Below are 72,089 nucleotides of genomic sequence, written 5' to 3'. Positions count from 1 at the left end.
AGGTGGAACACGACATTGTCCAGTATTATGGTCGGATCCCACCTGCTCACCTTGCTGACGCGCTCATACATCTTCAACCATTCTTCCACGTCAACACCGTCGAGGCCGGTGAACTTGCCGGGATCTTGTGGCTGAGGTAGTGCAACGTACTGGGTATGCGTAGTCGGCATTGCAGCTGCAGACGCGGTGCCTTTCACTGGAAACATAGTCCCAGACTGGGTGAGACGTCCACTGTGGAGCTCCGCGGAGAAGACGCGTACCAAGCATTTCCACTAAAAGGTCACGGGTATAAAGCTACTTACACGATGTATTTACACGATGCGTATATAAACAGCAGCCGAGAATCCCAAGAAGTCGTTGCCACCTCGTCGTCTTCACCGTGGACAACCTTGTCCTATTTCTCCACCATAACAATATATTCCCATAACAGACAAGAAATAAATTCCTAAAATAATTCACAAGAGGTCCCTAAGCAAAGCTTCCAAAATATGGAAACAGTTGCTCGCAAATTTACACAATATCACTCCCACAAGAAGCGAAGAGAATTTCCCCAAAATCTCCTAAAAACTCCCTCAATAAGCAAACTGCAAAGAAAGTATGCATGAAAGAACACCCAGTGCTCTTCTTATCCAAAAGAAGCAAAATAAAATACCCAATCCAAATTATAAAAGCTTCGAGGGTACCTCACAGAAGAATCTGGAATAATGGCGCTTAGAGCAGAAATAAATTACTTCCAATGTTCCGCAGAAACACCTTCACTTCTGCTGTGGAAAGCACCAATAAAAAGCTGCCAAAGCTCGTCATAAAGACTCCCACAGTGCTGGTATTCGAAGAAGCTTTACGAAAAAACAACATTCCTCATAAATGCTCCTGCAGCGATATCGTTCAAAGGAGTGATAAAGAATCCTCTAAGGTACCACAAAACTCCCGCACGGTTTGGTGTTCAGAAGAGAAAGGAAAGCTCCCCAGGTTCCCCATAAAACAACCAAAATAAGGTTATTTACAAGAGCCGCGTTCTGATGCAGTTTATTGTGCTCCCATGAAGGTTTGAGTTATGAACGAGTTTGAAACTCCATAAGAGGGTAAAACCTGCTAAAGGTGTACTTTTAAAGACGCTTATAATTTCTCCTAGTCAGCTTCTAGAGACTGTGCACGAGTGGATTTATCTAGCCTACCTACTCACGTGGGACCCTGATCATGAGAATAATATTTACAAAAAAAAAATATTGGTTGAGTGCATACGGAAGGCATTACCAAATCCTGATTGCGTAGAATTTTACCACTGTAATTAAAAAGAAAAGTATCAAATAATTGCATTCTACCGGTGTTGACACGTTGGGCATAAACGTGGAGGTTAACAAAGAAGCTCGACAACAAGTTAAGGACCGCACAAATAGCATAGAAGGAAAACTGTTAGGCGTAGCGTTAACAGACTGGAAGAAGGAGGCGCGGATAAAAGAGCACACAACGATGGCTGATATTCCACATGACATTAACAGAAAGAAATAGACCTGGATAGGCCGTGTAATGCCTAGGGCTGGTAACCGCTGGACCATTAAGGTAACAGAATGGGTGCCCAGGGAAGGGAATTGCGATCGAGGACAGCAGAAAATAAGGTGGGTGATGAAATTTGGAAATTTGCAAACGCAAGCTGTAATCAGCTAGCGCAAGACAGGGGTAAATGGCGATTGCTGGGAGAGGTCTCCGTCCTGCAGTGGACATAAAAAAGATCCGAGGAAACGTAAGCAATTATGCATTGTGAATGCGAAAGCAACAATGTCCATTTGAACACCGCCGAGCGGTCCTTCGAGTTATGAACTTCGCGCGAGCAAGCGAACGCGTTGAGACGCTTGGTCAACGCCTCCTAGATAGCGCAAAGCCTGTGCACTTCAATCCATGACGTCATGCTACCTTGCCGGACGGCCATAGAATCTCATGGGGACGCTCCCGGGCAAGCCGCAGTGGTTTTGCTATCACCGCTTTCGTGACTCCGGGCTTGGCAATGGAAGTTTCCGTCCTAGTAGCATGATGTCACTATGCAGATTGCACAGACCTGCTATCTAGAGGCGCTGGTTCATGCCAGTGGATAAGACACGCGGCTTCTCAACGTGGGGTCGTAGGTTCAAAACTCACTATCGCCAACATTTCTCCTTTCGGGCTTTCTTTTTTTATACATTATTTTTTAATAGCGATTCCTGAAGCGAAGTTAAAACGCAGGCCAGGGCTTGCGCGGGCAAGGAACGCACGGATAACAGAGCGAGAGCGAGGATGTCGGGGTCTGTATAACTTTGCTGATGCAGTTCGAATTTATTAGCGTTCTCGGTAAAAACCAATGCAATGGATTCAAACCAGTAAGCTCGAAAACTTCGAGGACATGTACTGGCCAAGAAAGCGCGCTTCATACAGTTTTTTGATACAAAGCTTGAGAATTAAAAAAAGGTTATGTGGTTTTACGTGCCAAAACCACTTTCTGATTATGAGGCACACCGTAGTGGGGACTCCGGAAATTTCGACCTCCTGGTGCTCTTTAACGCGCACCTAAATCTAAGTACACGGGTGTTTTCGCATTTCGCCTCCATCGAAATGCGGCCGCCGTGGCCCGGATTCGATCCCGTGACCTCGTACTCAGCAGCCCAACACCATAGCCACTGAGCAACCACGGCGGGTAGGAAAAAAAAAGCTTTAGAATGAAGGGAGTGAATGAGAATGAGCATCTAATTGAAATTTTAAGAAAATATCACCGACGATTGCGACACTTCCTAATGCGAAATTTGAGCGCCGCTGTATGTGTGTTTTAATTTCACGTGTGAATATGCTGTATTGTGATTATATAGGTAGACGGTTTATATTAGGAAGAGAACGCTGAGTAGCGCGCTCTGTTTCCATACAGACGACACGCGCTACTGTGGCATCATATCGAAACCATCGTCGCCGCATAGCCCGTCTTGCACGGCCCTACGCTTTTCTTCTCACGCTTTTCTTCCACTGACAACGAGGGGTAAATCGGGCCAGAAGTGTCAGCGGCGACAACACCCAAGAGAGCGCCACATCGATTCTTACTGATAGCCGTTCCCTATCGCTCCTTGGAGGAGCAGTGATCATTGTCGCACGCGCTGGTACCGCGGACTGACTTCACTAGCTGAAGCCACGGAAGAGTGTAGCCCACCCCACATCACACCACCCTGGCTCTCCCTCGGAAGCGCCGATGAAATCGCCCACGCAGTAGCAGGTGCCGTGGCCACCGGCAACTCCACGCTTGCGCAGGAGGTTTCCCCTTCCACTCCTGCGATTTCCGCCTCATGCCTCCACCTGCATTTTCTTACTCGCGCGCTCTTTCACATTCCACTGCGCTCCGCGTTCGCTTTCATCTGTCGCTCTGCTCGTTCGCTCGGTTACGCAGAGGTACGACACGCCGAGGCACGCCGACGCTCAACGCAGGAACAGGCGCCTAAGTTGCGCACTAAAAATCCCGCTACTTTAGTGCTGCAATAAGACAGATATAAAAGACAGTATACTAGATGTTTACGTATTGGTGATTCATTATTACATGTTCAAGCTCATCTCGCGCTTTGGATTTGCTTAGTTAAGCTTAGTGTTCACTACGTTTGGTCTAGTTATGCTTTATTCCGAATTTTTCCCTATAGCACCTCTGCATGTCATTTTAGTTCCAGTGTACTTGAGTGTCTTGCTGTTCTTCCCATTATAATAATGGACAAGCGAAACGCGCCGCGCTTTCCACACCTCCCCATTCCAAGCACTCTAACGTAGCACAGCTCCCTTTCACCCGCTCTGCTCCGTGAAGGTGCCCACGTGACGTGGCGTTGCAGCCAACGGGAATTTAGGTACAGTTTCGCTGCTACAGACGAAGACTGTTTCATTCATTGGGTCATTTGAAGCTTTCAATCAAAAAAAGCCTGATGATGGTGATTTTTATCGGCTTTATGTGCCAAAGCCATGATTATGGGGTGCAAGCCATAGTGAAGCACTGCGGATTAATTCTGATGACCTCGAGTCCTTTATGTGGCCCTAACCGAAGCACTCGATCATTTTCGCATTTGGCCCCCATATATATGCGGCCGCGACGGCAATTCTTGCACACAATCTTTTGTAGTACAGAGATATTCACTTCGTAATTGTATGCCACCAAACGCAAACGATAACCAGAAAATATTGTACGATGAGGTACAGAAAATGGAACAGCACCATGTACCATCTCACCCAGCAAGGCACTCTGATGCACAGATATAGATTAAAAATTTCTGACGAGAAAGGCACGATAATAATTGCAAAGTGAGTGTTATTATCTTCGAAAGGCTGCTGCTGTACTGAGCATAAAACGGACAGAGTAGTTAATTTTGCCAATTATTCAAGTTTCCGTCTCGAGACGGCTGTTGCATGTTCTATCTTGCCTCGAAGTTGCCAATTCTGAAGCAGGTGTTTCGCAGTTAAAGGAACAGAATAAGCATTACTGTACAAATATCCTGAGCTATAGTTACTACTGTTGATCATTTTAAAAAGAAATTGAAAAAAAGTCGCAGTATCGCCCACAAAGCGAAGCATCGATTGCGGTAGCAAATTAGAGCACAGCTCGACGAATTAAGAATTGTAGATTTATCGGCCGTATATACTTGGAAACATTCGCTTACTAACTTAATTAACAAGCATATGGTGTCAGCGCGCACGAGCAAAGATGAACACATCAGCAGAACTGCTGGTTGGGCGAGTTGGTACGAATTCATAGTAAAATATTTTGCGTGCACAATTGAAAAGGACACAGTGAAGGGGGACACACGAGCGCTTACTCACAACTAATTCATTTTCGGAAAGATACAGAACATATATACCCCAGCTATCAGCGCTAGGCATTTGCAACAAGATGAGCGCGGATAGTCGCTGTCATAGCGCTGCTGTGAGCAACGTTGCAGCAGCAGTGAGCGAAGTGACCTCCGTGCTGTCCACCGCTTCAACGCAAGAGCGGGGAGAAAACATCGCACACTAAGGTATGAGCCGTCTGCAGATCCCTTTCAAGATACGGCACGCGCCACCACGCGCGACCGCGCCAAGCGCGTGTTTGTCAGCAAAGTCGAAGCCCCCCCCCCCCTCCCCTTCCCCCACTCCAACGCTGCCTCTCCGCTTGCCTCTATATATAGCAGGCAAGATTCAGCCGCGATCATCAGTTCCCCTTGCGTCCGGTCGCGAAATGCGCAGTTGCTACCGAAGCACAACACTGCCCCCCCCCCCCTCCCTTCCATCCCCCCAAAGCCTATCGCGCGACGGTAAACGGCGCGTGTGTTCTCCGCTTTCTTCCTTTGCGCGCGCCAGATTAGGCTGCTATCGTCGGCTTCCTCTCGCGGCCTTTCATTCGCACACGCAGCATACGACGCGTAGCGGGATCAAATTCCGATCACGGCGGCAGCATTTCGGTGGGGTCTAAATGCGAAAATACCCCTGGTACTTAAATTTAGGTGCCCGTTAAAGAACCCCAGGTGGCCCAAATTTCCAGAGTCCCCCACTATGGCGTGCCTCATAATCAGGTAGTGGTTTTGGCACGTACAACCCTATAATTTAAAAAGAAGCACACGACGCGCGACGACGGTGTTATCGCCCTTCGACTATATACGAGACATCGCGGCGACGGGACATTATGCCCCTGAGGCGTCCATACAATTGCTATCATAACAAAAGAAGTGACGTGCGCACCAAGACAATGGCTGAACAAATCGGCACATTGAATGCACTTGAAGAGCAGCGGGGTTGCGAGTGAAGCAGGCCTTCTCAGTCGCGCAACAGATTCGTTTTCTGTCAGTAGGCTAAACTTAATTGAGCAGACAGCTGTCGATATCTACCGCACTTCTTCGCCAATGACGACCAGTTGATACACTCTTAGCACGGTAACGTCTAAGTTTACCTTTATTTGCAAGTAACCTATAACATAAAGGTTACGAGGTTACTAAACCAACTTGATATTCGAGTTTTTGCTAATTTCAGTCGCAGCTAGAAGTTACATGTGTCGAAGTATGCTATTTTAATTGTTACTTCAACGCCAAATGTCTCGTAACCTTTAGATTGTAATTTATATAAAGAAAGTTGTAATTCGTGGCTCAGGGGACCTATTGCATGGATTGGAAGTTTGCTGATTATTGTGTCGCATTGGCGATCCTGATATGATGTTTTCAGCCAGGACTAACGCGTAAAATATGGTGCGCGGCAGCGTGAAGGAGGCAGGTCGGGCTAAATTAAGATGTTGTTGCTGCCAGTCGGAATGTTTGTTTTCGCAATATAAAAAAAAAAAGCTGCAATCTTCCACGAGCGCACGCTCAAGTCAACCAGAAGCAATTTAGTGATCAATTTTATATACTGCATACGTGTCATTATAACGCAAAAGCAAGCCGCAGAAACATTAAACATACATCGGAGAATATTGTGGCGAACGATGCTGTGGCATAAATTATAACTATGGTTCAGTGTGGTGGAAAGCCTACCGCTACCACTGCAGGCATATTATGCTGTGGTATAAAACCTGCCTGCAGAAAAACTAAACGCAGATGCATTATGGTGATTGAATATACATTTGCACCCAATAATCTTTTTTTATTTGTGCATCAACGCTTTCTTTAGTCGAGTTTGTAATCTTCTCCTGAAACAGGACACCGTTTGACAGCAGGACGCACATAGAAAGGTGCAAGTGGGTGCACGCTCGAATACTGTAAAAGCTCGACGACAGCCCGAACGAAAGCGAACAGCAGGCCGAATAACTATTCTTTAGGGGAGAAAAATTATTTGTGCACTGCAACAGAAGGTAATATGCCGCTGTGTGTTTTTTTTATTTTTTTTCCTTTCTAACGCATAATAGAAGGTAGTTCCTAAACTGCAGCAAATGTCGGGTTCCTTATAGAGAACGCCAAACACGCACCGCTTTTACTCGCTCGCTAACACGCGATAATGACGCCGCTACGTTAACATGAAAGCGGGTGACAGCCGCTCCAGTAAGGACTCGTAGAGAGATAAACGGCCCCCTACGGTATGAGGCCACAATGGCGGCCGGCCAAATGAGCTGAGAGAAAATATACAAATACAAACGAACAGAAACATCTTTAAACTACAGAATATTAGAGTATTGATATAGTGTAATGTGACCCTTTCATGGGACTGTAGCTTGATTATTGTTTTTATTTGCGCTCTGTAGATGGACGCCATAATCAAAAGCGCTTCAGCTTCAGCCAAACGCGGGCACAGTCATATCTCCTCTGCGTTGTGTAGCTCTCAAGACGCATACCGGGAACAGTATCGCCGATGCGGTCTTTTTGTAACGGTCGTCTCGCGCTTTGTTTCATCGCTTTACCCATGTTTAAACGCTCTCCGATTTCGTGGTGTGTGTTTACCAAGAGTATTGTGTGTCTGAGTCACTAGTGACGCGTGGTACAGTTAACAAAAAGACCCCTAAAGGTGCGCGAGCCGCTGAAAAGGAGCACTGCCGCCATGGAGCAGCGACATATTGGCGCGCTGCGTGGCACTGGCCGCTGCAAGAAGCCGCATTGCCGATGGAATATGATTAAAGTTCTTCGCTTACGCGAGCGTGGTGAGCATCGCTTGTATTGTGACTGCTGTAACGAATACTTAACACAGCAATATATGTGACCCAGGTAAGCAATGCTTCCTGTTCCATTATTTATTTACTGGTGTGTGTGTGTATCGTATATTTAACCGTAAATTCATGCTCATGCTTACGCTACTGAGTTTTATTGAAGCGCACTACACGCTCGCTTCATAAACACGTGTTTTTTATCGCTATGAGTCTCCATGTTGGTTATTCTTAAAGCTCGAGTACAAGTTGCACTTTTGTGCGTACGCACAGCATTAGACCTCATGCACGGAATTGGTGTTTTGTGGTGATAAGCTCACATGTTTAAAATAAATTGTAAACTATCCTTAATTAGAGAATAATAATAGCAGTAGTTCATTTCTTAATCACTTGATATCGCTTTTTTGCGGTTAGGCTGCCACATTCTCTCGGTGTTGTTTTTTGTACTGAAGAGAAGTACGAACTGATTTGGAAATTAATTTGCATGATTAGTTTGAATTGATCAAATTTTTTTATATAACCTTTAATTTTTAGTGTTACCGAATTATCTTTGATAGGTGATATTGAAATTTTGCGTGTTTATTCACATGCTCTGTGGTAATATTTTATCCGTTTGTGGTTAATTTATGCCTCTTTCAATACATGTTGATAGTTGTTCGCAGTGCGACTTAAACAAGTAAATATTAGAGTGTCAGATTAAGATTCTGTTCTTGTGGGCTCCACTGGAGATTATAGAATTAACAACTGATTTACTGGCCGCAAACGGACATTACTGGGCTCTCAACAGGGCTGAGATTGTCTTCCTTATGACAGTATAAAACTTATATGTATTTCTATTTAGACAGATTGTACACGAACCTTTAACATTTATGTCTATTAGCATCATTCCTGTTGCTGCTGTAGCAAGAAATGTGTTCTGCCACGCAGCGCTGTGCTCGAAGGTTCTTTTCATTATTGCTTCATGGCCGTGAAGCAAAAAAAAGCGAACAACCTTCAGCTCCCAAGACTGTCCGCGTACAAACGAACATAGCGTCTATAGATACCATAGGTGTCCTGTTAGTGTCACATGACCTTCTGTGATCCTGATACATTATCGCAGTAAAACACAGCGAAAAGTTTCTATCATGCTTAGACGATAGCCTGTTTAGCAAGATCAGCGTGCTTTAAAGTAGACTTTGAGAATGAATACTTGTGGTTCCAGCAATAGAAGTCTATATAACAACGTGATCAAACTCAGTAGCCTTGATTTTCTATTTGCAATATGAGCATTTACTTTAAATACCTACAAATGTTAGCTAGTGAGCCATACTTTATTTAAGGTGATACTTGATATTTGTGGTGGTGTGTGTGTTGTATCATACAAGTACCACAATCGAAGTGTGATGATATTACTATCTTACGCTGCTACACATTAGTCAGGATGTTTGAAATATTCGTATGGTATATTGGCTAAGATTTTAGTATTAGCTCACATGTATGCAAGGATTGCTTATACTACTTGCATGAACATGTAGAGAAGTGTAATTTCAACATCCGTTCTTAATTTTTTTCTTGCTGAATTACAGCATGAAAGGTTGCGTTTCTGTCTCCCTCCCACTTTACCTATAATATTGACTTAGGAGCACTGTAGATTGCTGCATGGTAGTTTTTCTTTTTCGGATGTTACCCGCAATCAAACATTTATAATCTTGCATTCTTGCATTTGCTACATTGCATTTGGAGTGCCTTTCGAACCAAATTCTTAATGTACATGAGGCTGTGCAACAATACTTGTGTGGTATTCAAAGGTGATATAATAACAATTGTCCACTTCCTGTTGCTGTGCCTGTAACATCATGGTGCAGTTCAAATTTTCCTGGTTTTCTTGTTTGCTAACCACAGTGCAAACTTATGCAGACAGTTAACAGCAGTTCGCTGATATCATGTAAATCTCATAGTGTATTACGATGCAAATGTTACTACTTTTGAGAGATACTTATGGCTCACATGCACAGAGAAGATGCTTCCTCCAGTGCTTACATGGACATGTATAGAGCTTTAATTTCAAAATTTGTTTTTAATGTTATCTTTGTTAAGACGTAGGCTGAAAGTCTAGTTTTTGGTCTTGATGCCAATTTACACTTATATTGGCTTGGAAGCACGCATGGCCTAATGGCCACTTCTTTTTTAGGCGTCACCATAGCCGAAACTCTCTATATTTTTTTGCATTTGCTACATTGCATTGGGAGCGTCTTTATTGTCCTGCTCTAAAGCTGCACATGATGTGTAAAGCTTTTTTTTTTTCGGTAGTGTCCAAGGTGGATCTGAACACAAGTGTCCAATTCATGGTTTAGTGTGTGTGTGAAAACATTTATTGGAATGAGGTCCGGAGGCTCGACTTCTTAAGTCAAGGCGGGCCGTTCCCACGTTGGCACTGTCAGGCCAAGCCTTTCAGCGACGTCATGGGTCCTCTGGACGGCCCTTAGTTGGTCCTGAAACAATGGGCTTTGAATCCTTTTCTCCCACTGTGTCCATTCTTCAACGAGGTTGGGGAGAATCGCGTGCCTGTAATCTCATATACTTAACATTTGTCTTGTTTTCTTGCTTCCTGACTGCAGCACAAACTTTTACAGAGACAGTTAACACGGATTTATTGATGACATGCATGGCTGAAACACCAGGATGTCACACAAGTGATTTCCCGTGATATTATAAAAGTCATACTATTCTTATGAAGTTTCAAATCTAGTCACGTGTCAGCAAGGCCTGCTGTATTTGTGGTGTATCCTATGTTGTATTTTCACATAAAAATATTGCATTCTAAACAACCGTACTCCATAGTTCTGGAACTGTCAGTTTACACTCGAAATATTTTTACAAGCTAACTGGGCCTTCTCCTCAGGCCTTCATATTGTGCTTTGAACTGTATTGTTGGGAACATTACCGTTACATATTTGCTCAAATGTTGAGCAATAGACTATCTCATGGGGTGTTTCATTTGATCAGAAATCTGAAAGGATACTAGCAATATCCCTTTGCTGGCTGATATACAACGATTTAAGTGATTTAAATGGAAGTAACCTTTTGTTACCCCGTTCAGCTGAGCGGTTTCTTGCAGAGAATTTTATATGGGCCGCGCTCTTTATATGGTCCGCAGAGCTGGATGCGGCTTAGCTACAGGGACGCTCCACCTCTTCGGTTTCGTACCAGAAAGGCCAAATCCTGGCATGGTACATCCAGCCAGCTGGCGCCAAACAACATATGTTGCGTCATTTCCTTCTTTCGCGCTTCTCTTTGCTTGTGCCTCTTCTTTCTTGGGTGCTTCTTTCCGCGGCAGGATTAAGCCGACTACAACCATGCGCGGAGAAATGTGAGCCCACGCGGAGGACGCTACTTGGCCGGTCCTTCTTGGACACTGTCTCTTCACGCGCTTGCGCTTCGAAATAGTTCACCTGTCCACCTCGTGTGGTTTCCACAGCAAAGGGTGTCCCAGTGTCTCTCAGCCTAAGCAAAAAAAAAAAAAACTGCGTTTTGCTGGCAACTTAGAATTTACACCTCCCCTTCGATCGCTAGGATATGTAGTGAAAGAATGCTCTCTACCCCTCAATAAGCACAGCAAAGGTGTGTGCGGAAGAACAGATCTTTACTTACGAATGGCATAGTAAGTGACATACGCATACTCTTTTTGGGTACAATTGTGTAGCTTTTAAGAAATTATTGAAGGAAATTTTTGCTTTGCCGGTGAACTACGTCAAGCGTTCAGACCCTTGACCCGTGCTGTTGCTGTTTTTCTGCTCTTGCGTATGCATTTACGTTTACTGTGTGGATTGTTCCAAAGGTATTATTCAACATGCAAAAATTATAACAAAAAATAAGACAGCTGAAATTAATTTTTTTATTATTTTCGCATGCTAAATGATACCTTAGGAGCAATCCACCGATTAAATAGAAATGTATGTGCAGGAGAAGAAAAACACCAAAAGCGCGAGCCAATGGTCGGAACACTTGACGTTGGCAAAGCGAAAATTTGCCTCATTTATTGGTTAGCAGCTGCACAATTGTAACCCAAAGCATATAAGTCTGCCACTTACACTATACTATACCAAAGTAAAGAAATTTGTGTGACTCCCGCGCTCACCTTTGTTGCGCCTTTTTAGGGAGTAGGGGGCATTATTTTGTCTTGATATCTTGGAGGTCGAAAAGGAGATGTTGCGGTACGAGTAACGTATAAGTTGCCTGCAAAACGCAGTTTCTTTTTTTTTCTTAGGTTGAGAAGGACGCAGGTACGCACTTCGCCCTGGAAACCGCACGAAATGGACACGTGAACTATTTCTAAGCGCAAGCGCGTGTAAAGGCAGCCTCCAAAAAGGACTGGCAGAGGGGCGTCCGCCGCGAGAGCGCACATTTCTCCGCGCATGGTCGTAGGATGCCTAATACGGCCACAGAAAGAAGCGCGTAAGAAAGAAGAGGCGCAAGCAGAAAGAAGCCCCCCCCCAAAAAAAAAAAAAAAAGGAGCCGCGTCCCCGTTGCTAGGCGACACTGGCTATAACGGAGTATGCGCCGCGCGGTGTCCATTTGATACTTCCAGCAAGCCGCTTTGTGTAAACATTTTTATGGTTCAACCGGTATACTGTAGTAAGTAACTTGTATATTTAGGCAAAGGCGCTCAATACTGTATGCATATACTGGAATTTAAGGTGTTGTAACCTCTAGTTAAGGTGCACGCCTACTTACCTTTAATAGAAGTTAAATTTGTAAAAGTTGATGTTTAACTTATAGATTAAAGGTGCACAAATCTGTGAGAATATTGCTACATCCTATATGGTCGCCGCGGGTATGTGCCAGTCGATGAGAACGACGCTGAGGTAGCGCGCGAGTGGAAAAACAGAGACGACAACGACGTCGCGTTGACTGCTGTCATAAAAGTGCTTTTACACGTCCTCTACGCCGGCTTTCCCGTCTCCTACTAGACTGCGACACTGGTGGAGGTTCTGGGTAGGATTGCTTCATGCTCGGCACCCCTTCGCGGAGCCAGACCTCGAAAGCGAAATCCCCTTCGTTCGTCGAAACTCCTGTTCACCGGTACAGTCGCCGCCTGCTAGGCCTGACGCCCGAGTTCGACACTTTGCAGGACCCTGCTGGAACGCGTCAACCTACTTCCGCCATGGCTACTGCAGCTCCAGCGCAGGTGACGCTGCAGAATCCTAAAATACCAGAAAGTTTTCATGGCGACGCTTTTGAAGATGTCCAAGATTGGCTTGACCAATTTGAGCGTGTCGCCAGTTATAATGACTGGGGCTCCCAGCAAAAGCTGTCTAATGTCTATTTTGCGCTTCAAGACAGTGCGCGGACGTGGTTTGTGAACCGGGAGAGGAATTTGACCACGTAGGATGCCTTCCGCACCCAGCTGCTAGACACGTTGACTAGTAGCGACAGAAGAGACAACGCGCAGCGCCTACTCGAATCCCGTATTCAAAAACCAAACGAGAGCGTTGCCATGTTTGCAGAATATATGGCCCGCCTTTTCCGCAGAGCAGACCCTGAGATGGCCGAAGAATAGAAGTTGCGCTATCTCTTGCGCGGAGTAAAGGAGGAACTGTTTGCCGGGCTCGTGAGGAACCCACCGACGACAGTGGCCGAATTTACCAAGGAGGCTACCGCTATAGAACGGGCACTACAGCAACGGTACTGCCAATATGATCGCAAGAGCTCGCCGGTGAATGCTTCAATTCTACCTGAGAGCTGCAGCACGTTTCTGCGTGAAGTCATCCGAGAGATTGTGCGAGAGGAGATCCGGCAGCTCGGGATCTCTCCCATGGCACCAGCGGTGGCTTCTGTCGCTGATATCGTTCGGGAGGAAGTTCGAGAGGCCTTTTCCTCGCCCGACTGGCAGGCGGCGCCGCGACGATTGACCTACGCGGAAGCTGTCTGTCGTCCACCTCCCGCCACTTCGATGCAGCTGACACCGTCGACCACTACGACGCGGCCTACACCGCAACCCCCGACGCCCTATTTTCGACAGTCACAGCCGCCGCCAACTATGCCGTATCGCCGCCAGTCGATCGCTGCGCCTCGTTTCTACAGTGATTCCCCTGCCGGCAACCCGCTTCGAAAGACTGATTTGTGGCGCACCACTGACCGCCGGCCGCTATGCTTTCATTGCGGCGAAGCAGGACATGTTTAACGCGCGTGCCACTACCGCGCGGCTGGGTATCCAAGATTTCCCAGCTGCAATTACCCTGTGTCTGATGCTGCACGTAGCTGTGACGAAAATTCTACAAACTTTCGGCCAGAAGGTTCAATGACGCCTCGATCGCGTTCCCCATCTCCGGCTCGTTACACCCCACCAACCCCTCGCGGTTTTTCTGACGCCTATAGGGGCGGGTCCCCTAGCCCGCGCCGGGGAAACTAGACGCAGCGACCTCCGGGGGTGAGGTTGCAAACCGGCTAGCTACCCAAGAGCCCCCATCTCCGACGATCGACGACTCTACAACTCCGACGACTCCAACCACACCTCCTGTAACCGATGCCGCCAACGCCGATCTTGTCGTTTGCATTGATGGCCACCAAGTGGCCGCTCTCGTCGATACTGGTTCGCATTTTTCGGTAAAAAGTCAAAAGCTGGCCGACAGGCTGAGAAAAGTGAGGACGCCGTGGACTGGGCCCAACATCAGAACTGCCGGCGGCCAGTTGATGACTCCTATTGGAAAATGCACAGCCAGAATAGTAATCGCCGGTGCAACCTTCGTCGCCACCCTCGTCATTCTCTTTGAGTGTTGTGAAGAACTTATATTGGGGATGGATTTTTTGAGAGAGTATGGTGCAGTGATTAGTGTCCGTGACCTCGTCGTCACAATTTCTACGAGTTCAGACGACGTCAACCCCGCGGAACACCAGCCACCCCGCTTACGTATCGCCGACGACGACGTCACGCTTCCGCCGCGAAGCTGTTCCCCCGTGCCTGTAATCTGCGACAACTTGAACACTGGGACTGGCGTCGCTGAACACATTGACGCACTGGTACTGAGTCAAGGCGTTTCCATCGCCAGGGCCGTAATTAACGTAGACGACGTACGTGCTGAACTTCTGCAGACGAATTTTACCAGGGAACGTCACACATTGTTAAAGGCACGGCTGTTGCTTACTTCAACGAATTTACCTCAATACAGGATTGCCTCTCAATGGAGCACGTGACGTTCACCGTGGCTATGCCTGCGCATGTGGTTGATATCAGTCCCACCTTATCGCCCGTGGAACGCAGCAGCCTTCTTGAGCTCATCGATAAATTTAAGAGCTGCTTCTCATCCACGTCACGAGTTAGCCAGACGCCGTTCACTAAGCACCGTATTGTTACCGAAGCCGACGCCAGACCAATGCGGCAGAATCCTTATCGTGTAGCACCGAAAGAGCGCGAGGCGATCCAAACACAAGTGAAGACGATGCTTGAGGACGGCGTTATTCGGCCATCTAAGAGTCCTTGGGCATCGCCTGTCGTATTAGTGAAAAAGAAGGATGGTAGCCTGCGCTTCTGCGTCGACTACCAAAAACTCAACCTGATCACAAAGAAAGACGTTTATCCGCTACCGCGTATCGACGATTCCCTGGACAGGCTACGAAACGCACGTTACTTTTCGTCGATGGACTTGAAACGCGGCTACTGGCAAATAGAAGTTGATGAGAGAAACCATGAGAAGACCGCTTTTGTGACGCCCGACGGACTTAATGAAATTGAGGTGCTCCCCTTGGGTTTGGGTTCTGCGCCGGCAAAGTTTTAACGACTAATGGGCACTATACTCTCAGGCCTCAAATGGCAAACCTGTCTGGTCTACCTCGACGATGTGATTGTTTTCTCCGTAACGTTCGAGGAACGCTTACGGAGACTAAAGACGGTCTTTGAAGCAATACGCCCAGCTGGTCTAACTTTAAAGCCTGAAAAGTGCCATTTTGGCTTTGAAGAACTTCAATTTCTCGGTCACGTTGTTAGTCGTGAAGGTGTCCGACCTTACCCTGATAATATCTATGCCGTTGCTAATTTCCCAACGCCATCAGATAAAAAGGCTGTGCGACGTTTTCTGGGCCTTTGCGCCTACTACCGAACGTTTATTGCGGAATTTTCACGCATCGCATGGCCATTAACACATCTCCCCAGAGAAGATGTCCCCTTCGTGTGGGGCGAAGACCAGCAACGGGCATTTCACGACCTACGGCAACGGCTGCAGGCGCCTCCCGTCCTCGCACACTTTGATGAAGACGCTCCTACGATTCTTCATACCGACGCTAGTAATGTCGGCCTTGGTGTAGTGCTAGTACAGCGGCAGAACGGCACCGAAAGAGTGATTGCTTACGCCAGCAGGACGTTATCAAGGACGGAGGCTAACTACTCCACTACAGAAAAAGAATGTCTCGCTCTGGTGTGGGCCGTCCTGAAATTTCGGCCATATTTGTATGGTCGGAGTTTCACCATTGTCAGTGACCATCATGCACTTTGCTGGCTGACTAATTTAAAAGATCCAGCCGGTCGGCTTGCACGCTGGAGTCTTCGGCTCCAGGAGTTCGACTTCACGGTTGTGTAGAAATCGGGGAAACGACACACAGACGCCGACTGCCTCTCTCGGTCTCCTGTTGAGACTGCAGTCCACGACGATGATGACGCGGGTTTTCTAGGCGTGATAGATACTGTCGATGTTTCACGCCATCAACGCGAGGACGCAGAACTGGTTCCTCTTTTCGATTAATTAGAGGGAAAAACAAGCAGCGTGCCGAGGTTATTCGCGACAGGGCTGCCGTCGTTTTGCTTACGCCACGACGTTCTCTATCAAAAGAACTTTTCACCTAATGGCAGCAGCTACCTACACGTCATTCCCACATCTCTACGCGACCAAGTCCTACATGCCTGTCACAACGAGCGGACCGCTGGCCACTTGGGTTACACCTGCACATTGGCAAGAATTAGGCTAAAGTACTATTGGCCATGACTTGCGTCGATTGTGAAACGTTACACACAGACATGCCTGGATTGCCAGCGCCGCAAAGCCCTACCCGGCAAGCCAGCTGGACTGCTGCATCCTGTTCAGATACCGCAAGCGCCGTTCGAACAAACTGGCATGGACCTTTTAGGTCCGTTACCACTGTCTACTGCCGGAAATAGATGGATAATCGTCGTCACGGATTATCTTACTCCATACGCCGAAACAGATGCTAGCCAACGTGGAACAGCAGCCGAAGCAGTGCGATTTTTCGTCGAAGCCGTCGTCCTAAGGCATGGCGCTCCCGCCGTGGTCATAACTGACAGAGGATATGCGTTCACGGCTGCGCTTCTGGATACCGTGTTGCGACTAAGTGGTACCACTCACCGAAAGACCACGGCTTATCATCCCCAAACCAATGGGCTGACAGAACGCATGAATAAGACTCTCGCAGACATGATAGTATGTACATCGACGTCGACCACAAGAACTGGGACGAGATTTTACCATATGTTACATTTGCGTGTAACACGGCTCGCCAAGAGACAACACGTGTGACGCCTTTCAACCTCGTTTACGGACGCGAAGTGACAACAATGTTGGACGCAATGCTGCCACACGAGTGCGGTGACGACGAGACTGGTGCCGAAGAGTTTACGCAACGCGCAGATCCTATATGGTTGCCGCAGGTATGTCCCAGGCGATGAGAACGACGCTGAGGTAGCGCGCGAGTGGAAAAACAGAGACGACAACGACGTCGCGTTGCCTGCTCTCATAAAAGTGCTTTTACACGTCCTCTACGCCGGCTTTCCCGTCTCCTACTAGGCTGCGACAATATGCCCCTTTAATAAACGTTACCGTGCTAAGAGTGTACTATTCTCCTGTTATTTAATTCATTCTTACATTGCTGCGGCACCCATTCCTGTGGAAACCACAAGAGGTGGACAGGTGAACTATTTCGAAGCGTAAGCGCGTGAAGAGACAGTGTCCAAGACGGACTGGCCGAGTGGCGTCCTCCGCGAGGGCTCACATTTATCCGCGCACGGTTGTAGCCTGCTTAATTCCTGCCGCAGAAAGAAACGCGCAAGAAAGAAGAGGCACAAACAAAGAGAAGCGCCACAGAAGGAAATGACACACCTATGTTGTTTGGCGACAGCTGGCTGGGTGTACCATGCGCGGATTTAGCCTTTCTCGTACAAACCCCAAGAGGTGACGCGTACCCGTAGCAAAGCCGCTCCCGGCTCGGCGGCCCATATAAAGAGCGGGGCCCATATAAAATTCTCTGCTTAAACCCGCTCAGCTGAATGGGTTAACGAAAGGTTACTTCCATTTAAATCACTTAAATCGTTGTATATCTGCCAGCAAAGGGCTATTGCTAGTATCCTTTGGATTTCTGACGAAATGAAACACCCCATGAGATAGTCTATTGCTCAACATTTGAGTAAATATGTAACGGTAATGTTTCCAACAATACAGTTCAAAACACAATATGAAGGCCTGAGGAGAAGGCCCAGTTAGCTTGTACAAATATCTCGAGTATAAACTGACGGTTCCACAACTATAGTACAGGGTTGTTTAGAATGCAATATTTTTATTTGAAAATACAACGTAGGATACGCCCCAAATACAGCAGGCCTTGCTGGCACATGACTAGATTTGAAACTTCAAAAGCATAGTATCACTTGCATAAGATCACAGGAAATCCCTTCTATCACATCACGGTGTTTGAGCCATGCATGTCGTCAATAAATCCGTGTTAACTGTCCATGTAAAAGTTTGTACTGCCGACAGAAAGTAAGAAAAAAAAGGCAAATGTTAAGTGTATGAGATTGCAGGCATCAAAGCATGAATTCGACACTTGTGTTCAGATCCACCTTGGACACTACCGAAAAAAAGAAAGCTTTACACATCATGTGCAGTTTTAGAGCAGGACAATAAAGACGCTCCCAATGCAATGTAGCAAATGCAAAAAAATACACAGAGTTTCGGCAACGGTGACACCTAAAAAAGAAGAAGGGGCCATTAGGCCATGCGTGCTTCCAAGCCAATATAAATGTAAATTGGCATCAGGACCAAAAACTCACCTTTCAGCCTACGTCTCAACAAAGACAACAATAAAAACAAATTTTGAAATTAAAGCTCTATACATGTCCATGTAAGCACTCGAGGAAGCATCTTCTCTGTGCATGTGAGCCATAAGTATCTCTCAAAAGTAGTGACATTTGCATCGTAATAAACTATGAGATATACATGACATCAGCGAACTGCTGCTAACTATCTGCATATGTTTGCACTGTGGTTAGCAAACAAGAAAACCAGGAAAATTTGAACTGCACCATGATGTTACAGGCACAACAACAGGAAGTGGACAATTGTTATTATATAACCTTTCAAGACCACACAAGTATTGTTGCACACCCTGGTGTACATTAAGGATTTCGTTGAAAAGGCACTCCAAATGCAACGTAGCAAATGCAGGAATGCAAGATTATAAATGTTTGATTACGGGTAACATCCGAAAAAGAAAAACTACCATGCAGCAATCTACAGTGCTCCTAAGTCAATATTATAGGTAAAGTGGGAGGGAGACAGAAACGCAACCTTTCATGCTGTAATTCAGCAAGAAAAAATTAAGAACGGATGTTGAAATTACACTTCTCTACATGTTCACGCAAGTAGTATAAGCAGTCCTTGCATACATGTGAGCTAATACTAAAATCTTAGCCAATATACCATACGAATATTTCAAACATCCTGACTAATGTGTAGCAGCGTAAGATAGTAATATCATCACACTTCGATTGTGGTACTTGTATGATACAACACACACACCACCACAAATATCAAGTATCACCTTAAATAAAGTATGGCTCACTAGTTAACATTTGTAGGTATTTAAAGTAAATGCTCATATTGCAAATAGAAAATCAAGGCTACTGAGTTTGATCACGTTGTTATATAGACTTCTATTGCTGGAACCACAAGTATTCACTCTCAAAGTCTACTTTAAAGCACGCTGATCTTGTTAAACAGGCTATCGTCTAAGCATGATAGAAACTTTTCGCTGTGTTTTACTGCGATAATGTATCAGGATCACAGAAGGTCATTTGACGCTAACAGGACACCTATGGTATCTATAGATGCTATGTTCGTTTGTACGCGGACAGTCTGGGAGCTGAAGGTTGCTCGCTTTTTTTGCTTCACGGCCATGAAGCAATAATGAAAAGAACCTTCGAGCACAGCGCTGCGTGGCAGAACACATTTATTGCTACAGCAGCAACAGGAATGATGCAAATAGACATAAATGTTGAAGGTTCGTGTGCAATCTGTCTAAATAGAAATACATATAAGTTTTATACTGTCATAAGGAAGACAATCTCAGCCCTGTTGAGAGCCCAGTAATGTCCGTTTGCGGCCAGTAAATCAGTTGTTAATTCTATAATCTCCAGTGGAGCCCACAAGAACAGAATCTTAATCTGACACTCTAATATTTACTTGTTTAAGGCGCACTGCAAACAACTATCAACATGTATTCAAAGAGGCATAAATTAACCACAAACGGATAAAATATTACCACAGAGCATGTGATTAAACACGCAAAATTTCAATATCGCCTATCAAAGGTAATTCGGTAACAATAAAAATTAAAGGTTATATAAAAAAAATTGATCAATTCAAACTAATCACGAAAATTAATTTCCAAGTCAGTTCGTACTCCTCTTCAGTACAAAAAACGACACCGAAAGAATGTGACAGCCTAACCGTAAAAACGCGATATCAAGTGATTAGGAAATGAACTACTGCTATTATTATTCTTTAATTAAGGATAGCTTACAATTTATTTTAAACATATGAGCATATCACCACAAAACACCAATTCCGTGCATGAGGTCTAATGCTGTGCGTACGCACAAAAGTGCAACTTGTACTTGAGCTTTAAGAATAACCAACATGGAGACTCATAGCGATAAAAAACACGTGTTTATGAAGCGAGCGAGTAGTGCGCTTCAATAAAACTCAGTAGCGTAAGCATGAGCATGAATTTACGGTTAAATATACGACACACACACACACCAGCAAATAAATAATTGAAAAAGAAGCATTACTTACCTGGGTCACATTTATTGCTGTCTTAAGTGCTCGCTACAGCAGTCACAATACAAGCGATGCTCACCACGCTCGCGTAAGCGAAGAACTTTAATCATATTCCATCGGCAATGCGGCTTCTTGCAGCGGCCAGTGCCACGCAGCGCGCCAATATGTCGCTGCTCCATGGCGGCAGTGCTCCTTTTCAGCGGCTCGCGCACCTTTAGGGGTCTTTTTGTTAACTGTACCACGCGTCACTAGTGACTCAGACACACAATACTCTTGGTAAACACACACCACGAAATCGGAGAGCGTTTAAACATGGGTAAAGCGATGAAACAAAGCGCGACACGACCGTTACAAAAAGACCGCATCGGCGATACTGTTCCCGGTATGCGTCTTGAGAGCTACACAACGCAGAGGAGATATGACTGTGCCCGCGTTTGGCTGAAGCTGAAGCGCTTTTGATTATGGCGTCCATCTACAGAGCGCAAATAAAAACAATAATCAAGCTACAGTCCCATGAAAGGGTCACATTACACTATATCAATACTCTAATATTCTGTAGTTTAAAGATGTTTCTGTTCGTTTGTATTTGTATATTTTCTCTCAGCTCATTTGGCCGGCCGCCATTGTGGCCTCATACCGTAGGGGGCCGTTTATCTCTCTACGAGTCCTTACTGGAGCGGCTGTCACCCGCTGTCATGTGAACGTAGCGGCGTCATTATCGCGTGTTAGCGAACGAGTAAAAGCGGTGCGTGTTTGGCGTTTTCTATAAGGAACCCGACATTTGCTGCAGTTTAGGAACCACCTTCTATTATGCGTTAGAAAGGAAAAAAATTAAAAAAACCCACAGCGGCATATTACCGTCTGTTGCAGTGCACAAATCATTTTTCTCCCCTAAAGAATAGTTATTCGGCCTGCTGTTCGCTTTCGTTCGGTCTGTCGTCGAGCTTCTACAGTATTCGAGCGTGCACCCACTTGCACCTTTCTATGTGCGTCCTGCTGTCAAACGGTGTCCTGTTTCAGGAGAAGATTACAAACGCGACTAAAGAAAGCGTTGATGCACAAATAAAAAAAGATTATTGGGTGCAAATGTATATTCAATCACCATAATGCATCTGCGCTTAGTTTTTCTGCAGGCAGGTTTTATACCACAGCATAATATGCCTGCAGTGGTAGCGGTAGGCTTTCCACCACACTGAACCATAGTTATAATTTATGCCACAGCATCGTTCGCCACAATATTCTCCGATGTATGTTTAATGTTTCTGCGGCTTGCTTTTGCGTTATAATGACACGTATGCAGTATATAAAATTGATCACTAAATTGCTTCTGGTTGACTTGAGCGTGCGCTCGTGGAAGATTGCAGCTTTTTTTTTTATATTGCGAAAACAAACATTCCGACTGGCAGCAATAACATCTTAATTTAGCCCAACCTGCCTCCTTCACGCTGCCGCGCACCATATTTTACGCGTTAGTCCTGGCTGAAAACATCATATCAGGATCGCCAATGCGACACATTAATCAGCAAACTTCCAATCCATGCAATAGGTCCCCTGAGCCACGAATTACAACTTTCTTTATATAAATTACAATCTAAAGGTTACGAGACATTTGGCGTTGAAGTAACATTTAAAATAGCATACTTCGCCACATGTAACTTATAGCTGCGACTGAAATTAGCAAAAACACAAATATCAAGTTGGTTTATTAACCTCCTAACCTTTATGTTATAGGTTACTTGCAAATAAAGGTAAACTTAAATGTTACCTAGCTAAGAGTGTACAGCACGCACGTGCAAAATAAATGGACAGTTTATTTATAATTGAAACAGTCATTCAAATATTGGGCCAGTTGTTTCCGCCTGATTAAAAGTCAAACGGCGCAAGTTTTTATGAAGACACAAACCACAGTGGAGAAGAGGGGCGCTATAACGTAAAACTATTCGAAACGTTTCTCTTCCAATTCTGTAATCAGCCCTCGACGATTGGTCAAAAAGTTTTCTGGGCTACCCCCACTTCACCTGTCTGTTACGCGACGTCACGAACACCGCGACAGCTCCTCATCTGATATGACGTGTACATAATCATTATGCATGATTTCCCCGAAAAAAGAAAAATAGGTATTTCTGATTCGATGCCTTTTCGCCATTAGCGCCCAGCTATTGGTCAAAAGCTTTCGGGCTGCAGCCACTTCACCTGCCTGTCATGCGACGTCAGAAAACCGCAAAAACTCACCGCGTCAGAGTGACGTGTACGCGATAAAGATGCATTAATATGCCGAACAAAACTGTAATTTTCTTCTGAATAGCCGCAGGCTGCCCCGTTCCGAAAGAAATAAAAGATGGCTGCCGCCGATCGCTCAGGCGCTGGGTACTTGCACGTGCCGGAGAGCATGGGTTTGTTTGCGTATAGTAAAACGTTTTGCGTGGCCGTGTAACGTTTTCGACCACTTTCGGCACGTTTACAACCTCGCTCTTCAAACTCTTCTTTGCTGAGGATCCGTTTTAGCATCATTCTTGAGCTTCCGTTTCATGCCGCCGCGATTTTCGACCAGCCACCGCAAGCTAAGTAAGGCAAAGCGGACCAATCGCAGACGCCGGCAGCACCTTCTTCATGCGGTTATCGACTTTCAGTGCCGTGGCTCGGCCCCATCGAATCCCTCTCCCCTTGAGCGTGCTCCTTGCCTCTTGTCAGCCAATTGAATAAGACAAGCTGCTCACTGTAGACAATATTATTCGTTTATCAAGCAAACAAAAGGGACCTCCTATGAACGAGGAGAGCGTTTGATTGGTCTGTTCACACAACCCTGCAGGTGACTTCCCGGTGCTTGCGTCGGCGGTTACACAAATTTGACGTCACGAGATTGGAATAAAAACATATTCGAATAGTTTTACGTTATAGGGCCCAAGGACAGGCTCTGTCCTTCACCTTCACAGCGTTTGTCTTTGACGGTTCCTGGCTTTGTCTTTGTGAAAAATTTGCACTGTCACAATCAGGCAAATAGTGAGTACAAATGAGGTTTCAAAGACAGAAGCACGGGTGAAGCTTCCCTTCTCTTGTCCTCATTTGCGCGCCACGCAAAACAGAACATCGCATTACCGACTCGCTGCCGCACTCACGTAAAAGATAGACGGCATGCAGGCCGCTGACTGCCGGGAGAGCAGCGACGTAAAGAAGAAGCAGAAGTCGTTGAAGAAGTACGTTGCGGCCGAACAGCACAGGAACTGGTGAAAAGTGGACATGGAGTCCTGCTTCAGCAAACCGCCGAAAAGAGTAAGTGCCAGGCACTGCAGGGACGAAGCAGATCATACCATAGTTAATGAGCATATAGTTGCAAATCTGAAGCGGGGTCCTTCACTTCTCAGTAATAGCATTCAGGGTGAGCGCTGTCTAACGAATTTGTTTGTTTACAATAGCTCACCAGTGAAGGGGTTTTACATGAGGGGGTCACTGAAGTCATTTCACGTGAAGTAACTGAAGTTTATTCAAGCATTCAATTTTAAATTTGCTTGCATAATAAAGCTTCATCTTGGTATCTGAATGAATTTGTATAATTGTCTCAGATTTGTGGTGTGCATTTATTTATTTGTTACAAATAATATATGACGTGAACAAATTCGTTCAATTGACTGCTATCTTAGGAAGTGAATGCTCAGCCTTGTTGTCTTATTCTTTGATGCTTTCTTTTTTGTTTTGTAAAATTTGTCCTAGTAGTTCTCGTTCGTTTCCATCTATATGTCCTTTTGTACTTGATTCGTGAATTGATTTAAGGGGTGTACACTAGTCTCCCCCCCCCCCCCTTATGTAATGCCATCGGGCCTTTAGGGTACATGAGTAAACAAATAAAAACACAAAAAATGCCTACGGCGTGCACGTGCCATTCCGTCGTATGAAATTAATCACCAAGCATTTGCGTCCCACATTCTAACAGAGACAGACGGCTTCGTTAGGTAATAATCGGGCAGACTGGCAACTCCGTGAAGCGCCTGCGTCAGCACAATAGTGCATTAAAGGAATTCGTACCTTTCATCTCTTAGCACATTGCAAGCAAGCGGCTTTAAGCTTTAAATTTCCTCGATAAAATAAATATCACCCTCAAGCACTAAGACAAAGACGCTCGTGAACTTGTAGATGGCTTTCGCATGCAAAAGATGCATCATGACTGCGTGTCGGAGTCATCTATATCTCGGTTATGGTGTGAGCCACAAATGCTTAGTGATCTATTTGATGTAATATAATGACACGCGCACGCAGACTGTTTCTTTTTTTTTTGCATTCTATCTTAATATGCTTCATTTCCTAAACAGCGCTTAGTGTCTGTTCTTTGCTTTTTGTGTTGCCATCATTTTCCGCGCTGATTCACAGAATGCATCAATTCGAACTCGCGCACCTTTCCACCTTACTGCAATTCCGTAAATGCATAAAAAATTAATTTATTCTAAGGAACAAGCCATACTTCACCTATTTCCTTGGCAATGCTTTTGGCACGGAAACATGCATTTCAGATAACTCATACAAGTAGTTAGCCAGGTTGAATGGGTGATTTTAAGCCCACACCTTCGAAATAATAACGCGAAACAGACAGACAACGGAGAGAGATTCAGAAAACATCAGCGCTGGCTCCCATATAAATGTTTTATTGAGCTGCCAAGAATATACGTGTGGACACAAGAACACGTCGTGCAAGGTCTATAAGCAGTGCGCATCGGGACATCATGCCACTTATGAATTCGTTTTGTTATGCAGTGTGATAGAAGTTTGACTAAGACTCGAGGTAGGATCTTTGTTCTGTATACGTCATGCCTAAACATCCTCCTGGTTTATTGTTTTTTATTGATTGATACTGTTAGCACAAATGCCGATAGACGGCGGAATGATCATTAGAGTTTTGTACAAAAATTTGCCACCTACGCAAATATAATACGAATAAAAAACTTGGAGAACGCTCAAGCTTCACCTTCAAGTTCTGAAAGCAGTAGCATTCAAAGATCCCTCACGGCTTCTCCTGCTTCCCTGCAACTGCAGCTCATGTAATCGTAATGTTTGCAGGGAAACGCTGGCGGCGAACGCTGTGCACAAACGCGAGATTTCTGGCAGAAATGCGGCCTCCTGCGTGGGCCGATCCCTAGGCTGGTGCCCGCCATAGCTGCGCCCAAGAAATTGTATACCTTTAATCTTTCTGTTATTGTTTCGCACTGTTATTATGCAAGTCTGGGAGGATTTAACATAAAAGGCATGCATTGTCGGTGTTTTGTTTCATGACATTTGTTTGTGGGCTCTCATTCTCGAAATTCCAAGGAATAACATTCTCACGAATGTATGAATAGCCGAAAGTACGACGGAAGCCCATCTGGTTGGGATGATGCATACTTAAGAGGAAGAGGTCCGGACACCGAAAAAAATGGTTCAGAATGGTTTCGGCTCCCCCGCGGGAGCCGACACGTAAATATATTTTTTAAACCAGTTTGGTTGGTGTCCGCACCTCTTTAAGAATGTATGACAAGGTGCGAACTTCAGTGATATAATGGTGTGGCAATATAACCCGCATATATCGCTTAATACCAAGGCGTGGGATATACACATACCTAAATCTATGCGGAAATTTTCGCTCACGGGCAACTCCCCCGACAGCGACACCGGAATTTGTGCGACACGGGGCCCTGAACGCGTTCGCGCTAAAAAGCAAAAGCAACACCTCTTTTATGCAAATCGATATTGACACATGAATATCTGCAGAGACAAAACGATCTAAAAAACATGATTAGGGTACCACAGCCTCCAATCATTTTCAACCGCTATGCATGTTTACAAATACGAGTACAGTACATTTCCTATCACATTTGCACTTCGCACAGGGCCATTCTGAACAGGCAGAGCTATTTTTATACATTGTGCGACTATACCTGCCACCTGCATGACTACGAAATTGGACTTGTAACGCTAAGCATTGCGTTAGGCATAATAAGCCAGTACTAATTTCTAGAACATTGGGGAAATAAATTATATTCTGTGACAGTTCTTTCTAGTGTATAATGGTTCGCGCAAAAACTGAGTACATAAACGCGTCGAGTTTCGCTGGTATGTCATAAGTAAGAGGCATGCGACCCAGAAAGGAAGAGGACGATTTGCACGTATCGGTCCGAATGGCACGAGCCGTCGAGGCGCGTGACCCGAGCTATGATCAAGGGAGAAGCGGCACCGAGCTGTGATTATCGACGTGGATCTGTGCCAAGAAGGTTGTAGCGTCAGCGTCGCACTGGCGACGGGAGACATGGAGGTTCGGTCAAGTCCGTGACGCTGCAGAGCTAGGATGTTGCCGTCGACCTCGGCGACATTCGAGCGAGGCTCCTTGGACCAGCTGCAGCCTCTCTCGACAGTGCCCGCCCCTCCAGGAAGGATCCTCCTGCAGAGGCAGACCAGCACGTACGACAGTCCCAAGGGCGTCTCGACGGCACTCGAAGAAGTAGGAGCGGAACGTGGAGTTAGGCCTAAGTGGTAAGGCCTGGGTGCCACGTCATTGATGGAGTTCGGCACACCGGCATCAGAGACGCACGAGTTGACTGGCCAACACAGCAACGCTGGCAGAGTCGGCGAGAACACCGACTATGATAAAGATCTGGCGCGCACCAGACTCGGAGGATACGTGCAACGACAAAAGTCTGTAAGAATGCTCCTTTCTGTTAGTGCGCGGCCATAGGCTAGGGTTGCCTGACTTTCGAGTAGAAAGCGCCAAGGACTGCCGTGCCCGCCAATAAGGGAATGTTTAGTAATTGTTATTTAGCTGGCATAGGTGCTGGTATCTCTTCATGCTGTTGTAGTTTAAATGAGTTTTATTTTGAGTTTGGGGTAATTAAAATCTATTTGCTCTGCTGCTCTGCGTCTACCAACCCCATCTTTCGTGGCATCCGCATGCCCCCGAGATCGCTGACACACAATTGGCGGGCTTACCAGGACATGTTCCAGGAACCGTTCCAGGATACGTTCCAGGATTCTATTCTGGCCCTGCCACTGATCTTGGTGGTTTAGAGATAGAGTGGGAACGTTTGACGGGGACAGCTAAAGAATAAAACCTGTCGAAGGACGAGAAGACGAAGTTCTTCGAGCAGGCTCAACGAGCAAAAGAAAAGCAACACGAAGGAACGTGCAAAGAGCATCAAAGAGAAAAAGAAATTTTGGAGTTGAAGGTAAAGCTAGCAGAGATGGGCGCGGCCTCTCGTGACGGCACGAGTGCACACGAATCCGCGTCATCCGACTCACCTTTTCCCAGGCCAAGACGTATTTGCCCTAGGAAATTGATGGCACCTTTCGATGAGCGGAGGGATGATTTGGATGTGGATTTCAACCTTTTTGAAAGGATAGCAGGGGGTAAGGCTGGGAGTGGAGCGAGTGGGCTAGCGCTTTAAGCATGTGTTTAGTGGGAGAGGCTCTGGGTGTCTTTGGGCGTATGCCAGCATAGGAGTCATTAGACTATGACAGGGTGAAGAAAACTTTATTGCAGAGATTCAGATTGACCGCGGGAGGGTTCCGGGAGACGTTTAGGTCATTTAAGCCTGAATATTCCAAAACGGGCAAGCAGTTCTCGTGTCTTCTAACAAATTATTTTGAGAAGTGGATAGAGCTGTCCGAGACGGACAAAACGTATGAAGAGGTTCGCGACAAAGTCGTGGGTGAACAATTGTTTGCCAGGTGTAGCAGCAGTTTGGCGATATTCCTTAAACAAAGAAAACTGCAAACTGTGGAGCAGACGGCAGAACAAACAGACCAGTTCGTAGAGGTACAGGGATTGAGAAATTTGGGAAAGGGCGACAAACATGTGCACACGACAGCAGTAGGAGAGATGAAGAACCAGGGGCAAATTAGTATACAAAGGGGACCCTAGAGATTTCTATATGTAACCGGTTAGGTCATTGAGCGGTGAACTGCCGAGTGAGAGGTAATCGTAACGAAGCACTGGTGGTTTGCCACTTGTGTCAAAAGAAAGGTCACAGGGCAGACGAATGCAGGACTAGATCCATGGGTAAGACGGCATGTATAACGAGGTCAAGAGGAGATGGACAGAGAGAGCAGGACATGCCTGTAGTGGAAGGCGAGGTACAAGGACGCATAGTTACAGCCTTGAGAGACACGGGAGCCAATATCATTTCAGCAAGGAGGAGTCTAGTGCCTCCACAAAGCATGACAGGGTTCTTTAAACCAGTAATCTTGGTAGATAAGTCCATGAAATATCTGCCAGAGGCACGGATTTCAATATCGACACCCTTATATACAGGCCTGGTCACAGCTAGATGTGTAGAGGACCTCCCTTATGATTTGATTGGGGGAAAATACCTGGGGTGAAGAAGGAAGACAACCCAGAACCAAGTTGGAACAGGACAGGAAAGGACGTGGAAGAGAAAGAACACAAAAGAGGGGATGCAAGAGACAGATGTAGCGGCTGCAGTACAAACACGAGCAAGCAGTAGTACCACCATACCTCTGACAGCATCGCACGTTACAGCCATTATTGAATTTAATATACCCGCCGCATAATATAAAGAATTACATCACAAGGGTGAGTCAATACGAAAGTGTAAACCAAAGATAAGGGAACTGGTGTGAAGGACAAGGAGTAGGACAGTAGTGGAGTTCATAAAGAAGAATAACCTATTGTACCGGAAGTATGTGCGTAGTTCAGGTAAGGAAGTACGTCAGTTGATGATCCCGAAAGGGCTGAGGGACACAGTAGTGAAGCTATGGCACGATAGTGTAATAGCAAGTCACCATGGGATGAAGAACACGTTAGAAAGGATCACACAAGGGTTATTTTGGAGTCGGGGTAGAAAGTGATGTGAAACGGTATGTGAAATGATGTGATGTATGCCAAATGATGGTGTCTGAGGGACGTGTAGGGAAGGCGCCTCTAGAAAAGATGCCCATTGTTTACTTGCCATTTCAAAGAGTAGCGATTGATATTGTAGGGCCTATTAATCCCGTGTAAGGAAAGGAAATAGGTATATTCTCACCCTAGTGGACGTAGCTATCCGGTACACTGATGCCGTAGCGCTGAAAACGGTAGGTGCCATTCAGGTGGCTGAAGCATTGTTGGAGTTGTTTAAGTATGGCGTCTTGTATGGCGTGCCCACAGAGGTATTGAGTAACAGAGGTTCGAATTTCACATAGGAGTTTACAAAGGAGGTAAATAGAGTGTTGTTAATAGATCAAAAGCTAACCACTCCATACCACCCGATGGCAAACGGTTTCGTAGAGAGATTTAATGGAACTTTTAAGGTAATGACAAGGAGGATGTGTCAGGAAAGACCAAAGTACGGGATAGGTATCTGCCAGCACTCTTATTGGCTAACCGAGAAGTGCTGCGAGCCAGCTTAGGATTTTCCCCAATTGACATGCTATACGGGAAAGCAGTTAGAGGACCAATAACCATTCTGAAAGAGCTGTAGTCCAGAGAGGATTTGGACAATGCGGAAAAGACCACATACACGTATGCACAAGGACACCGAAACCAATTGGAGGCAACCTGTGAATTGGCCCACGAGAAGTTAGCGCAAGCGAAACAGATGCACAAAAAATATTATGAGCGCAAAGCAACACACCGAAAGTTAGAACCGGGACACAAGGTGTTGGTGCTACTGCCCGCGCATAATAATAACATGCTTATGCAATGGAAGGGATCTTTTACGGTTACCCAAAATAAAATGAGCTGGACTATGAGATCTCTGTTCAGGACCATAAGAAGTTGTTCCATGTCAACATGTTGAAAAAGCATGAAGAGTGAAAGAAGATCGAAAAGGGGAAGTAAGAGGAGAGCACTAAAGTTTGCATGGTGATTGCCGAAGAGAAGGACCGCGGAGAGGTGCACGCTTATATCAATAAGAAGACTACGGGGGTCGAGAGTGTTAGGATGAACCAATCCCTAGCGGCAACACAAGTAGAGAAGTTGAGAGTTGATTCACAAGTTCGAGGAAGTGTTTTCAGATCTTCAAGGGCGGATAGAATTGGTGCAGTGCGAACTACAGTGTTCAACAGAGGAACGAGTGCATGTAATATCCACTACTCCTTGCAATGCAAGAAGTGATTAAAAATGAGATAGACAAGATAATGAGACAAGGAATCAGAGAAAGCGCTAATGCTCCTTATAACGCGCCATTAGTGGGGGTTAAGAAAGCCGAGAGTTCTAATAGAGTATGCGTTCCAACAGAGATATTTCTCAAAACTTGATTTGCAGATTCCTTTGGAAGCAGCATCCAAAGAAAAGACGGCTTTCTCGTGCTCAAAAGGACTATTTCAATTTAAATGTATGCCATTCGGTCTAAAGACAGCTGCAGCAGTGTTCACAATACTGACGAGACGGGTCTATTATGGTGTGCCGCACGTAGAATGCTGTATTGACGACATACTGGTTGCGACTGATACGTGGGATTAACATCTTCAGGCCCTGAAAAAGCTACTAAAAAGAGTAAAGGACGTGGGGTTGACGATAAAGTGAACCAAATGTGAGCTAGGGTAAAACGCCATTGAATTTTTGGTACAAAAATTGGAAAAGGACAAGTCGAGTCCAAGGAGGATACCCTAGAGAAGATACAAGCAGTGGACAGGCCTAACACAAAGCGACATCTACAATTTTTCTGGCAACATACAGTGTTTTATAGTGAATTTATCCCACAGTACGCTGAAGGAGTTGGACCACTGATAGAGTTGACCAAAAAGGGACAAACAACGTAATGGAGTGGGGTGAACACCAACAAAGAGCCTTTGAAATGCTAAAGAAAAGCTTAGCACGTCTGCCGGTGCTCTTATCACCAGACATACTGAAGGAGTTTGTGCTAAGCACTGATGCCTCGGATAAGGCACTAGCAGCAGTACTCCTGCAAGAGAAAAACAAGAGACTCCGTCCGGTATTCTTTGCTAGCAGGCGACTTAACAATGCAGAACGGAATTACTCAACCATAGATAAGAAATGTCTCGCCCTTGTATAGATATTAAAGAAATTCCCCTTCTATTTGGCCAACAATTTACGGTGCGAACGGACCACCAGCCCCTAGAGTTTTTGAGCAAAGCTAAGCTAACTAATGACAGAATAATGAGATGGATCCTCATCTTGCAAGAGTACTGCTTCCATATAGAGTACATTAAAGGGCAACAGAATCTGGGGGCAGATTTCAGGAGTAGGGCGATGGAGTGATAAAGTATCAAGAGTATAACTCGGACGGAACAAGTGTACACAGGTAAAGTGGTGGGAACAATGAACTCGCACACATTGTGGACAGTGCATGTCGTGAAATGTGCGTGACAGTGTGGCGAAGTGTTGTGAGCCACGACGACACAAGAAAAAGCACTCAAGTCACAGTGGGAGAGTCAAATTCGCCACCAAGAAGATCGACAGAAGGCAGTTCTTTGAAAAAAACTGCTGAAAGGGGGACTCATGTCATATGTAGGAGGCATGCGGCACAGATAGGAAGAAGAGGAAGATTGCACGTATCGGTCCAAACGGTACGAGCCCTCGAGGTGCGTGACTCGAGCTGTGATGGACGCAGAAGTGGCGCCGAGCTGGGATTATCGACGTGGCTCTGTGCCAAGGAGGTTGTAGCGTCAGCATCGCACTGCCGACGGGAGACATAGACGTTCGGTCATGTCCGTGACGCTGGTACGCCAGGATGTGGCCGTCGACCTCGGCGACGTTCGAGCGAGACACCTTGGACCTGCTGCAGCCTCTCACGGCAGTGCCCGCCCCTCCAGGAAGGAGGGGCGGGCATCAGTGGTCTGATGCTGGTACCCCTTCAGAGGCAGACCAGCACGTACGACAGCTCCCGGGGCGTCTCGTCGGCACTCGATGAAGAAGTAGCGGCGGAACCCGGAGTTAGGCCTAACTGGTGAGGCCAGGGTGCCACGTCATCGACGGAGTTTGGGAAACCAGCATCAGAGACGGACGAGTTGACTGGCCCACACCAAGGCAGCAACGATGGCGGAGTCGGCGAGACTACCGACTTTGATGAAGATCTGACACGCACCGGATTTGCAGGGTACGTGCGACGTCAAAAGTCTGTAAGCATGCTTCTTTGTGCTAGTGCGCAGCCATAGGCTAGGGCTGCCCGACTTTCGTGTAGAAAGCGCCAAGGACTGACGTGGCCGCCAATAAGGGCATGTTTAGTCACTGTTAAGTAGGTGGCCTAGGTGCTGGAATCTCTACCTGGTTTTGTAATTTATATGAATATTATTTTGAATTTGGGGTAAATAAGATCTGTTTGATGTGCTGCTCTGGGTCTGTAAACCCTATCTGTCGTGGCATCTGCACGCCCCCAAGATCTGTGTCACACGACATGGTAGTGTTGGTCAACATGGCTAGATCTTACAAACGTCCTTTTTTTCTATATGCCTTAGGCTGGTTAAATTAAAGCAATTATATTTCATCAAGTCAACAAATGCTAATCTAGCTACTTTTCACCGCAGTGAGAGGTCAGGCAAGTTGATTGATTGATTGATTGATAGATTGATTGATTCTTTATTGGTTTAGCACATATACATGTGATGGGAGGCGAAGGGAAAAGCCATACAAGGATGGCTTGAGGGAGTCCTTCGCCCCCACGCTGGCAAAGAGAGCAGCAGAGGCACACACGTCCTGTTCACATGGTCGTACACTTTTACAAAACCATCATATTACACACAACATTGTCATAAACCTTCACAAAACCATAAAATTAAACGCATAGTTACTGTCCTACGTAGGGCATCATGCGTTAACATACTTTACTTCACCTCAGCATCGAATGACAGCACATTTGATAACAATGCACGCTTAGTAATAGTGATATTGAAACAATATAATTTAATAGCAATCGTAAACTGCTCTAGTGGTCAATGTTAGGCTAGAAAGAATGAAATGTGTACAAGTCAGATAATGTTGCTTCGCGAATATCGATTTGTTTTTTATTAAAATCATTTAGTAGACGTGGAATTTTTTTTAGAGCATTTGCCGACCATAGCCAGTGTGACAATATGGAACATTCCATATTTCTGTTGTTCTAGTGGCATATGATGCTTCTTTCAAATGGAGATTCACCAAACCCTTGAAGATAGAATTATGACAGTCAGAGTTAAGGCGATATTCACGCAACAATTTATGCTCATATGTGTCTTGTACTCTAATTATTTTAAATTTTTTAAAGAGCTCCACAGCAGAATGCCGGAATGGCACATTCTCAATTATTCTCAAAATTCTTTTTTGCATTACTAATAGCCGCGAGAAATTCGATTGTGTTGTAGTCCCCCAGACCAAATGACAATAGTTTAAATAGGAAGCGAAGAGGGCGGTATAGGTTAACAATTTTATTGACTTCGGAATTACGTAGCGGTTTCTATTCAGAATTCCCATTATTGCACCTAACTTTTGTAATATTGCAGCGATATGCTCATCCCACTGCAGTGATTCTGAAAAATGCGCACCAAGTACTTTAATAGACCTAACTAGCTCTATCTCTGAGCAGCGATAAACTAGGTTACCTACTACTGAAACCTTCCTGCCTATAGAATTAAACATCACAGCCTTTGTTTTCTTTGTATTTATCTTTAATTGGTTATTATCTGCCCACGTGCTTAGTTCCTCTAAATTTGCATTACCTTTATGAAAAATTTCGGCATCTGATGAAGACGAAACAAATATGCTAGTGTAGTCAGCATAAATTATAAATTTACCTTTTGAAGATATATTGGCTGTGTCATTTATATATAAATTAAAATCAAAGGCCCGAGAATGCTACCCTGTGGTACTCCTGAGATTATTTGCTTTCTGTCAGATACCATTTCATTCATTGACACAAACTGACGTCTTTCCGAAAGATAACTTTTCAGAAGCATCAGGGGAAGCCCACGAATGCCATAGTGACCTAATTTGTCAAATAAAACTTTATGATTTATGTAATAATCAAAGGCTTGCGTAAAATCAACAAAAACACCAAGAACGAATTCTTTTTGTTCAAATTTCTCCAATATATATTCTTTCTGGTCGAGAAGAGCTAGTTCTGTTGATCGATTTTTTATAAATCCGTACTGGCATTTCGGTATCACGTGCTTGTTACAGAAAGGATATCGTCGATTTTAGACTTTTTTCGAAACCTTTAGAAAATACAGGCAGAATCGACACTGGTCTATTATTCGAGACGTCTTTTTTGTCTCCTTTCTTATATAAAGCCACTAGACGAGCCACTTGCATTTTGGATGGAAAAACACCGGTTGAAATACATAAGATATATATATATATATATATATATATATATATATATATATATATATATATATATATATATATATATCTATGTATATATATTGCTAAGCGATTTATTAGCAACGGGCGCGAACGGGTAGCTGTCACAAGCGTTCGGCGAAAGACAGCCACCACGAGCTCATGCCGGTGGCGATGGTGCTGTGTCGCAGGCGGCTACTCTTCTTCGTTACAATTGCCCTCCGCTGAAAAAGGCGCCATCCTGGCGGCTTACCCTATTGGAAAATCCTATTTAAATTCAAACTGGGTTATACAGGTTTAAAATGGTTTTAACAGGGACCTGTTTAGCAACAAACAGGTATAAATAGGACCAGTTTACACACGAACAGGTTTGAACGGGGTCCCGTTTGGCATGCAAACAGGTATAAACTGGACCAGTTTACACACGAACAGGTCTGAACGGGGTCCCGTTTGGCATGCAAACAGGTATAAACTGGACCAGTTCACACATGAACAGGGCTGAACGGGGTCCCGTTTGGCATGTAAGCAGGTATAGGCACGACCAGTTCAAGCAGAAATGGGTCTTAACAGGGGCCCTGTTTGCAACTAAACTGGCTTATACTGGACACAGTGGCACCATATAGGGTCGCCTGTTTGGCACAAAAGCTGGTTTATTCTGGAGCTTTGTGGCAACCATACTGGATGGTATCATGCATACGAGTTTAATGCTTGAATAGAACTGGGGAGGAACTTTTTATTGTTCGACATCCTGACAATTTAGCCCCTAGTGCTAAGTTGGGGCCATTATCAAGCTCTACAGAAATTGCGTGACCACCTCGGAACATTCACAGACCAAACTGCGATATGCTAGCTGCGAATTTCAAACCGATTCCCGGTCCTGCCCAGTTGAAAAAGACACTGGAATTCCTGCTGCAACTACAGCAATTTCTGCTGTACGACAGAAGTTCCTAACGTTTCTGAAGTTGCGACAGACATTTCTGACGTTACGACAGCGATTCTGACGTCGCAACAGAAACATTCGGTCGCGACGGCCAAGAGTTCTGAAGTCGCAACAGAAGCACTTTCCGTCGCGGCCCTTTAAAATCTCAGCTTCGCATCGGTGGTGTACACTGTACTTTTTTTCTTGCGCGGTATTCAATCTTGCTTCTTTGGAGCCGGCAGTACTGATAGCACCGACACCGGCATTAAAGTCGACGTTGCCAATTGTTATAATTGTGCCGTGACGACGCGGCACCAGCAACGCCCTACCGGCCTCCTCAAAATCGGCCGCTGATCAAAATCATACCATCTGCGGGAATGGCTGCGTATCCGCTTTGTTTTATTTGGTAAGATGGGGCACACAGGCCTGTGGACTTACATGTGCGGTTACACTGACACATTAGTTAATTTCCCAGAAATATTGCACAAGCATATGCGAAGCGGGAAAGAAGTTTTGGATTGTTCCACAAAGTTGCGTGAAAAGCTGTCTCGCTCGGGTCTCATTAATCTGGTACAGCGCTGCCGTGAGAAGCCAGTATTCTGTCGAGATGAAGACTCACCCACGAGTGTTTATGTAGCTATATTGTATTGAACACACGAATTATATGCGAGCTCAAAAGTGTAAAGAGCAAGAGACAACTGTCGAAATTAGCAGTAACAACCCTCAGTGTCCCCGGTCACCGTTGTCTGTTTCTGAATTTCGTATGAAATATGGATATCGTTACAGCAAAATCGATGGTCTAGCACTCCACGATGTACCTGTCGATGGTAACAACACTTTTGCTCATCTAGAGATGCGGCAGTTGACGCGGTGAAGTGAAAGCGCATCGTGGCTTTTAAAATGCAAATGTAAACAGCAACCCAGACAGCAATTTACACTCTTGACATAGCTTCAACATACGCCAGCCGTGATGTTCGGCGTGGTGCAGTGGTAAGATGCTTGTCTCGGATCCGTCAGGTCCGAAGTTCGAAACCTTGGCAAAAGGCATTTTTTTTTTCTACTTTTATTTTTTTATTTTATTTCGTATTAATAATTTTACATAACCTTAAAATGACCTCTGTCAATTTTTAATCAAATATTGATCAGGAACTACAGAATTTTCGACTACAGGGCGTCACACTACAGAGAACAGAACGACAGTCACAACGTCCCAAAATACGACAGACTGAAAATTTGCTGTTGTGTTTTTCAAGTGGGTGAGACGTCTATACGGCGTATACGCAGATTGCTGTCCTCTCTATTAAAAGCAACGTTGCTGAAACACGTCGTACAAGACGCTGTACGACTCGCATAACATCGAAATACAACGCCGTCACCATCCATGAGATCACCGAAAGCACGGTCGCTTTCGGTGGCGGCCTACAGATGGCAGCACAGGTAGCGCCGGTAAAGTTACAGGTGATAATATTTTGCCGTCCTCAGTTGTCGCCACATGTGAGTGCTTGCTGCATTGACGCCGTCCGATGTAGTTGTTTAATCGTGTGTACGCTGTGCCGAGAGAAATTGTGGTGCATTTTGTATGCATTGAGAATCACAAAACCCCTGGGACCGCGTAATGTAGCCCGCAGTATCCTTCGTGTGGTGCGCCGATGTCGAAGATATGACCCTTCGCGCTTCCTTTGTTCCGGGCTCATGAACAGGATCTCCTCCTCTGGCACTGTCGCATCGTATCGCGCTGTACGGAAGAATTTGGTGAAAGTTGTGCTCTTACGTCCTGTAGTTGATCCGCAATTCAACAGTGTGTGCGCCGGAAGGACCGTTGGTGCAGTCGATGCCGCGGCACCTGTGACGCTAAAAGGAGCGTTTTCCGAGTACGCCTAGAAAGGTAAGTCCGGCGCTTGCGCGCATTCTTCCTGTCTATGGTTCGTGAAGTGTGCGTTGTTGTACGTATCGCAAGATCCGTACAACAACCGGATCCGGATTTGTAAAGCAGCAAGAATTATAAATGTGCTTTTCAAATGGTTCTTCTTCATGTCGCAGTGCACATTTAGCAAAAAGTTCCATGGAAATTGCCCTAAAACGTATTCATGTTACCAACAGCTCTATCTGTGGTTTATTTACTTTCACCTATGAAGCACGCTAGCGCGGGTGGTTCTTTGATCTAAATGGGCACAAAAATTCAAGCAAAGAAAGTTACTGTTTGTGTACATAACTTTTCATTAAGAAATGTTATAGTCATTTCTAGAAGTAGTACGTCGATGTGTCTTCGTCACAGCTAACAGCTGCGCGAGATAGCACCCGATTTCTTCGTCGACGCATGGCCAGATTTTTAGCTTGTATGGAAATTCTTCTGTTTATAGTATGTCGTCAGATGACGTGTATTAGTGTCCTGTGTGTTTTCGTGTACTTGTAAAGGATTCCGATCTAGCAGAGAAGCCGAAATTACATAAGCAATGTTTCTTTTTAATCGAAAAATCTTTCTCTTTTCTGTATTGTCTCTCCAGAAATGAGGTGGTCTGTTGTAATTTTAAGCGCATCGTCCTTTGGGAGCAGTGCTTTGTTGCGCCGCATAGACAAGTTAGGTTTTGGAACGCTTTTCATGTCCTAAGGAATTTTTTGATAGTACAATTCACATTTCACGTTATACAGCTGTACGTTTGTGTGAACCTTTTCATAGTAGATTCATGTTCTCTACAGTTCGATTTACGTGTTATTTAACCGCCTGTGATGTTACAATCAGATATTTGCACAACCAGTTGCAGCTTCATGTAACTGGTTGTATGAGACTTTTTTCAAAATGTGACGAGATCTTTTTATATCACAAGTTTGCAGTTTCAGCAGGGATTACAATAAATAAGTATTTATTATTGTTTAGGGATGGCAAGATTTTGTGAACCAGAGGCACCTCCACATATGCACCTGCGGCACTTCTGCAGCCTCAACAGCACGGAAAAGTACCTGATGTGCATGCTGTGACAAGGTGTGTGCAAAGCAGTTGCTGCCACTTACAAGAGCTGCAGATTTTGTTTGTATCATCCATGTTTGGAAACTCCTGAATTTTTCGTGGGTTTACAAATGTGGGCTCATTTTACAATTTTATTAATGTCATTTTAGAAAGACAATGAAGTTGTGTTGGTTAAGATGTTTTAAAGCTGTTGAGAGATTGACGGTATGACATTGTTAAAATGCATGTAAAAAATTAATTATAATGGTACTTGTACTGCTTTATTATTAGCGATGCAATATCTCTAACGAGAACATCAGAGGGGCACGTGCTTTTAGGAAGTTTAGTCAGATAAATTCCTGAAGCAGCGTAAAGCTCTGTAATCTAAAAAAAAATGTTGTCAGTTACTGGTTTCAAGTTCGCTGCTGCTTTTCGTGCTGCACGACAAATTAAATAATGGTTGATAATGTGTGTGTGACGTAATAGTTCTGCGCAAACACACGAGGTGGAGAGAAGTAATTAATAAAGGGAAAATCAGACATCCACCCGCTCGTACCATTTGCAACAAAGGAAACCTGTATGTGTTCCTCAAAAGGAAAGCCGCACAGTTGAAGAAAAATTCGTCCTGGTCCGGGACTCGAACCCGGGACTACCGCCTTTCCGAGGCAGCCACTCTACCATCTGAGATAACCAGCTGGCTAGCACATGGCAGGGCGAAGTCGAATTACTTGACAACGCGAAGCAAAAGCAAGGGTTTGACATATTTTTTTCTCCTTTATTAATTACTTCTCTACACCTTGCGCATTTCCGCAGAACTATTACGTCAGATCCTTGCCTTTGCTTCATGTTGTCGACAAATTCGACTTGGCGCGGCCATCTGCTAGCCGCCTGGTTATCTTAGATGGTAAAGCGGCTGTCCCGGAAAGGCGGTGGTCCCGGGTTTGAGTCCCAGACCTGGACGGTTTCTTTTTTTCAATTGTGAGGCTTTCCTTTCGAGGAATCCGTACGGGTTTCTTTTGTAGCAATTGCTACGAGCGGGTAGATGTGCGATTTTCCCTTTATTAATAATGTGTGTGTGTGTATGCAACAATGGGGGTGCTGAGAGCAAGCTTTAAAATAATGTGTGCTATGTCCCCAACAAAGAATTTAGTGTCTGCAGCATTTTTACAAAATATTATGTTCACAGGTTGGCAGGTATGACATAATGTACAACAATAATGTACAACACTTTTGCTGTAGATGCATTTTCATAACGTCCATTTTCTGTCTACTTGAATCGTATATTTATAATTTGGCCCACCTTCAGTTTGATCAAGTTACATAGGTAGCCCCCTCTGAGTTAAATATAATTAGGAGCTATTGTAGATATGCATGATATACCTACTCACTGTATTGTGACAGATATTTTTAGGGACTGTGTTGTGAGGCATGCTTGCCCGACAAAAGCATAAATGCTTTGCCCACCTTTATTATTATGCTTTCATGTAGACTTCTAACATCTGTGCCCACATAGACTCCATGTTCTTAATTACATTTTTCTAAGTATTCACTGTTGTGCATTACATTATTGTGTTACATTACTGTGCATTACATGTTTTTCTTTGTTTTATTTTGGAGGGGGTATTCATTTCTATAATAGTACAGAGAATAGGAGTTCAAAACAAAAAGCCACGAAAGGTGGCTTAAAAGTGTATGAAGCTTGGAATTCTACATTCCATCCCCTAAAGCGCTACCAGTAGTAAAAGATTCCTAATTGTCTTTTTTAGAAGCTAGCTGCCAGATACATAGTCCCATTAGGAGAGTATGTTATTTTTTCTTCTTTGGTCTGACTTGTTTTGTTGAATGTTCTCCTTGTTCAGAATTTGTTTTCTTGCCACCTCATGCAACACTCCAACTGGAGCCTATGAGCTATGTGTATAATAAATAAGTAAATTCCTAAAGCATGCAACAAACCATGCAGCATAGCATTTAAATGTTGCCAGTTTATAATGCTTCTTGAGTGCAGCGCATCATGGAGCTTGAGGCTGATCTCTTCAGATGTAAAACAAATTGCAGGGTATGAAAATGTGGTCCTACAAACTGCTGGTTACGCATGTCAGTCAGCCTGTTGCAGTGGTCACAAGTGAGAATGTAACCAGAAGCTGGGCGTCCTCGGCCATTTTGCATATGGCACAGGATAAAGCTTCACCTCTGCCATTGCTTCTCTTATAATAATGGCCTCCGAGTATACATGCCGAGTTATGCTTCTGGGGACACCTATTAGTTAACCTTATCAGGTAATACCATTAGCCTTATGGGTGCTATAATGTTGCAGTGCCTGCAGGATGGCCAGCATTACAACACATTAAAATTATTGTACAAGTCATACAATGGTATCGGGATTGGCCCACCAAGTGACAACCTTTAATTACACTATACCTGGGATCAGCTCACTCAGTCAGGGCGACATCCATGCATAAGGGAAGGGGTATGGCAAATAGAGGGCGTTCGATTAATCTTTCTCACATAGATAGCTGATACATATAATCTTTCTTAAATTGGATGCTTTGTTGCTCAAAGTGAAGTTACTTATGGGCATAATGTCAGAATTTCGACCCTATTTATGCTTAACGAAAGTTGCTTTGTTCAGTGTCACTTTTTATATTGTTTCGCTTGTGGTTCTAAGCTCACTTGTTTTATAGCTGCTGTAGGTATGGCTGGACCTGGAGAAGAAGTGTAAGCAGACCATGCTATGTTGCTGATCTGCGCTGATCTCCACATCCAAGTTGGTCCCGCGACAGTTGGGCACCATTGTGCCTTGCTTCATTGACAAGGTGATATAATATGGTGAGCTTGTACTTCAATATCGGTATTGAAAATTATGTTAAGGAAAAAAGACAAGGATTGGTCTTTGTGATAGATACACTCATGTTCTTTCTTTAAGGTGTTCTTTTGACACTGTTCTGCATGGACAAATTTTTAGAGAATTATAGCAGTCCTTTATTGCAAAGTGCCATGGCGCTAGTTTATGCGTTAAACTAGCACTCTTTCACCAAAAAAAGCCTTATTTAGCACACAATTCACAAGGAAAGAAAGGAGGCAACAGGACAGAGTGCTACTAACAGTTCAGTATTATTGCTCGCACAATGATATTGTGCAAAAGGTGAAAGGGGGAGAATAGATCTGAATACATGCTGTTCGCACAGAAACATGGTGAGCGTGACACTTGTTTTACAATGATAAGAAGCAGTCTCACTGTCTAGTAATTCTCTGCATGGGGAGCTAGCGCTAGGTTCCTCGTCATACATATAAGAACAGCCTCAGATATCTCTCCAGCGCTTTTGTCTTTATATTTTGTCACGATCAAGCAGCTTTCAAACATAGGTGCATGTGCGCCGAGAGCAGTGCACTACCACTGCTAACTGACCCATGCATCAAGTTTGCTTGGTCACGCTGCCAGTCATTTATACATTGGCCGGTTTATCCGATGTAGCCTCTACTGCACGAAATGGTATGTGATAGACACTGCACCTGTGTACTGTACGTGCTTTGTTACATGATTTTTTTTTTCAGAGATAGTGATGCAGGCCTTTTCATTATTTACATGCCTACACAACAAACCAAGCCAGCATGAGGCAACTGTTCTCGGCACGAAACAAACTTGATTCGTTAGTTTTCGTTCATTGGTGCGATCACACTAAGGCAGACAAGCTTGTAGGCTGTGCTTCTGCAATTTGTACAGCACACTGACAGCACTGGTGTGGGCCTCATCTGTGGGCTGACTTATGGCACCTTCTACAGCGCAGACCACTTGTGTTGGGCGAGGCACCAATGTTGACGTTTGTTCCCTTGTGCAAAACAGCAGTCCTAGGTTTTGAGTAGTTGTAGGAAGACAAGGTAAACACAACTTCCATGGCTTGAGTGGGCTCATTTCTCTTGGGGCATCTAGCTTTTTTTCTTGCAACTGTGCAGAGGTGCTTCCCTAGAGTCTGTGTGAAAATGGCATAGAGTTGTGCATTTGGGAACTCCTGAACAATGATCTGCTATAGTTAGGGCTTTGCGAAAATGCACTGTCTACCAATTGGTAGAAGGTGCATTATTCAGCCACTGATTTCCTGTTGGCAAGCTTGCACTTGTGCTGTCAGTAATTTCTTGGCTTGCCGAATTATCTTGAGGCCCCACGCTGATGATGCTACCGATGTCGTCATGTGCAGACTTTTCAGGATGAGGTTTTTTGCTTTGCAAATGTTGTTGAAAGGTAGGTGGTGCTTACAGGTAGCTATTCTAGATATTAGTGGAATGAATTGGCCCATCTTGCTTCATCAAACATCGTCACGCCGACATCAGTTGCACAAACAAAAAACCTGGCCTACTCGCAGCATTGTGCACGAAGAAACAAACAAATCAGCTGCTGGATTGTCTTGACATGGCATACTAAGCTGAGACCGGAACTGCTGTAGCTACAAACCAGGCAGAGACGATGATGATGAGCAGGGATTTGCAGTAGCGCCACTTCGTGGGGCAGCAAGGAGGCTCCGTTCAAAACAAAAATGTCGTTCAGCAAGTAGAACCATGCAACGGTCAGAGTCGGTGCATGGTGCTCTCGATCAAGTTGGCTCAAGGAGTGTCCGAAAAATCAGACGAGAGGTTGCAAGGCGACCGAACTTTCGGAAGTTGTTATACATTATGGTCCATGGGGAGAATGGCGGTGCCGTGAAGCAGACCGAGTAATCAAGTCCGAATTTTCGGAGTCCGGAAAATCAGTCGGCGACTGTACCTATACCTATGTGTCTATGTATACCTAGGTGCAACAGTGTTTGCTATGATCTGTGCAAGAATTGCTGTTGCCCGTAGATGCCCAACATGTCGGGTGTCAAGTTGTAAAATACCTTGCAAAAGTGATCTACGGAAAAATACCGCTTCTGCTATATTTCGCTTTTGCAAGAAATTTTGCGGCTGCTGGCACCTACCTTAAAAGGCTTTATATGGTCTTCGCATGGCCAGGGCCTTCTACTTTTGTGAGTTTGCTTATCTCGAAATTTACCCCGGTTTTTATAACTTCAAGTTGGCGGGATCCCTAGTCTCCTTTAACGTGTACCCAATAGACCTTACATAGGGGTTTCGGCATTTCCCTGCCATCTAAATGCAGCCATTGTGGCCGGGATTCAATCCCACGCCCTCTGCCTGAGCAGCGCAATGTCAAAGCCAGTACACTACGGTATTTTGCTGGCAGAAGGGTTTAGTTTCTGAATAATTTATTATCTCAACCTGTCGGTGTTGTTTTTAAAGGTATTTCATGTTTGTATTCTGTTGCTTCAATACTAGTAATTATTGCTAATCAAACGATGTGTCCATCTTTTTCCTATAACACTTGCTTCAATCGCCTGCTAATTATGACAGCTTATTCTCCCACAGTACTCCATGTTCCCTTGAAACATAGGCATTGCATGAAACCACATATTTTTCAATAAGATTTATTCATTATCTCCTATGACCAGAATGCTGAACCTTTCTTATCTGTGGGAACATAGGCGAATTTGCTTATGTGCCAACCTGTTGCATGAGTCAAGATAAATTATTGGCTTTACTTTTTCAGGTGCCCTGCTCGCTCTCACCCAAGCAACCCACTCCAGCGGTCTTCTCTCGGCAGACTGGATGCATCGAAATACCGTTAGAAGGTCCAATAAACAGTGCTTGGGACATTTATGACATGCTTTTTTTTAAGCCGGATGACTTCAGGCTTAATGAAAGCTCAAGTTGGTGTACAGAAATACCTACGTAAAGTATACTTGTCTTTTTCACTTACAAGTACATGCCAATACTTTGCCTGACATTTTTCACCCCAAAATTACGCTTTACTGTGGATTACAACAACAAAACCATTACAACAAAAAGCACTGCATTAAAACGAGTACAAGTAATCGAACAAATACTAAATCTGCAAGAATTACATTTGCATACTAGTAGTAAATATGAAAATGAGGTACAGTCTTCTTCAGGGTGCATTTTCTTGTAGGTCATACATAGAGAACGTACTCGTGGGTCATACAAAACTTGTTCATGATGTATCACATCAGTGTTGGTAGTGCTAATCAATTTATGCCGAAAATTGTGTTTATCTTCGTATCAAGCAATGTACCAGGCAAACCTACATGTGAAAGTGGCATTCTTGTTGCAAACATAATGCAGATCTACTTCTCTTCAATGCTGATCGCAAATACACAAATGTACAAAATAGGTTTAAGAGTAAATTATATTAAGCAACATCAATCCATTCTGGAAGGACCAGGTATGAATGCAGCAAAATATAGGTCTGAACAGGGGCAAACAGGTCTGGGTTAGATAGGACGGGATTAAACGGGTCAGGATTAAACAGGATTTAAACGGGTCAGGATCAAACAGGATTTAAACGGGTCAGGTTTAAACAGGATTTAAACGGGTCAGGTTTAAACAGGAATAAACAGGATTTAAACAGGTCAGGACTGAACAGGATCAAACGGGGTCCCGTTCCATAACCCTATTTGATGAAACCCGTTTGAAAACAAATAGGATTTTCTAGTAGGGTAAGGCGAAGAGACTACTATTGGGTCGTAGTACGGCTTAATGCGAGAGACGTGGACAAGTTCGCGGCCGCGATGGCGTAGGTCCGTCGATGGCGTGAGGGGCTCTACGATGTAATTGACGGAGGACGTTTGCTCCATAACGCGGTAGGGTCCTAGGTACTTTGCGACAAGTTTTGAGGAGAGGCCGGGTGTAGTAGCGGGTACCCGAAGCCATACGAGAGAGCCAGGCAAAAAAGTTGGTGCAGAATGGGCGGCAGGTTGACAGGATTGCTGCTGCCACTGGTCCTCGGTGGAAAAGGAGCGGGCAAGCTGGCGGCATTCCTCGGCATGACGAGCAGCTTCAGATAGCGGAGTACTTTCGGAGGCGTCAGGTGTATATGACAGAATGATATCGAGAGTAGTAGAAGGTTCTCGTCCGTATAGGAGAAAGTAAGGGGAAAACCCAGTAGTTGCTTGGGTCGCAGTATTGTACGCATACGTCACGAAAGGGAGAACTTGGTCCCAGTTTGAATGATCAGAGGCGACGTACATGGAGAGCATATCGCCAAGAGTATGGTCGAAACGCTCGGTCATGCCGTTAGTTTGCGGATGGTACGCTGTACTGGTGCGGTGAACGATTCGGCATTCGTCGAGTAGTGCCTTCAAAGCCTCGGAAAGAAAGGCGCGGCCTCTATCGCTCAGACGTTCGCGAGGGGCACCGTGGCGAAGAACGAAATGTCGTAACAGAAACGATTCAACGTCGCGGGCGGTGGCAGTCGGCAGAGCAGCTGTTTCAGCATAGCGGGTCAAGTGATCCACTGCAACAATAATCCAGCGGTTGCCTGCTGGAGTGGAGGGTAGCGGTCCGTAGATGTCTATACCAACACGACCAAAGGGCCGACGAGGGCAGGGAAGGGGTTGTGACGGGTAGACTTGTCCGGGAGGTAATTTTCGGCGTTGGCACTGAGCACAGGAGCGAATGAACTTTCTGACGTAGTTATACATGCCGCGCCAATAAAATCGGATGCGTAGCCGAGCATAGGTCTTGAAGAGGCCGGCATGTGCGCACTGAGGGTCTGCGTGGAAAGCGTTGCAGATAAGGTCACGGAGATGGCGGGGTATCACGAGAAGCCACTTGCGACCGTCAGAGAGGTAATTACGACGATAAAGAAGGCCGTCGCGAATGTAGAAGTGGGTAGCCTGGCGGCGAAGAGCGCGAGATGGTGAAGAGGTGGATGGATCAGAAAGGATGCTGATGAGAGCACTGATCCAGGGATCCTTGCGCTGCTCCGACGGCATGTTGCGCAGTGATGAGATGGAAGTGTGGGCTCAAGGGCGGATAGGCAAGCGCAGTCAGCGGAGACCGGTGAGCGAGAAAGGGCGTCAGCGTCCGTGTGTTTGCAGCCGGAACGGTAGAGGACGCGGATGTAGTACTCCTGTAGCTTAAGGGCCCAGCGAGCAAGTCGGCCAGATGGGTCTTTAAGGGTAGACAGCCAACAAAGGGCGTGATGGTCAGTGACGACATCGAAAGCGTGGCCATACAAATAAGGACGGAATTTTCCAAGCGCCCAAATAATGGCTAAACACTCTTTCTCTGTAACAGAGTAATTAGCCTCGGCCTTTGTCAGAGTTCGGCTCGCGTAGGCAACGACATATTCATCAAAGCCCGCTTTTCGTTGTGCGAGTACGGCGCCAAGTCCGACGCCGCTGGCATCGGTGTGGACCTCTGTGGGCGCTGCAGGATCGAAGTGGCGGAGGATAGGTGGCGAGGTTAGCAGGTGGCGTAATTTCGTGAAGGCGTCATCACAGGCGGGTGACCAAGCGGAAAGTTCTTTGTCGCCACTTAGAAGGGCTGTCAGGGGTGCACTTATAGAAGCGAAATTTCGATGAAACGTCGGAAGTATGAGCATAAACCAAGGAAACTTTGAAGCTCCTTTAACTTCTTTGGTTGCGGAAAGTCGGTGACAGCGCGGAGCTTGGCTGGATCCGGAAGGACGCCGTCTCGTGATACAACATGGCCAAGAATAGTGAGCTTTCGGGCGCCGAAACGACATTTTTTAAAGCTAAGTTGTAGTCCCGCGTCAGTGAGGCATTTGAGAACTTGCTCGAGACGGCTGAGATGGGTTCGGAAATCAGCAGAAAAGATAACTACGTCATGCAGGTAGCATAAACATGTGTTCCATTTGAGGCCGCGTAAAATATTATCCATCATTCTCTCAAAAGTGGCTGGGGCGTTGCACAGGCCGAAAGGCATTACGATGAATTCGTACAATCCATCAGGTGTTACAAATGCTGTTTTAGGTCGATCAGATGGTGCCAAGGGAACTTGCCAGTTTCCGGAACGTAAATCCAGCGAAGAAAAGAACTCAGCTCCCTGCAAACAGTCGAGGGCGTCGTCGATGCGCGGTAACGGGTAAACGTCCTTGCGCGTTATCTTGTTCAGACGTCGGTATTCGACGCAGAATCGAATAGAGCCATCCTTTTTCTTAACGAGGACGACCGGTGATGCCCAGGGACTGTTGGAAGGCTGCACAACGCCACGTTTGAGCATGTCAGCAACCTGGTGGTCAATGACACGGCGCTCAGAGGCGGATACTCGGTAAGGGCGCTGCCGTAAAGGTGCATGACTGCCGGTATCTGTCTGGTGAAAAACGGTCGATGTGCGGCCCAAACCCGAAGCATGGCTGTCGAAAGAAGCGCTGAACCTCTGCAGGAGAGCAATAAGCTGGCTTCGTTCTGAAGATGACGTGCCATCGTCGATGGAGCAGTGGAAAGCGTCGAGGAGTGACTGATCAATTGCAGAGTCACAAGTAAGTGCGCCAAGGCCCGCAGAAGTAGAAACGGCAGGAGTGTCAAAGATGCAGAAGGTGTCGACCGGTTGAACGAGGCCTAGGCATTCACCATGAGATAAAGCTAAAGGGCAGGCTGTGGGATTGTCGACGACCATTTTCGTGACGCCATTGCGAAGAGTACGGAGAGCAAAGGGCAGCGGAGAACATCGGCGGCGAATGAACACCTCAGAGGGCGTAAAGAGAACAGTGGCTTCAGAAATAGCGGCGCACGACACAGGCACAAGCAGGGAAGAGCGTGGAGGGACGGAATTGTCTTCGGACACAAACAGTTTAACACTGGAAGGGTCGTTTTCGATAGGCTCGACGTCGGGAAGTGCAGAAAGTTCGAGTTCGGCGTGACAACAGTCAATAACAGCGTTATTATTTGCAAGGAAGTCCCAGCCTAATATGATGTCATGGGAACAAGTGGGCAGCACGACGAATTCGACGGTATACAGTAGACCTTGAATGAAGACGCGAGCAGTACAGGCAGCGAGAGGCGTTATATTTTGAGCGTTCGCGGTTCGAAGTGAGAAGTCGGAGAGAGGCGTCAAAACCTTTCGTAGTGTGCGGCAGAGTTCGGCGGAAATTACGGATACGGCGGCTCCTGTATCTACAAGTGCCAGGACGGCGATTCCTTCGACAGAGACTTCAATGACGTTGGCTGGAGAGGGACGAGGACTTGGGCATTGCGACGTGGACGCAGTTCGTGCCTCGGGAACTGCGGCCATCAGTTTTCCTGCTCGGTGGACACGGAACGACGCCGCATCGGAGAAAGCGAGCGACGACGGGGAGATGGTGAGCGGCGAGTAGAGGCTGTTGGGCGGTCAGGGCAAAAGGAAGAGGTAGGAAGGCTGGAAGGCGAAGAGAAAAACGGAGCGGGGAAAGGTGGAGCTCGCCGGATGTTCTGAAGAGGAAGCATGCCACGACGACAATGGCGCGCCACGTGACCAGCACCACCGCAAGCAAAACATACTGGGCGGTCATCAAAGGTGCGCCACTGGTGGGGGTAAGGTCCGAGTCGCGGTTGAGGATTCGGAAAATGCTGTCGGTCGGGAAGCGGCCTAGGAGGAAAATGCCGGCGGTCGTGAAGCGGCATAGATGGCGGCAAAAATGTTGGTGGTCGATGCACAGAGGGCGGCAGGGGCGTTTGTGGACGAGATCGGGAAACTGCTGCAGCGTAAGTGAGAGGAGCCGTGACTGGTGTTTGCTCAACGGCTGGAGGAACGGCTTGAGAGACTTGTTCTTGAATGAAGTCGCGGATCGTAGGATGCAAAGCAGGGGGTGGTTCCTGGACAGAAGATATCAAAGATAGCTGGCGGGCGACCTCTGCGCGAACGAATTCCTGGATTTTTACGAAGAGAGCAGCATGGTTTTCGTCGACTCCAAGGCTTGATAGAGAGTCGTCGGGTGGGGTGGGACGTCGGGTGTGAAGCTGTTGCCTGCGCAACTCGTCGTAACTCTGGCACAATTCTATCACTTCAGCGACAGTGTGAGGACTCTTCGATAACATTTGAAATCCGTCGTCGTGAATACCCTTCATTATATGTTTTATCTTCTCCTCCTCTGACATCGACGCATTCACCCGTTTGCAAAGGTCGACAATGTCCTCAATGTAGCTCGTGAAGTTCTCTCCGGCCTTTTGGGATCGTGTGCCCAGACGCTGTTCTGCACGAAGTTTTCTTACTGTAGGCCGACCAAAAACTTGGGTAAAGTTGGTCTTCAAGACCAACCACGAAGTGAGGTCGGCTTCATAGTTTAGAAACCATAGTTTCGCAACGTCCGTAAGATAAAATGCGACGTTTCTCAACTTGGTAACGTCGTCCCACTGGTTATGGGCACTCACTCGCTCATAAGACGAGAGCCAATCTTCAACGTCTTTGTCATCTGTGCCGGAAAAGATAGGGGGATCTCGCTGACGCAAGGCACCGGCACAAACCAAGGTGGCCGGCGCCGTTGGAGGAGCTGGAGGAGTGCGTGCGTCGTCGGGCATGATGGGTGGTAGAGTGCGACTCCGAAGTTCCAGGGTGGTCGAAACCCCGCACCTCCACCACTTGCTAAGAGATTCATTAGCAACGGGCGCGAGCGGGTAGCTGTCACAAGCGTTCGGCGAAAGATAGCAACCACGAGCTCATGCCAATGGCGATGGTGCTGTGTCGCAGGCGGCTACTCTTCTTCGTTACAATACATATATATATATATATATATATATATATATATATGTCAGCACAGGAGCAATTTAATTTATTACGTATTTTACTGGCCTTACTTGCAGCCCATCAGCATCGCAACTTCGACTGTTTTTTAACGCCAAGAAAACAGCGCTAACTTCATGTTCTACTGTTGCTTCCAAAAAGAATGTATTTGCATTTTGAGGATCTAGAGCTGTGTGGGATGCACGTGCCCCAGCGTCAAAATCGCGCTGCACGAAATAGTTGTTAAACACGTTGACCATACGGTCACCACTGACTGTTCCCCCACCGATCAAGACTTCTGTCACCGGTTCCTTCCTGTCGCTTCAGTTACTTAATCTGTGTACCTACACTTCTACATAATATACCTCGCTGCACAACTCTGACTTTTTTTTTGAATTTCGCTTAATTCGTTAATTCTATAAGGGCACCACATATACTACGCTAGCGTAGTCTACCGTAAGACGTAAAAGAAGTTCTGCCACATTACGTGCCAAAACCACGATCTCATTGTGAGGCGCGCGGTAGGCACTCTGGATTGACTTTGACCATCTAGCGTTCTTTAACCTACACCCAATGCACGCACATTTCTGCATTTCGACCCCATCGAAATGGAGGCGCCTTGATTTGACCCCGCGACCTCGTGTTTAGCAGCGCAACACTATAGCCACTAAGCCACCATCGAGGCATGCTGAGGACATACCAATGTAATGTAAGCTGCAAGTTTAACACCTAAGGGGCAAGTTTCAGTCTAGGTTAATCATCAAAGTGTAACTTCAGCTGCGTTAAATATATTATTAATATGTTCTTCCAGGGAAAGTTTCTGATATGAAAGTGCAAGGATACTTTCAATGATCCATATGCGTCACAGCTTTATAGTATAGATTATAAGCAAAAAATAAAGTGGCTGCTTTTTCTTCTGATCTTCGCGTAAAAGGTTTTCTGATCATTCACTTTCAGTTTTCGCCACAAGCACCAGTTTTGCACAGCTTCTAGTCCCCGAGACACAACAATTTAGAGCACAGTAAACATTCTGCGTATCAACGCACCACGATTCTGCTAATTAGTCCATTTAATATGGCGTTAGAGGGACCGGGGTTAGGTACACTACAACAATGTGTGAATAAGCGAGCGAAATATTTGAGAACCGCTTGGACCGATGGCAGGAGCCGAAGCAATTTTCTTTTATTGTTCCATTTCTTACTAATCTTGCAGCACGAGCCACAAGTTAGACGCGACGGAGCGCGCCATATATAAAAGGCGGCGAAGGAAGGTGACAATGCCGCTAGAAGGCCCCTTCCTTTTAGGAGAAAAGCAGTGGAGCAGCGGTTCCCAAGAAAGAGCCTTTCATGCCGGGCGATCGGGTACATCCGTAGTCTAGGTGGATGTAAAGTCGTTGCAAACGGATAACGATGGCGAAGTCGTTAGGTGGGCTGGTTTAGCCCTGTCTATTGCGACAACTTCTTCACGTCCGTTGAGGTTGATGGTCAGTTTTTCCTTTCCGCTTGAATACCTTGCAATGACCAGGATAGAGAGGCGTCAGAGATGGTCATATGCCTTAACGCCGTACGAAAACGTGGCTCGCTGTGGTCATGTTTTTATTGAAAAAACATTACTTGAGAATGCAACCCTACTAAGGCAAGGACGCAACCGTGCAAATAAGAAGCGGAGCTGATGAACGTAACTGTCTAGATCGGGCATGTCAAGACTAGCTGGCGCAAAAAATTCACCGGGCAACCACGACGATGTGCCATAGACCAGCTCCGCAGCCGTGCAGTCGAGGTCTTCTTTGAAAGAGCAGCGCAAACCTAGCAGTACGAGAGGAAGGTCTTCAGGCCAAGAAGAGCGAGCATGGCGGGCCATCAAGGCGGCTTTAAGTTGACGGTGAAGGCGTTCAGCCATTCCATTTCCCGATAGGTGACAGTGGCAGAATGTATATGGCGGACGCCAAGCAGACATGTGAGTTCGCGAAAAAGAGCACATTCGAACTGTCGGCCGCGATCGATCGTAACACTGGAGCATCCGAAGCGCGAGATCCAGTCACTGCCAAACGCGGGAGCCACTGTAAGTACCATTATGACAGTGAGAGGAAGTGCTTCAGGCCAGCGGATATAACAGTCTACACAAGTGAGGATGTATAGAACACCTCCGGAGGGTAACAGCGGGCAAACGATATCAATATGAGTGTGATCTAACCGGGCGTCAGGTGGACGAAAGGAGTAAATTGACGACTTCGAGTCGTGTCGTCTTGGAGCGTTGACAGTGAAGGCATTCGCGAGCCCAGCGGTACACGTCAGTCTTCACACGCGGCCACAGAAAAAGCGATAAGCGATTAGACGCTGGGTGGCACGAACTCCGCCATGACTAGCGCCGTGTTGTTTGCCGAATAGTTGATGGGGAAGACGGAATAGAACGAATGGGCGTATTTGACCTCTTGACACGTCGCAAATTATTGTGCCTGAAGAAAATAGAATGGGCACGTCCGACAGCGCTAATGACATAACAGAGGACTGGAGGTCCCAAAGCTCTACCTCTAAACGCTGCGCCATGGCAATTTCTTCGAAGTTAAGCGTGGCAGTGGATATTGCATCAATATGGTAGAAGGCATATGCGACTGCATTCACTGGGTCCATGCTGTATCGTATGTCCACTGCAAACTCAGAGAAGAAATTGAGGTGCCGTATCTCTCGTGCGGCCTAAGTATTCTGATTACCATGAAAAACGAACGTCAAAGGCTTGTGACCCGTGAGGACGTCAAAGCTTGTTCCTTCCAGCAGGTATCGGATATGCCGAACGCCCGAGTATACCGCAAGCAGCTCGTGACCGAACGTGCTGTAGCGCGTTTATGCAGGCGTCAGCTTCTGGCAGAAAACCCCCAGTGGGCACCAGGAGTTGCGCTGGAACTGTTGTAAAAGGCCGCCGACAGCGGCATTACTGATAACACGAACTGGTGCAGCATGCAGGGCATACACCAGCAGGGTGGCATCTGCCAATGCATTTTTGGAAGCTTCGAAGGGCTCTTCGGCATCGGACGTCCAGAACAATGAAGCTGATTTCAGTTTAGTGGTCTTGAGAAGCTCGGCCAGTGATATAATTCGGGCGATGTTGGCAAGAAAACAGCGGTGGATGCTGAGCAGCCCAAGGAACTCACAAAGCTTTCGCAGTGACGCTAGGCAAAAGAACTAGCGCAACGCCCTGATTTTCAACGCTCTGATTTCTCCGAGACTCACTTGGTACCCGAGGAACTGAATGCCTTGGATACCAAACACACATTTTGCGCGGTTGATGACAAGCCTGTGTTCCTACAGCCGAGAAAACAGCAGGCGCAGAAGGTTGCTACTCAAGGGAAATATTAGCCATCTGGAGGTCATCGAGGTATGCAAAGACGAAGGGGAGTCCCCAGGTGACCTCGTTAATAAGCCTCTGGAACGGCTCAGCAGCGTTTCTCGTCCCGAACGTCATGCGCACGTACTAGCAAAGCCTGAATGGTGTCGTAGTTGCTGTCTTTGATATGTCCGCTGGCTCGACAGGGATTCCACGATTTTCATTCTTCGTCCGTTTCCTTCTAGTCTCGCAGCTCGCACTGCGAGGCACGACACACACGCGCAGGAGCGCATCATATATAAAAGGCGATCGAGGAAGATGACGATGACTTCTAGAACGTTGTTATAAGAAAGACATTAGATAGTTCTACTATAGCGTAAAATGAGCTCGCGTTAGCGTGTTCCCCACGCGAAACCTTTGCGGGACGCTATCCTAGAGAGTATTAATACAGCGTAAGACAACGATGCGCCGCAAAGGAAGGATGGCTGGATAGATGGATGGCTGGATGGATGGATGGATGGATGGATGGATGGATGGATGGATGGATGGATGGATGGATGGACGGACGGACGGACGGACGGATGGACGGACGGACGGACGGACGGACGGACGGACGGACGGACGGACGGACGGACGGACGGACGGACGGACGGACGGACGGACGGACGGACGGACGGACGGACCGACGGATGGATGGATGGATGGATGGATGGATGGATGGATGGATGGATGGATGGATGGATGGATGGATGGATATTATTAGCGTCCACTTTGGAACGGGGTAGGGGTTGCGCCAGCAAGCTCTTGCTATTATACTGACTAATTTCCTACCTAGGTTAAACAAAGGAAGAAAAAGAAAAAAACAACGCACGATGATTGTTCATAACCAAGTTTCGTGGCCCCCTATTGTGAACTTCGTTTTTGTACGTCTCCGTTTTTTGTCGCTTCCCTACTTTTCTTCCACCAATCTTAATTTTCCAATCGCCTCTTACTATTCTCTATTGCGGACATATATACTTTCACCCTGCTCTCGCTGAACCCAAGGGCTTCACGGAGGCCAGTGGTGCCTAAATAGACGGCTGGGCAGATGTCTTCACATTCTAATAAAACATGCTCCATCATTTCCCTAGCTTTACAGTAGCAAGCACATGCTTCTTCTTCCTTCTTATATTTCGCTTTATTGGTGCCTGTTCTAAGGCATCCCGATCTCGCTTCGAAAAGTAATGAGCCTCCCCTTCAGTTATCATAAATTCTTCCTTTCCTGATTTCGTTTTTTCCACTTAAATAGTTACTCATGGCAGGTTTCTTTTTCACTACCGCCACCATGAAATTATTTCAGCCTCTCTAACTTTCCGCTTGACGTTATTTGTTGCCGGGCTGCTCACCCTACAGGCCGCATACTTTCTAGTAAGCTTCCTAGTTCTTTTCCTCCACTGTGAATCAACGTTTTTTTCTATGCAAATACCTCAACACTTTCGCAGCCCATTAACTCTCTTCCATATTCCTCAATCGTCCTTCATAATCAATTTTACAGTGAGCTTCCCACCTTTCAAATCTTCTCCTGCTAATATCACCCTGCCCAGATTCATTTGTTGTCTTCCCGTGAGCGTCCAATGCGAGGCGTCCCACTGACGTTTGGTTGCCATCGAGTCCTGGTTGTACCCATGATTTCAAGAAAAACAACCGCATTTCCAAAAGAAAGTCCTCCAACCATTACACCTTTCCACATACCCCAGAGCACCTCGTTCCTATTGCATCCCCATAGCGCTCTGTACTTAATCATGGCTGTATTGCTCTTCCCCTTTACTGTTATTATTTTTTCTGTATTTCCATATACCCATTGCCTTCGTTTAAACACAACCATTCGTTTACCAGAGGTTTTTCCTGGCCCTGTATTGCCACTGTCTGTTCACTGTTTTCATTGAATACCATAACAAGTTATTTTCTAATGCTAAATTTGAAACCTATATTATCCCCTTCCTGTCCACTGATATTGAATCACTTTTCTTCTTAGCAAGCAACATAACGTCGTCCTCAGCGCCCTCCCCGTACTCACCATGCACATCATAAACAACAGTTGGAATAAAGGGCACCCCTACCTCAGTCCCTTGTTGATATTGATACATTCAAATTGCGTGTCTCTTGTGGACGATGCACGCGGGCGCCCCGACGAAGACGACGAACGCGCTTTGGCTCACGAGCTGTCGGCTGAACTGGCCAGCGCTGTAGTTAACCTTTGTAAGTATACTCTGTAAATAGTCTGCAGTGCTTAATCCTCTGTTCGCGTAACATTTTGGGGGAGGGTACCATTCCCGGTCCTCACCACGGAGCTCCGCGCTGCGGCCGCACCGTCCTGCTTTCCGTCATGGCTCCCGGTGACGACACCTCGTCTGCTTCTACTCATGCGACCCCTACAACAACATACGTTACGGTTACCAATCCCCGCGATCCTGGCATTTTCTCGGGCCAAGATAATGCCGACGCTGATGATTGGCTCAGCCTGTATGAGCGTGTTAGCCGAAACAACCGCTGGGACCCTACCTTTATGCTAGCGAACGTCCACTTCTACTTTGGCGGAACTCGTCGTGTCTGGTTCCGGACACACGAGGACGAGATCTCTAGCTGGGATGCTTTAAAGGAAAAGCACAGCGACCTATTTCAAAATACCACTGGTCGGCAGCTGAATACTAGAAAATAGCTTTCTAACCGAGTTCAGTCTCCTACCGAATCGTATGTCTTGCACATACAAGACGAGCCCGCTCTTTGCCGGAAAGTCGACGAGAAAATGGCTGAGGTTGACAATATCGGCCACGTACTGAAAGGAATCGCGGACGACGCGTTCAACTTGTTGGTCTTCAACAAAGTGTCCACCGTTAACTTCACTGTCAACGAATGCCGCTACTTTGAGCTCGCCAAAAGCCGCCGCGTCATTCCACAGTTCTTCCGGCTCCCTAACACGGCTGCGACGTCGTCTTGCGTTCACCTTACCGCGTCACCACCTTTTAATGAGCAGGTTGCACGTATTGCTCATCGCGAGCTCGAGGCTACAAGTCCTGCGCCATTCCATCCTCGCCTACTTCACCCCACAATTGACCAACCAGCCCCAGCGATCTCTCTCATTCAGGCAGTTGTGCGACAACAATTTCCATAGCTCGGCTTTCCTGCTGCCTGCTCGGTCTCCCGACCTGACCCCCGACCGGTGCCTCCAGCTATGCCTCACAACGATCTGTATTCCCCTCCCAGATACCGCAACCCTACCGAGGGGAGAACTCTGGACGACAAGCCCATTTGCTTCCGTTGCCTCCACATGGGCTACGTCGCTTGCCACTGCCGCACCTCCTTGACGTCAGCGTATTCGAGCTGCGTCTCCTGCGTGGGCGTGGGCGTATGCCGACCCACGCCGTTACTCGCCTCGCCATATGCCTCCTACCTCTGACGTATCTATTGATGGCAGTCGTCCTGCTCGCTCGCCGTCTCCTCAACGCCGTCGGTCCCCGTCACCCCACCCGCGCCGCTATGCAGCTCCTGGGGATAGTGCTGCATTATCTTCGTCGTGCCTAAATCCTCCTTTGACGCACCCAACGAACCAGAACTTACTTGATGTTCTCGTCGACTGGGGGTGTTCCTTTGACGGCTGTAATTGATACTGGAGCCTAGGTGTCCATATTGAGTTGTCACCTCCGTCGTCTACTGAGGAAGGTTCTCACGCCAGGTACTACACGAGCGGTACGCGTGGCCGATGGCAGCACTGTTGACGTCACTGGAAAGTGTAGTTCGCGTATGAGTATCGCCGACCGCCACGTTCCTGTTCTTTTTACAGTGCTGACATATTGTTCCCTTGACCTAATCCTAGCACTCGAGTTTATAACGGCGCATTCACCTTTGATAGATTGTTCTGCCGGTTCCCTTTGCCTCGAACTTCCTCTACTCGCGCCTATTCGTGCTGAACTGCCGAAAACTTTAGTACGAGCGCCTTCATCCACCTGCAGCCTAAAGACTTGACTTTCATCGATTTGCTGTCATCTTTTCCTCTGTCCGATGGTGATTACGCCACCATGCCTGTTCATGTGCACTGTACTGTACCCCACTCCGTCGTCACCGTCGCCGATAACCGGACATGCCTCCCCGTCGTCAATTTTGGTCTGACAAAGGAAGTTCCACCCCAAGGCATATCGGTTGCAACGCTGCGTACTATAGGAGATAAACATGTCACGACGTTTTCACCAGACGTCTGCTCAGATTCTTCACCATGTCCACAGGATGCTATTTGCCATGACGCAACATTTCGTTCCATGATTGCTGCAGACCTATTGCCTGAGTAAGCCGCAGCTTTGTGTCGTCTTTTTGTTTCCTGTCACGACATCTTCGACCTCAACAATCGCTAATTGGGCCAGACTTCAATTGTTAAGCATCACATAAATTATGGTAATGCCAGTTGTATTAATCGCCAGCTATATCACGTTTCTGCTTCAGAGCGTAAGGTTATTTCAAGTTGAAGTGAACCAGATGCTTGCCAAAGACATCGTTGAACCTTCATCGAGCCCTTGGGCGTCGTCCGTGGTGCTTGTAAAAAAGAAAGATGGCACATGGCTTTTGTGCGTATATTTTCGTCGTCTAATCTGCATTACTAAGTAAGACGTCTACCCCTTGCCTCGCAGTGACGACGCCCTCGATTATCTCCAGGGCGCCAACTACTTTTCATCAGTAGACCTTCGGTCTTGTTATTGGCAAATTTTTGTGGATGAAAAAGCCCAAGAGCAGACCGCGTTCGTCACCTCTGAGGGTCTCTATCAATTCAAAGTTATGCCGCTAGGTCGATGCGACGCCCCAGCAACGTTCGAACGCATGATGGACTTTTAGCTTCAAGGTTTCAATTTGTTAACATCGCTCTGCTACATAGAAGACGCTCTCCTATTTTCGCCTACATTTCAGACACACCTTGAGTGCTTATTCGCTGTTCTTCAAGTCTTCCGCGACGCTGGGGTACAACTCAATTCATCGAAGTGTCGCTTCGGTCGTCGGCAGATTACAGTGTTGGGCCACCTCGTCGACGCTTCCGGTATTCAACCAGACCCGGAGAAAAGTCGTGCTGTCTCGTTTTTTCGTGTGCCGCAGTCTGTAAAAGACGTCCGAAGTTTTGTAGGACTCTGCTCCTACTTCCGACGCTTCGTTAAAGACTTCGAAGCGATTGCTCGACCATTTACTGATCTTCTCAAGAAGGACGTGTCGTTTACGTCGGGCCCCGCTAAAACTGCCGCGCTTGCCCAGCTCACCAATATTCTCACCATGCCACCTATACTGGCCCACTCTGACCCGTCCTCTTCTACAGAGGTGCGTACCGATGCCAGTGGTGACGGTATCGGGGCCGTCTTAGCCCAGCGCCAACAAGGTCAAGATCGTGTTATCGCCTAGGCTAGCCGCCTCCTCACAGCAGCGCAGCGCAAATATTGGATTACAGACCGTGAATGCCTCGCTCTCGTATGGGCGGTTTCTATATTGTGCCCATACTTGTATGGCACGCACTTCTGTGTAATCACGGACCACCACGCGCCCTGCTGGCTTTCCTCACTCAAGGAACCTAGCGGCCGGCTTGGTCACTGGGCTCTGCGGCTGCAAGAATATTCCTATGCAGTAGTTTGCAAGTCGGGCCGATTACATCGAGACGCAGACTGTTTATGACGTAATCCAGTGGACAAACCACTGGCCGACCCTGTCCCCCATGCCGACGCTTATGTTTTCTCCGTCTCTCAGCTGCTACACATAACCGAGAAGTAACACCGTGATGCCACCTTGCACGCCATCATTGATGGCTTGGAATCTTCACCTTCTCCTTCGTCCTCTCACTTGTTCGTTCTCCGGGATGGTGTATTATACCACCACGATGTAGGCCCCGATGGTCCTGCCCTACTCCTCGTCATTCCTAAGTACCTTCAGTCAGCTGTTCTCCAAGAACTTCACGATTTACCAATGGCAGATCACCTGGGCCTCTCCCACACCTACGACCGGATTCACCGATGCTTATTTTGGCCAGGCCTTGCCTGCTCCGCCCGGAACGACGTTGCGGCGTGTGAGAAATGCCAGCGCCGAAAAACACCACTGACGCTACTTGCCGCGTGCCTTCAACCGCTCGACATTCCTTCGGAACCGTTCCTTCGCGTTGGCTTCGACTTACTTGGCCCTTTCTCTCTATTCACATCTGGTAACAAGTGGGTCTCTGTGCCGACAGATAACACCACGCACTACGCCATCACCAGAGCGCTTCCAACAAGCTGTGCCACAGATGTCACTGATTTTCTTTTACGCGAGGTGGTTCTGCACCATGGTGCTCCACACCAACTGCTCACTGACCGTTGTCGGACATTTCTTTCTAAAGTCATCCCCGACATCATGCAGTCCTGCTCAAGCAAGCACAAGTTGACTACATCTTACCATCCACAGACTAATGGTCTCACGGAACGTCTGAATCGCACCTTAACACACATGTTTTCAAACTATGTCTCGTCTGACCATACTGATTGGGGCCTTGTGCAACCCTATGTCACTTTCGCGTATAATTCTTCGCTTTCGGCCGAGAACCCACATTGCCACTGGACGCATCCCTATGCATTTGACGCCATCACCAGGGCAGCCAAAGCACGCAAAATTGCCCGCGCTCGCCTCCTGACATCCCAAGAGAAGCAACGGCGTTACTACGATCGGCAGCACAGACACGTCCACTTTTCGCTTGGATCTCTGGTACTGCTGTGGTCGCAGACTCGTCACGTTGGCCAGTCAGAAAAACTTCTGTCTAGGTACAAAGGCCCATATCGAGTGACGCGTGCCGCTACTCCAGTTACGTAATAAATCGCCCCTGTCAGTAATAGTGCCTCATCTGCCCCGAATTCCACTGACGCTGTGCATGTCGCACGCCTCAAACCCTACTACGCTCCTGTTATCACCGATATTTAGACGCCCTGGGACGGTGCTTCTGCCTCCGGGAATAATGATACATGTATATTGAGTGTTTCTTGTGGACGATGCATGCGGGGGCCCCGACGAAGATGACAGACGCTCCCTGGCTCTTTAGCTGTCGGGTGAACTGCCCAGCCCTGCAGTTATCCTTTGTAAATATACTCTGTAAATAGTCACCAGTGCTTATATTCCTTCATTCGCGCAACAATGTCACCTTTCTCTTCGCTCTTCATCCCTTTGCATTCAAAGCAAGCGGTATTTCTATGTAAATCTCTCTCAGAAGCTGCAGACACTCGTCGCCTAAGCATTTCTCCTCCAGAATATCCAGCAAAATGTTATGTTCTACGCTGTCATACGCTTGTGTAATGTCCAAAAAGGCCCGATATAACGGTCTCCTTTCGACTGTTGATATTTAAATACACTGAGTAAGAACAAAAAAGTTATCATCCAAACACTTAGCTATTGTGAAGCCATTCTGAAGTTATCCCAAAATGTCATTATTCTCTGCCGATGCTCACACCTTTAATTTGATTGCCTGCATTGCTAACCTGTCTATCACCGATGTAATGGTCAACGGTCTGTACGAGTGAATTCTATCTTTCTCCCACTTACCTTGATAAATTAAATTTATTCTACTTTGTCACCAACCGTCTCTTATTCTTCTATTTTTTGAAGTTTTTCCACCAGAGCTTCCTTACTTTTTCGTCCTAGTTCATTATACAGCCTAACGAGAACCTCGCCTTGTCCTGTGGCTGTGCAACTAGGAATTTTTCGTCCGGCTTTCTTCCCAATTAAGATTTATCAGCACCAGCTCCTTTTCCATCTGGTCCTCTCTCATGCTCTTTTTTTCTTCTCTTTCATGCTCTCTTTTTCTTCATCCTCATCATTGGCTTGGAAAGACTCAGCTGCTATTTTTCGGATGTGAATTGTAGCGGCTTCCCCTGCCAGTTTGTTTCCATCTTCGTCTATGATATGTTGTCGTATAGTTGTTGACTTCCTGCCTAATACTTTTATGTGGTTCCAAAATGATCTAGGTGTGGCGTTCTTTTATGCACGTATTTCTGACAACCAATGTTCACGTTCACCTTTTATTTTTGCTTGCACCAGTAATTGAACCATGGACTTTTTCTCCTTGTATATTTCCCATTTACTGGCTACTTCATCCTGCGACAACTGCGCCTTCTTTGCCTGCCTGTGCTCTCGGGATGCTTTCTGTCATTCGGCGATCGCTTCTTGTGTCTCCCTGTTCCACCAGCTTATCGGCTTCTTTTTTCCTTTCCAACAAACGTGTCCTTTCTCTTTCCGTATTTCTGTCGTTATTACACTTAGCAGCTAACTATATTTCCACTCTTTAATTGGTCATTTCCAAAGTTCTTGCTCGACTCTTTTGACAATATTTGTTAATTGTTCAGCATTCAAATTTGGACTGGCCATTTTGCACTCCTTGCTCTCGTGTTCAGCTGCATATCCCATTTTCAAAAAGATGCGTTTATGGTCACTGCCTATGCTGCTATACCCTTCCTCATCAATGACCATTTCTTCAAACTTATGATGAATTCCTTCTGTCATCAGACAGTAATGAATGGTCGATTACGGCTCTCCCATTTCCCACCTGATTGGCCCGCCACACTTAGGCCCTGCATTCGCGATAATGAGGTTATGTGGCACACAAAGATCTAGCATATACTTCCCGTTGTTGTCGGTATAGCCATGTAGATCCTCTGTGTGGGCATTCATGTCACCTAATGTGATGATTTCGGCATCATTCCCGAAACACTTAATATCAGCACTTATGGATTCCACTAACTCTTGATTCTTCTCTGTGCAATTAGTTCCGGTCCACAAATACGTTATGTCCAGTCAAGTTCTTTTTTTCACCCATTGTACCTGATAAGCAAAGGTGCTCTTCACATTTTGAATGTGCTTTTTTCCATTTGGCCCCATGATGGATAAGCAATCCGTGTCCCCCTCTCTTTCTTTCCGACTTAGTTCTGTTGCACCATTCCAAACATATTTCTCAATCACTGCTTTCCGAGTCTCTAAGGTGCATTTCTGTAACCGCGCAAACCCCTTCTTGCTCTTTATTTAACTGCTCCTCTATCTCTGTCCGCTTTTACTTTCTTCTGCCGCCCTGCATGTTGATGTAGCCTATTGCATTGACAGCTGTTTTCTTGTTTTCCTCCTATTTCTGCTACTGACGGCGCTGCTATTTTGAGGTACCCCTACGGGACCTTCTTCAATACTGCCTATTCTAGGCTCCTGAGCACCCGTGGGCCCCCTAAAAAAGCAACAGCGGGGCCAGCAAATTGCCAGCCAACTTCTCGTGCAAGCTTGTAATTGAAGTGGATCCCGTCTTGCTCAGAACCACCACACTTTCTCACCTCCCTGCTTACTTTGGCAACCTCGAAGCCTTTCTCTCGGGTAATTTCCCATATCGCCTCATTATCAGCCACTACGGCTCTTTGTACCTGACTGTGACGTACAGGCACCTCCGGCACTGTGCACACCACGATGTGCACGTGAGGGAACTGCTCGCGCAAGTCGTCTATCCCCTTCGCCAATCGCTAGGCTAGTCCAGTGCCTTTCCTGTTTAGGACGTCATTTAGCCCAGCTGCTACTATGACATGTTGCGAACGCGGAAATTTTCTACGAGCTTTGCTTTTGCTCGCTCCATGACCGAACCCAGCGTCCGCCCCGGAAATGTCCCTACCGCCACTCCTTTATCGCCTTTCACCCTCTCCAGAATTGCTTTTGAGCACCTAGCCAGGTTTGAGTCGCGGGGATAATCACGATTTCACTCCTTCCTTCTTCTCCCTGCTTCGCTTTGTCGATTTCAGCGTGATTCGGACTTCGCAAAGGGAAACCACTTCTGTTGTATGCGCTAGCAGTGGCCGATGTTCACGCGTGCCGAGAAATTGAATATGTGCACGATGCATTGAACATGACCGGAGTTCATTCCCGCATCACCACTGCACCGATAGATCGATTTACTGGACGATACACGCCCGCGTCTTTGTCGTGCCGGCATTGCTGAAGCAGGAACGATTACTAATACTTTCAAATTCCGTCTTTTGAGCACTGTTAAAAATGGCCAAGCTGTCTACATTGCTGCCTCTATTCCATATTGTAGGGGACGTACTAGTTAAAGTTGTGTGCGCATGTCATACTTGTGCTATGCAGCGATATTTTTTTGTTTATTTCCACACAGTGTCGATGGAAGTCCGTTGTCGCCATCAGAAACAACACGGATTTGTAGCAAACATATTGTGAGAAACTGCAAAAATGACTTTGGCTCGTATGTGCCGTATGTATGTGCCGCATCGTATATGCTGACGAGTTTTCCGGCGGCACATACGATGTCGTTTCCAATTACCTGCTCAGCGTCACTTACATGGCTAAGCAGACGCTGCCCTTTCACCGCATTGCAGCCATAAAAATAATCGTCAAGTGTACCGATCTTCTTAAAGGCAAATGGAAGCGTGTACAGTCTGTTTCACACTTAGGGGAAAACTCGGAACGTATTGCATCGCGATGTGGCAAGCAATGGAGTCGTGCGGCGGCAGCATCTGGAGCAGGCGCAGACGCTCGAGGGGCGGAGTCGTGATCTGCGTCGTCTTTTACGGCGGCGCGCGCTGGCCGCATTGTCAGGAAGCGTGCTACTGTCAGGGGCAGTGCACCGATTTCATCGGTACTGCGGGAACTGAGCTGATATTCTATACTAAACGTTGTGCGTCGCTAAACTCTGAGCCTTCATTGGCGATAATGGAGTTCCACAAACTTCTTTTGACAGCATGCTTCGTTTGTTCTTTCGGAAGGCCGGGGTACTGAGCGCGTGCACGTATATTTCTTCACTGTGGGTGCTACCGTAATAAGCAGCGACAAGACGCACCAAGATGTGCGCGCAACGTGCTCAGTCTTTGTTTGACTCGAAAGCAAAACAAAGCACTCAACAATAACAACTACGGGGGTCGAACACGATTAAACAAACGGATACGACTAAATGAATGTTTTAGGTTAAGACAATGAGCTGGAAGTGATTTTTCTCGACTATTAATCCCTACACCAGATAGACCCAGCCCGCCGGCGGGGAATTGGACAAGTCACGCTCGGAACTTCGGTTAGTATCTCTTCATGTCCCCAGCGGCAGCGATGACAGCGTTCATACTGGAAGGCAGTGAAGTGTAGAGTGACTTGATCAGGGATGTGTTCATTCGCAGACCGTCCCGTCGCTGACGATGGTGGATCGAAGCCTATCCTCGGGCGAATGATAGAGGGGATGGTGCACCAGTGATACTTTCAACGAGCCCCAGACATGTTAAATGATGTTGGCGCCCGGGGATTGAGGCGGCCACTCCAAGAGAGTGACGGCGTGCTCTTCCAGCAGTTCTTCCACAACACGTGCAGTGTGGATCGGCGGCCTATCGCGTTAGAATATATAGTCGCCTTCCAGGAACGGGCCGTCAAGAATGTATGGAATCAGTACGTCGTCTGTGACTGCCCTGCACCTTTCAGCGATTAACTTACCTTCGAGGCGTATAAGTGGGCGTCGCACAACGCTTAGTAAAGTATACCGGCTCACTTCACGCAGTAACGATGAGATCGGCGCACTGCAACTGACAGTAGAATGCTTCCCGACAATGCGGCCGGCGCGCGCCGCTGTAGCAGATGACGCCGTTGAAGACCCCACCCCTCGAGCCCCTGCGCCTGCGCGAGCTGCTGCCGCCGCCTGACTCAAGCGCTCGCCGCATCGCGACGCAATGCGATCCGAGTTTTCCCCAAAGTGTGAAACAAACTTTACGTCGTCCTTCGAATGAAACGTCCACGCACACACACGTAGGCACACACCGCACGCGGTACGAAACGTGCCCAAACACGCGCAGTGCAAAAGGCAATCAAGGCGATGCGAACGAGAGATGGGAGAGGCATACCACCCGCTAGTTGAATTTTGCCCCGCATGCGGCGCTCTCAACGCCGGCGCAGCAACGCCGCTCTAGGTGCCGTTCTTGTCTATACACGAAGCACACCCGCGCACACGAAAAAAGAGGGAAAAAAAGAAACTACCCAATTACTATTTCAAGGCTAAAAAAATCAGTAAATCAAAAACGGAAGAAAGCTGAAAGCATGCACGAAAAAAACATGATTTTGTCGCCGCTACGGAGCCCTGGAAAAACACGTCCATCCGCCAAAAGATTTCGCGCTTTCCGTCAGAGCGCTTCATGTGCGCTTCAGTGTCAGCGCTGAAGCTCACATCAGCGCGCTTCAGCGGCCCTAGCGGCACCGGGAAATATTGACGCTCATCACGCCTCTTCCTCGCGCGGCACAGGTTCACCACCCATCACACTGCCCCCTTCTAGCCACCATACTGTCACCGTAAAAGGACGCTTTGTCATGGTCATTGTCATTGCTGCGACAGTGCGATGAACGGGCGAGCGGGGTCGCGCTTGTCGTGGCTGTAGCAGACGCCAGGATATGGAAGCTGTCATAGGAACGTGTGCAGCAATGTGCCGTCAGAGCCTCATGTAATGACACGCGATGTTCAATTATGTAATCGATTGACCGCGCTTCTTTCTGTCCTTTTCATCTATTCAAACCGTTCCTTCCTCCTCGCTCTCATCCCACAGTGTAAGTGCACGGCCACTTTCACTGCAGATTTATCTTTGTGAAAGAAATTTTCGCTAAGTAAATTCGTAGAAACAATGCAGGCGGTGAATCCCGGCCCTGGTTCGTAGAAAGAAACATTAAGCAAATATATTTAGCGCATTTCGGGCACTGTTGCTGACGAAAACAGTAAAGGAATTAGATGCAGTTACTCAAAGGTAGCAGGAAAGGCTTGTTAGCTTCGAAGATAGGAGCAGACGGAACAATTTAATGGTATTTACAATACGGGAGCAGGGTAGTGAGACACCAGATGACCTCCGTAGAAAAGTGCTAGAAGATGTGATGAAAAAGAAGCTTCATGACCCTCTAAAAACTGTTGAGCGTGCGCACACAATTGAGCAAAAAGTGGAACGCGAGGCCTCGCCCAGTTGTCTTATACGATTGCAGAGAAAAAGCAGAAATCTAGAAAAAGTGTAAGAATCTGAAAGGAACTGGCGTTTCAATTTCGGATAACTTCTCGAAAGAAACATTGGCTAAACTTAATTGCTTTAGAGCTCCGCTGGGAAGGAAAGGGAGGAGGCACAACGTGTGCGTCTTGTCTACGATAAACTGTATATCAATAAACAGGCCTTGACCACTCAAGAAACCGCCGAGTCAAGGTTAAGCGTAGTCCACATTCACCAGCACAAAGAAGCCAGTACTAAAATGTGCGCACAACAAAAAAGACGATTTTCGGCTCGTCAATGTAAATGCTAGAAGCCTGGTAAATAAAATTGGCGACCTAGGATATATTCCAGCCAGCAATGACCCACACATTGTCCCAGTTACTGAGACGTGGCTACATCCTGACATACGAGACAATGAGTTACTACGACCTGATTATAAAATCATGCGGAATGACCGCGAATCCAGAGGAGGCGGTGTTGCTGTAATTATTAAAGAAGATGTTGAATGCATACGTTTGCAAGGTATGCAAAACCACGAGAATGTGTGGTGCAAGGTTAGCATTCCCGTCTTTGTCGTTAGCATTGTCGTCTTTGCCTCACATCAGCGATCGCCTGAGCTCCTTCATTCTATATCCATCAACAGTTACCTAATCACTGCAGTCGATCATTGCACCTTTTTAGGTGTGAAATTTGATCATGTTAAATTTCACCTTCACATAGCTAATGTGAAAAAGAAAATGGCATACGGAGTAAGTGTTTTAATCAAAGCACGACCATATTTCTCATTTTCAACTCTCAAGTCGCTTTATTATGGTTTTGTTCATTGTCACATTAACTATAACATTGAATCATGGGGAAACACTTATAACAGTCACCTAACTTCGTTGCAAGTCATTCAGTCGAGCTATTAGTCGAGCTATTCGGCTAATAACATTTTCACCTCGTAGCATTAGCGCAAATCAGCTGTTAAATGCACATAATATTTTGAATGTGACTGATCTTGTTAAATATAACCTGGCCATACTTATTTTTAGGTCATTAAACAATGATATTCCAATAACCATCATACCAAAGAAATCCCTTACTCATGTAAATAATACGAGATTTGCCGGAAATATGAACTTCATTTTACCCATCGTTCGCACCAACTATGGTAAGCAGTCATTACATTTTTCAGCTTTATCTCTGTGGAACACATTACCATTCCCTTTAAAATTGTTCAAAGCTCACAGGTCTCGTACAGAACTTAAGTATTTTCTTTTAGCTTCCTCCGACTTTCCCATTTGAGTGTACTATGTGTTATGTTTTTAACTTTCACTTTGTTTCTCTATATGTCTCTCGCATTTTGTGTACTTCTTTTTTTTTTCTTAAGCTATTTTTTGTAGTTTCACCTTTTGTTTTCTAATTCAAAGCCTTGTTATTGCTTAATACATTAATCTGCTGCTTTTCTACTCATTTATGCCTTGTCTCCTAAAACCTTTATTATCGGAAATTTCACACGTTGCCATTGTTGTTTTATTGATTCTAGTCATCATGCACAGGAGGTGCCATTTCAGTTTCTAACTACCGGATCTCCATCTGTATATACTTATCATGTAATTATCCTCATTTTTTCCTTGAATAAACTTATTCTGATTCAATGCCTTAGTCCTTTACAGAGCGCCTAGTAAGTCGGCTCCGTACCTAGAGGATATGAAGAGTTACTTATTTAAACAAAAAGTGCGAGATGGTTGTCTCATTCCTTCTGGAGACTTTACCAAATATCGACTGGGGATCCCTCATTTCATGTTCAGAAGAGCTCTCAGAGTGTTACTCACTCATTCATATAATTTTTTCCCACGCATTTCGCAAGCAGTTCAGAAAAGTACACGCATGGCAGGCGCAGCGTAATCTATCCTAGATTTAGTATTTCTCGATGGGTGCTTCAATAATTCTGTAATAACAGTTGACAAGGAATATCGGATCACAAATTAGTATTCGTTCAAATAAACATTGGTACTGTGTGTAGTAAACACGACGACCGCGCCGTACAAGTGCCAAGTTTCTCGAAAGCCGATGATTACGTCTCATACTCCTGGCATTATTTGAGCACTGAGTCTGACGTCAAAGTAGTCTGAGCTGAATTTAAAGCAATTTACTTTCATTGCATTGATAGCTTCATGCCAGCTATAAAGAAAAAGACAAAAAAACGGCTCCGATAGATTACACGCGATATCATCCGCCTTAAGCAGTGGCGTAGCCAGAAATTTCGTTCGGGGGGGCTCATGTTGCAGCTCGGCCTCCTGCTTAAGAGCAAGCTTTAGCTCGGGTGCTCCTATCTAAATACATGTAGAAGGAGAATTAGTTTTTCTCGGCAACCACTGCACCAAATTTGACTAGGTTTCTTGCATTTCAAAGAAAAGCTTAAATGCTGGCGACTGTTGGTTTCGTATTTTTCATTTAGGCTGTCAATTCTTCAATAAAATTGACTAAAATCGCAAATTTTCCGAGAACGATACTATCCCGTTTAAAACTCTGCAACTCAACAATGAAAGACTAATATCATAATTCTGTAAATCGCATCAAATGGTACATCTACAGCGGACAATATTGATAGGTTGCACATGAATCTAAAAGAAATTTATTATTATGCAAATACAGCTTTGAAGAACCCTTGTACGCAACGTAATCAATTCACGTACTATACAAATTGACAAACCAAATTTGTCCGCTTTGACTGTTATAATAGATGCCGTTTACAGAACCGCAATATATGTTCTTGATGCAGAGCTATTAGTTTGTAAACGTCGTGCTTCTATTTCATTTTCGAACTTTCAAATTTTCAAAACATTCTAAACAAAGTTCAGGCCCTAAACCGAAATTCCGCTTGTAACAGACACTACAAGTTAACTTTGGCTCTCAAATGCAACACAATTCATTAAAAGTGATCGAGGGTTTATCCCAGAAAAGCATTAGCGCGTTTTACATGTATCTGAATAGGCCACGTCGGAGTTGCGTGGGCCCCAGCTAAAGCTTCCTTCTATTGCATTGTCGGTGGTAACTCCGTTAGACAGGATACCAGTAAGCTATCGCAGGAGACGAAAGATCTGATCAAGAAACGCCAATGTATGAAAGCCTCTAACCCTACAGCTAGAAAAGAACTGGCAGAACTTTCGAAGTTAATCAACAAGCGTAAGACAGCTGACATAAGGAAGTATAATATGGATAGAATTGAACATGCTCTCAGGAACGGAGGAAGTCTAAAAGCAGTGAAGAAGAAACTAGGAATTGGTAAGAATCAGTTGTATGCGTTAAGAGACAAAGCCGGCAATATTATTACTAATATGGATGAGATAGTTCAAGTGGCTGAGGAGTTCTATAGAGATCTATACAGTACCAGTGGCACCCACGACGATAATGGAAGAGAGAATAGTCTAGAGGAATTCGAAATCCCACAGGTAACACCGGAAGAAGTAAAGAAAGCCTTGGGAGCTATGCAAAGGGGGAAGGCAGCTGGGGAGGACCAGGTAACAGCAGATTTGTTGAAGGATGGTGGGCAGATTGTTCTAGAGAAACTGGCCGCCCTGTATACGCAATGCCTCATGACTTCGAGCGTACCGGAATCTTGGAAAAACGCTAACATAATCTTAATCCATAAGAAACGGGACGCCAAAGACTTGAAAAATTATAGACCGATCAGTTTACTGTCCGTTGCCCACAAAGTATTCACTAAGGTAATTGCAAATAGAATCAGGAACACCTTAGACTTCCGTCAACCAAAGGACCAGGCAGCATTCCGTAAAGGCTACTCAACAATAGACCATATTCACACTATCAATCAGGTGATAGAAAAATGTGCGGAATATAATCAACGTTTATATATAGCTTTCATTGATTACGAGAAAGCGTTTGATTCAGTCGAAACCTCAGCAGTCATGGAGGCATTGCGTAATCAGGGTGTAGACGAGCCGTATGTAAAAATACTGAAAGATATCTATAGCGGCTCCACAGCCACCGTAGTCCTCCATAAAGAAAGCAATAAAATCACAATAAAGAAAGGCGTCAGGCAGGGAGATACGATCTCTCCGATGCTATTCTCAGCGTGTTTGCAGGAGGTATTCAGAGACCTGGATTGGGAAGAATTGGGGATAAGAGTTAATGGAGAATACATTAGTAACTTGCGATTCGCTGATGATATTGAGTTTCTTAGTAACTCAGGGGACCAACTGCAATGCATGCTCACTGACCTGGAGAGGCAAAGCCGAAGGGTGGGTCTAAATATTAATCTGCAGAAAAATAAAGCAATGTTTAACAGCCTCAGAAGGGAACAGCAGTTTACAATAGGTAGTGAGGCACTGGAAGTGGTAAGGGAATACATCTACTTAGGACAGGTAGTGACTGGGGATCCGGATCATGAGACTGAAATAATCAGAAGAATAAGAATGGGCTGGGGTGCATTTGGCAGGCATTCTCAGATCATGAACAGCAGGTTGCCATTATCCCTCAAGAGAAAAGTTTATAACAGCTGTGTCTTACCAGTACTCACGTACGGAGCAGAAACCTGGAGGCTTACGGAAAGGGTTCTACATAAACTGAGGACGACGCAACGAGCTATGGAAAGAAGAATGATTGGTATAACGTTAAGGGACAAGAAAAGAGCAGATTGGGTGAGGGAACAAACGCTAGTTAATGATATCTTAGTTGAAATCAAGAAAAAGAAATGGGCATGGGCAGGACACGTAATGAGGAGGGAAGATAACCGATGGTCATTAAGAGTTACGGAATGGATTCCAAGTGAAGGAAAGCGTAGCAGAGGGCGGCAGAAAGTTAGGTGGGCGGATGAGATTAAGAAGTTTGCAGGGACAACATGGCCACAATTAGTACATGACCAGGGTAGTTGCAGAAGTATCAGAGAGGCCTTTGCCCTGCAGTGGGCATAACCAGGCTGATGATGATGATGATGATGAAAGCTTCCTCTTAAACAATTTGTCTAGGGATCAAATACATTATTAATAACTGCATTACCATTACCAAAGATGCTGCAAACGAATTCTTGAACGCTGCGCACTGTCATAACAAATAAAATATGTATTTTTTCATAAAAGGATATACTTGCATGTGCCAAAAATTGTGCCCAAAATAACTGATATCAATCCTTATATATATTTTGTCAATTTATAAGTAAAGAAAATGTCACACGAACTCTAGAACTATATCAGTTCGAAACCAGCAAAGCAGTGCATGCCGCTGACATGAAAAATATCAAGGCCATGAAAGGAACAAGTTGAGGATAAATATGTTAATGAAACTTTGTCATTCAAGAACCTTGTTGACATTCTTTCACATATGCGATGGCCAGTGAAAAATTTCAATGGCGCTGTCAGTTGTTCCGAAGTATTACGCTGGGGCAGCTGTCACTGGTCCTGTATTGTGAGTAATTGCACCGAAATTATAGTCGCAACAGAAAGCACGTATAGAAAGCACGAGTTCTGGAAAAATTTACGAGGGCGATTCAAATGAAAGTGAGCCAAT

The 72,089-nt window shown here is 46.0% G+C and overlaps 1 long non-coding RNA gene across 1 annotated transcript; it reads left to right on the top strand.

The window, feature by feature from the left end:
• The first annotated feature begins 36,076 nt into the window (after positions 1–36,076).
• On the top strand, positions 36,077–44,400 carry LOC126539970 (uncharacterized). The gene is made up of 4 exons (XR_007601432.3): positions 36,077–37,656; positions 38,647–38,751; positions 41,397–41,541; positions 44,291–44,400. It is a non-coding gene; the product is annotated as an uncharacterized lncRNA (long non-coding RNA).
• The last annotated feature ends 27,689 nt before the right edge of the window (positions 44,401–72,089 follow it).

This window comes from Dermacentor andersoni, chromosome 2 (assembly GCF_023375885.2).
Source record: "Dermacentor andersoni chromosome 2, qqDerAnde1_hic_scaffold, whole genome shotgun sequence".
NCBI lineage: Eukaryota > Metazoa > Arthropoda > Arachnida > Ixodida > Ixodidae > Dermacentor > Dermacentor andersoni.
This window is presented reverse-complemented; position numbering and strand designations above follow the sequence as displayed.